The sequence below is a fragment of the Myotis nattereri genome (assembly GCF_964212035.1).
Source record: "Myotis nattereri genome assembly, contig: HAP1_SCAFFOLD_96, whole genome shotgun sequence".
NCBI lineage: Eukaryota > Metazoa > Chordata > Mammalia > Chiroptera > Vespertilionidae > Myotis > Myotis nattereri.
In genome coordinates, this window is record NW_027669672.1 from 87,312 (window position 1) to 157,308 (window position 69,997).

The 69,997-nt window shown below is 55.6% G+C and overlaps 2 protein-coding genes across 2 annotated transcripts; one reads left to right on the forward strand and one right to left on the reverse strand.

Annotated features, from left to right (window-relative positions):
- Positions 1-2,114: 2,114 nt before the first annotated feature.
- Positions 2,115-34,359, reverse strand: FAM120B (family with sequence similarity 120 member B). Its single transcript, XM_081115477.1, has 11 exons — positions 34,262-34,359; positions 24,296-25,620; positions 22,388-22,568; positions 18,445-18,543; positions 17,001-17,173; positions 14,776-14,868; positions 11,492-11,698; positions 10,220-10,328; positions 8,607-8,699; positions 5,834-5,882; positions 2,115-3,085 (listed from the first exon to the last, which is right to left on the reverse strand). Exons 2-11 carry the CDS (start codon positions 25,598-25,600, stop codon positions 3,073-3,075), a joined length of 2,322 nt encoding a protein of 773 aa, XP_080971603.1. The 5' UTR covers positions 25,601-25,620; positions 34,262-34,359; the 3' UTR covers positions 2,115-3,072.
- Positions 34,360-47,591: 13,232 nt separating this feature from the next.
- Positions 47,592-54,887, forward strand: DLL1 (delta like canonical Notch ligand 1; the record flags this gene model as incomplete). The annotated part of the gene is made up of 11 exons (XM_081115482.1): positions 47,592-47,645; positions 47,766-48,059; positions 48,564-48,624; positions 48,800-49,057; positions 50,777-50,837; positions 51,277-51,407; positions 51,520-51,689; positions 51,797-52,013; positions 52,868-53,645; positions 54,023-54,137; positions 54,280-54,887. 11 exons carry the CDS (start codon positions 47,592-47,594, stop codon positions 54,313-54,315), a joined length of 2,175 nt encoding a protein of 724 aa, XP_080971608.1. The 3' UTR covers positions 54,316-54,887.
- Between the last annotated feature and the right edge of the window lie 15,110 nt (positions 54,888-69,997).

Here is a 69,997-nt window from a genome sequence, read left to right on the forward strand (position 1 = left end):
CACTTGGCTCGCACGGGAGAGGAGAGGAGTGTGTGCCGAGTGCTGCTGGTCCATCCTGTCGGACGAGGGTGCGGCCAGCCCGCAGGGCCGTTCCTGTCTGGCTCTGCTCAGAGCTTCACAAGGGTCCAAGTTCAGGAGACGGAGCCCGGAGAAGAACTGGGTCAGCCTTCCCCACGGCAGTGGACACATGCGGCTGGCCGTGCTCAGGCCCCAGCGTTCAACGGCCATCGAACAAAACCACATGCAGCAAGGCCCCAGGGGCAGCCGGCTTCCAGGAGGACTCAGCGGGGTGCAGGCTGGCACGCCCCAAGAGCTGCCGCTTACCAAGGGCAGTGCAGGTGCTCCTTCCACAGAGGCCCTGCTTGGTGGTCAGCTCGGCCCAGGACACAGCGGGGAGGGCCCCCGACCCAGGCACACGGGACATGAAGGCCCTGCTCTTCCCACCAACAAGCTGTGGGTCAGAGATGACATTTCACCACACACGGCACACACACACTCACATGGCACACACATGGCATTCACACACACACACACACACGGCAGATATATACACATGGCGCGCACACACACACGGCACACACACACGGCACACACACACACACTCACACGGCAGAGATATATACACATGGCGCGCGCACACACTCACACGGCACACACACACTCACACGGCACACACACACACGGCAGAGATATATACACATGGTGCACACACTCACACGGCACACACACTCACACGGCATACACACGCGCGCACTCACTCACACGGCACACACACACACACGGGGCACACACACACACACGGGGCACACACACGCGCACACACGGCACACTCACACGGCACACACACACACGGCACACACACACACGCACACACACGCACGCACACACCCACACGGCACACACACACGCACACACACGCGGCACACACATGCACACACACACGACACACACACACACGACACACACACGCACCCACGCACACTCACACGGCACACACATGTGCACACTCACACGGCACACACACACGCACACTCACACGGCACACACGCACACAAGGCAGAGATATATACACATGGTGCACACACACACACACACACACACACACTCACTCACACGGCACAGGCTCGCTTCCTGCGGGGTCTCTTTTCCTCTGTGAGTTGGGAAACGACTTGCTTTCCTTCCTGAGCTGTGGCAGGTGCTGAAAGAGCTTGAAACTTTAAACCCAAACAGTTAAGATGAGAACCATGAGCGTGTAGCTCTCGGTTCTGAGCCGAGACACGGGAGGCTATGAGAGGCAGTCAGCTCTGACTCGGCACCTTCTCTTCCCTCAAGGACACACCCCGAGTCATTCTGGCTGCAGAGACCCAAGCAGCACAGACAAGGCCGCAGTCCCCAGAACCAGCCCCGCAGGAGCTGCTCCAAGTCGGCAGGCACGGGGTGCCTCCTGTGCGTGTGCCGTGTGTATAATCATGGATCAGCTGCCTCCTGCACGGGCGCCACACGGAGGCTCTGTGGGTTCAAGGGAGGGGCGCCCCCAGTGGGACTCCCTTCCCTACAGGGAGCTGGGCAGGAGGCTTCCGAGAAGGGCTGTGGTCGTGCCACAGGCAGGGTCTCCCAGCCTCCCTGTGCCCGCACCCCGTCATGCTGGCCCCCTCAGGCCACGTGTCCCTTCTGCAGTGGGGCTGCAGCCAGTCCCGTGCGATGGCCTGGACTTGACCCCGGCCGCGGCCAGCCTGCTGGGAGCCCCTGGGGCTGCGCAACAACACACCTGTGCCATGACCCGCCGTCATTTCACTCACAGGACGTTTCGAGAGAACGCCGTGCTGAGGAAGCTGTAGGCGTGAGGGTCTGATGTGTGTCTGACATTAAGTAACATTAGGACAGTAGCAAATCGACAGAAATCGCCACTATTTTCCTCTCAAGAGTGTACACATCTGGGAAACCTTCACGGAAGCAAACCCGCCAACTGGAGATGCCACCAGAGGCACAGAGCGGAGGAGGGGCGGCCCAGGCCACAGGTGACCCTGCCGGACCTCACTGCCACCCTCGTTCTTTTCGGATCTAGAACGTGAGCGAATGGCCCAAACGAAAACCAGAAGCAGCAAAGCCGGTCACACTTTCTCACTGTTTATATTTGGCAACGCACCAGACCTTCCTCACAGCACAGCAGGGAGACGCCAGACCCAGTCGGGCTGCTTGTGCCGGACAAAGCAGGGGACGCGTGGCCTCACGGGCCCTCGTGGCCACGAGCAAGGTCTGGGCAAAACGGTGGCCACAATCCAGGCATCTCCTTCCCCAGTGGAAACACGAACCTTGTGACCAATGGCATTTCTCTTTATTTAAAAATACATTTTTACTGATTTCAGAGGGAGAGGGAGAAACATCACCAATGGAGAGAGAATCATGGATCAGCTGCCTCCTGCACGCCCCACAGTGGGGACCGAGCCTACAACCCGGGCACGTGCTCTTGACCGGAACTGAACCCAGGATCCTTCCGTCCACAGGCCAATGCTCTGTCCACTGAGCCAAACCAGCTAAGGCGACTAACAGCATTTCTGACAAATCTGAGCAAGGAATCCAGCAGAGTGCTGTGTGTGCCCCAACCAGGACGAGGGCCCTTAGCCAGGGCCTGGGCCGCCTCTGAGATGAGCCACTGTGGAGCAGCAGCTCTAACCTCAGTGCGAGCCCGAGGCCGCTGGCGGGAGACACTCCTATCTGTGGCCTGTGGCTGCAGGTTTCCCTCCAGGCTGGTCAGACCAGCAGCTGTAACGACTGCCCTGCAACCACCCCCGTGGCATCTCACACATACAACCACCCTCATCAAAGGCAAGCCGTGTGGGGTGAGGCTGCGGGGATCCACGTGCCAGCAGGCCGTCCACCCGAGTTCCCGAGTTCCCCTCTGACCGCTGGCGGGGGAAGGAGCCGGAACAGCTTTGTCCCCGGTGCCGAGTGCTGGCAATGTGAGAACCTCGGTGCCCAATGGTCCCTAAGCAGGATGTGTCTGCTTCCTGTCGCATGTCCAAGTCTGAAGGGATCGTCTCCAGCTGAGAGGGCCTGGGGTCCGGCAGAAGGTCAGTTGGACCACCTGCAACACAGGGATTCATGGTGTGAGTGCCTGCACCTCAGCCAGCCTGGGGCAGTGAGGCCACACCTCCCCGCGGCCCCTGGGGGGCAAGTCCCCAAGGGAGGGGGGTGCCTGAGGAAGTGAGGGGACTGTCAGCTGCAGCTCCGACTGACATGGCCCAACCTAGGGTGTGTGTAGGGGTCTGTGTGTAGGGGTGTGTGGCTATATGTGTGTGTGTGGGGGGTATGTGTTGTGTGTGTAGCTGTGTGTGGGGGGGTGTGCACACAGCAGCTGACCTGTGGATCTGAACCCGAGGCTGGAGGAGGTCTCCCAGGAGCACCCACTGCCTGACTGGCAGGAGCTGCAGTCTCCCGCCTTCAGATCCCCTTCCCAAATGCCATGCTTCACGTGTCCAGCCGTGTCCACCTGGCCTGGCCTCACTCACCAGGTGCTCTCAGGGCTGCGACACGTGGCCCGTGCTCCGTGCCGCCCCGGCCTTGGGGACTCTCCTGCCAGTGTTTCCTGGGAGAGTCTCTCCTCGCTCTGCGACAGCGTGTCTGCGTGAGGGCAGCACGCGCCCCCCGCTCAGTCCTTCCTCGCCTTTCTCGGGTTCAACCACTGCCCCGTCTCCGAGTGGGTTTTCCTGGCTGCTGAGACCTGTCTTTGAGCCCAAGTGGATTTTTCATTCCAGCACCACCTCTTTTTGGTTCTATTTCTGTGAAAAAGGCCACTGGAATTTTGATAGGAATGTGACTAAATCAGTGGATTGCTTTGGGCAGCATGGGCACTTTAACAATATTAATTCTTCCTACCAGGAGCATGAGATATCTTCTCACTTACAGGTGTCGTCTTCCGTTTCTTTAATCAGTGTTTTGTAGTTTTCAGCACACAGATCTTTCACCTCCTCAGTAACATTTACTTCTAAGTATTTTATTCTTTTGGATGCTATTGTAAATAGGACTGTTTTTCTTAGTTTCTTTTTTGAGAGTCTTTTGTTCGTGTATAGAAACGCAATTGGTGTTTGTATGTTGGTTTTGTATCCTGCAACTTTACTGAATTCATTTAGTAGTTCTGACAGTTTTGGGGGGCGTCCTTAGGATTTTCTACATGTGAGGTCATGTCATCTGCAAACAGAGACATTTCCTCTCCTTGCACTGTGAATGCCTTTTGTTTATTTTTACTGCCCAATTGCTCTGGTTAGAATTTCCAGAACAATGGCGACTAGAACTGGTGAGAGCTGGCACCCGTCTTACTCCTTGGAGGACGTTTCCCACCTTTCCATGTTGAACATGACGCTCTAGCTGTGGCCTCTGCACATCACTTGCTTTATTTATTTATTTTCAGTCCTCACCTCCACTGGGGAGAGACCAAACACTGGAAACGAGTGCAGAGACGCCCCCACCGCCCCTCGGCCAACAGCTACGCTTGCTGACGGCACAGACAGCTCCCTGACCCGCGAGACCTGAGCTGTGAGGAAGGAAGAGGATCATCCTGGGGCCGACCAACATCTAGGGGCCGAGAGCTTACTTCAAAGTGCACAAATGGGCAGCAAAAAGACACTTTGAGGCAGCAGAAACAAAAGGAACAAAACGTTAGGATTTAGACAGAAAACACCCCTGAGAGAAATGAAAAGGGGGTATTTCCAAACCTGGGAAATCAGGTTGTAGGTCCTACCAGACATGCCTGAAGAGCAGCCAGATCTGCTAACATCCGTACAAAGGAGCCGCAGGAAGCGAGGCTACTTCACACGTCAGAAACACAGACGCATGACACCCTGGAGACGGCACCCACGTCTGGGAAATGCCAGGTCGGGGTTCAGGACAAGACAGGCCGGGGCTCCACGCCCTGAGCTGCCTGCAGGGCTCTTGCTTGGAGGAGGGCAGCCGGGGCGGGGGGTGGGGGGGGGGCCGTGCAGGAGTCCTTCTGGGAGCTGGGGGTCAGTCAGGCAGTCACCCCTCCCCCAGGTTTAGGCCACGGCTGCTGCGAAGGGCCTGGCTTTCAACTTCTAGTCGTTACCAAGGCTCCAGGTCACCGGGCTCAGCATGCCACCTCTGGGGTTTCCTGGAAAGCCTGTCAGCGGGGACTGCTTGGGACTCGGCTCCTTTTAAATGTCTTGAATGCTAAGAGCTCTCCAGGGCCCAACGACCAAGAGCAGCAGACACCCCGATCAGGCTCCTGACACTCACTGCGCCCTCCTCTCCAAGAGGGAACCCCTGCTGGAGGCCTGCAGCCTGGGCCGAGACCAGCCCGTCGGCACACGCCCGACAGCACACACTCCCAGTGAAGTGAAGGGAGGAAGCGAGGACCCAAGCAGACAGTTGGGAGCGTGACCTGTGAGGACTGTGGTCAGAATCTGAGAGAGGACACAGGTCCAGGGGTGCTGGGATGGGAGGGAGCGACACCTCTGAGCACCAGCCCACAGGCTCCCCACGGGCCTGCGGAGGAGCTGGGCAGATGCCCTCCCTCCCTGCAGAAAGCGAGGCCTGGACCCCGAGCCCGTCCCCTCCAGGCAGAACAGCCATGGCTCCGATGACAAGGAAGGTGCTGCCGGGGTTTCAAGTCCAGACTCGCCATCTGTTCTCACCAACCTTTTTCTAGAGAAAAAAGACTTTTCTGGAAACCAAGTTAGCTGAGGGAGGGGCCTGTCCGCAGGTCCTGACACCTGGCTCCCTTTCACGTCTGGCCCCTGGCGTGGCCTATGCTGTGGCAGTGTCTCTCACGTCGGTGTCTGGTGGACAGCGCACTCTGAGGACGGAAGGGGCGACTTACCCAGAGGAGGAGCCCCTTCTCCACGGGTCCGGCTCCTGCTGTCTGCTTCCTGCACAGACAGGAAACCGTAGTGAGAATGGAATCTGTCTAAGGTGCACACGGGAGAAACCACCATCTCTAAGCAGGCGCCAGGCAATGCGAGGGCGTCTGGGGCTCGGCTCGGCTCCCCTGGGCCCGCCTGGCACTGGACTTTCGCCCACACTGACTCCATGATGGCGATGGAGGCAGCCTCGCGTGGAAAGTGAGCGTCAGCGCCGCTCTCAACACCAGGCACCCCCCCGCTCCCCCGCACTGGAGCTTCCCAGGGAGATGCCCACGGGAACATCCTGCCGAGTCCAGGGAAGATAGCACGGAGCTCTTTCTACAGCAGGGCCCAGGGTGCCCGTCTGGTGCGGCTGCCCACCTGCCTTTCCCCGACACGGCAGCCACAGGTGATCCGTCCCACACTCAACAATTCATGCTTTTCCCACACAATCTGCCAGGCTCCTGAGGTGATGACGCCCCAGGAGGGCCAGGGGTCTTTGTTGCTCTCGCCTCTCCAAAGTGTGAGGTTCTGGGCTGGGGCCTGGCCCCGCCCTTGTTATCCCAGGGGGATCAGAGGCAGTTTTACAGCCGCCTCCCTCAGAAGCACCCAGAGAATGACAACCTGAAGAAATCCCAAGCCAATTGGTAGCTGCTGGCTGTGGAATTTCACACCTCATCCCTCACACCAGCAAGGAGGTTAAAAGGTCCTGGAGCTTTGATGCCCGCACCTCCCTGTCCCCTCCCTGCCCTCTCCGCCCTGCAGAGCTTCCCAGGCAGGAGGAGCCCTGGGACTTCCCGTGTGGCCAAAAGGAGACAAAACCCAGCAAAAACGTGCTGGCCGAGTAAAGAAGTAATCCAATCACGGCGATTAAAACTGAAAAACTGGATTACCCAACCTGAAAAAAAAATGTCCTGGTCACAATACGAGACTGTGTGTGCACACAAAACACTTTTCACATAGAAACCCCTAAAGTTAGAAAACATATGGGCACTGCCACATGCAGTGAGCAATACAACCCCCTGTATGTGCCACCTGGGTGTCCGCTTGCACCCCGCACACTGCCTGCAGCCACGGTCTCCCCAGGCCAGCACCCAGCCTCACACTCGGCCAGGGAAGGACACACGACAGAGCTGGCCCAGCTCTGCTGGAGTTGGACTCCTCGTGCCCAGCGGCAGGTACCCAGATCCTATGACACGCACACGGCACCCGCAGAAGGTTGGCACTGAACACAGTGGGAGCTAAGAGCGGGGGCTGAAGGAGTGTGGCAAGGACAGACGGCTTTCCCCAGGTGATGGTGCCGTGGGCAGGCTGGGTGCTCATGCATGGCCTCTCTGTGCGGGCAGTGATGGCCAGGGTGACCAGGCCAGCACCACGGTCAGGTTGCTTTACTGATTTTTTAAAACATGGCTTCATCCTGGCTATTTCAGTACAACTAACATTGTTTGTTTTTTAATAGAAAAAACTCTACTGAGCCCTTGCTGGTGTGGCTCAGTGGACAGAGCGTCGGCCTGCAGACTGAAGGGACTCAGGTTCAATTCCTGGTAAAGGGCACATGCCTTGGTTGCAGGCTCCATCCCCAGTAGGAGGCGTGCAGAAGGCAGCCGATCTATGATTCTCTCTCATCATTGATGTTTCTCTCCCTCTCTCTCTCTCCCCCTTCTCTGAAATCAATAAAAATATATTAAAAAAAAAAACTCTACTGAAACAGTTCAGCTTCTACCTATGAAGGGAAAAGCCAGGAAGCTAACCGTGAAAACACCTCGGGAAAGACCTGGAGGGCATGGTCACTGTGCTTGCGGCACCCACACGGTCCTCTGGGCGCAGGATGCCGCCCGCGCAGCACAGGCTGAGGCTGTCTCCGTGGAAACCCCGACTGCCTGGGGAGGGGGTGGAATGCCTCTTATTCTGAGAGGCTGCATACACAGGGGCCTGGAGGCACCTCCGCCTGGCCTGGGCCACGTGCAAACTGTTCACACTCAAGTTTTATTTTTCAATCACAGCTGACGTTGAATGGGCTGTTTTCATTCCTAAGTGTTTCTTTTCCATCATGAAAGAGCAGAACCAGAGAACCACAGCGTGCCCCAGGCTGGGCACCGAAGGAAGCTGGGCGAACTCAAGGGGGCACAGATGCTGCACAAGTATGCATAGGAACCCCGTGCCCAGAGGTGGTGTCCACGCGAACGCATGGCCTGCCCACTCCAGGCCCATCCTCGCCTGCAGCCCTCTCCACCCGGACCTGGCATTATCTCGTCCTCCCTGACTTCCTAAGGCCCAGAGGAGAGGGAAATGACAGCCCCAGCCAGGGTCACTGTGGCTGCCTCACCTGGCCACGTGTGGGGGACACGGAGCGGAAGATGGAGAAGAGGTGGGTTCTGAGGGACGGATGTGGCCCCTGACTCCAGACTGGCCAGCCCGGGTCTCCCGTCACGCGCTCGGGCTCTGCTGTCCTGGGCAAGCAGGTGCATTGAGCCTCAGCCAGAGGCCCAGGGCCTGGGCTGCCCGACACCTTCCCTGCAAGGTGACGAGGTCTGCAGGTCTGGGGCCCTGACCAGGTGAATGACGGGTACAAAACTGACCAGGAACAGACAGACCAGCTTGTGCAGGTGAGGACCTACCCCTGCCTCACTGTGCAGTGCGCAGGGCTCTTGTGTGCCCACCTACCGCTCCCTGGCAAGCACACCTGTCTCTGACGCAGGCACTGACACTGTGGGCGGCACTGACCGAGCCGTGCGGGCAGTGCCCTCTTACCTGGGCCCTGCTCTCTCCAGTGCTGTCCTTGGTCTGACCGGCTGTTTCCGAAGCTCGTCCTATGGGCGCCAGATCCCGGTCTTCCCCGCCTCCCTGTGGGGACACCAGGACATGAGCAGGCACCAATGCCTGACCCATGACACGCCACGTGCAGGCCTGGAGCAGGGGCAGCAGTGTCCAACTTCTGTGTCTTTACAATCGAAGGGAGAGCCCGTGAAAACGCAGATGGGGGGCCCTGTGCCAGTGCTGGGGGGACGGAGGCCTGTGGTTGGACGTGTGCCCCGGGGCCTGTGCTAGTGATGGGAGCAGACGGAGGGCACGCGCCCATGAGGACCTGCATCTGTGAGGACCAGTGCAGGGCCTCAGTCGCCAGACCCAATGCTCCAGACACACATCCTCACCTACCCCCCCTCCTCCCCCAGCTCCTCGCCATCTGTCCCGACCAGACTTTAACACGGGAGGTCTGACGAGGCCCGACGTACGTGTTAGAAATGTGGGGTTTCACAAGGACCCACAGAAGGAAGGTGCCTGCTAGCATGACTAGGCTCTGCACACGCAGAGGCTCCCCTAGCGGCCACCTCACTGGGCAGAGCCCTGCATCCCGGGACACCCGAGGGCAGCCTGCCTGTGCTGGTAGGAGAAGGCTCACCCGGGAGAGTAGGGTGAGGTCAGAGCTGCCCCCTGCCCCGACCCGTCCTCGCTGCCCTCAGTCCCTTTACTCCCCAGGCTCTGCCCTGCATCAGATCCCACAGGGCACCTGGTAGGAGCTGGACGTGCCCCCAGGTGCTGTCCTGACCTCGTAACACAATGGTTCTAGGAAGGATGTGTGCAAGGCTGTGCCAAGCAGAACAAGGACCGCCCACTGGGGAGGAGGCTGCGGTGGGCTCTTATCCACCGAGAAAGAAGGGGCTGCTCTAGCCACAGGCGTGGATGCTGACGAAACGAGGCCACGAAATCACTGAGATCTGCTGACGAACAAGAGGCCCATCCACTGGTAGACACAGAGCGGCCAGAGGGTGCTCTGCCTCCTCCCGTATCGGTCAGTGAGGGCACACAAGCTAGAGCTCTCCACCGCTGCTGGCGGAGGTGACACTGACCCAAAATCCAATTACCTGCTCATCTATAATTCCGTAAAAACTATCGTACTCTACCCTACGGAAAAGACCAGCTACAAGTACGATGTATAATGAGAAATGAAAGCAACCTCCGAGCTGAGGTGGGGAGCTAAGTGGGCGGAGCCAGCTCTGCCGCTGGCCGGTGCTGAGGGGACACCAGCCGCAGAGAACAGCACAGAGATGGGAGCACAGGCACCGCAAAACGCGGGACGGTCCACAGCCACCGACAGCTGCGTGATTCAAGTTACTGTTTCCTGTTTAACTGTCTTCTCTGCATCTGCTTTTGCTGCGTGACGCTCCGTGTGGGGAAGTATAAACTCGTGTCAAGCACACGCCGCCCAGCAGGGCCTGTGCCCCAGACCCCAGAAGGGCTCCCACCCAAAGCAGCTCTGAGTCACGAATTCACCAAGGAACCCTCCGACATGCTCTTTCCTAATGGAACCGAAGTCAAAGCCATGCCTCAGCCCAGCCTTCCTCCTGAGACCTGCGGCGACCCACCTGAGTGGAGTGGCTGCCAGAGCTGCCGGCTGGCGATGCGCCGGTCCTCCCGCAGGCAGGCCTTGCACACCACGGACTTCAGCTGGTGGAACTGGGTGAGCCGCGCCCTCTGCAAACAGACCAGCGTCAGACACGCGGGCTGGGGACACTGCAGGACGTCCCTTGGCCTCTGACCTGGCCGCTCTCCCGAGTCCCAACAGTAACCAGCAGTGATGTCTTCTCTTCTGCAGGTCAGACACACCCTAAACACCTTCACGTCCCGTTGTGATACCTGGGTCACCCACCAGAAGCTGACCTCAAAGTCTGTCCGCCGAAGTGGTACGACTGCACATGTGCGAGCAGCTGACGGAGGAATGAACCCGTCTCCCAGCCCACTTCATGAACACCCCATCCTGCCGCCTGTTCTAAGCCAGAGGCTGTGCACTCAGCCACTCTGCACGGGGTCGAGATGCTAGAGAGCAGACAGACCCATGGTGCAGACTCGCAGCTCCGCCCCTCGTCCCTGCTGCGGTAACCAGCCCCGTGGGAGCAATATCTTCCCTCGTGATCCTGCTCCTGTCGTCCACACTTGACATTCTGGCGGCTTCTAACTTCTGAACTTAAATTCCCGGGACACCCCGCCATGCGTGAGACACGACCATGGGAGCTCCGAGTCTCCTCCCTGCCAGGCGCATGCGAGCCTGGCCGAGCCTCGTAGGAGACCTTCCAGGAATCACATGCTTTGCACTCATGAGGCCGGACTGCAGCCTGCGCCCCAACCTCCCCTCCAGCCTCAGAATCTTTCCAGGTAGTAAGGGGCCACGACTCCTGCCTGGCATCCACAGAGGCACCTCTGCAGGAAACATCTGTTCTCGCATGAAAGGGGGGCGGAGGTAAGCGCCTGAGAGTTAAACAGGCGCGGCCCAGCTCTGCCACCTCAGGACGGGAGGGGCAGTACCAGCACCTCAGGGATGCTTTTAATTCTGCTTCCCAGGAAGGCTTGCTTTCGCCACTGTACACGAGGGGGGACCCAGCGGGAGCTGCGGGCGCACGTCCCGCCCCCCCCCCCCCCCCAGACGTCTGGGGTCCTAGGCCAGGAGACGTGACGGAAACTGGACGCTCTAGCTCCTGAGTGCCAGGTAGTGTGTATGCGGCTCTGGGCCTGCGCTGGGGTCTCTGTGCCCGCCCTCATATGAGGGGCGTGAGGACACAGCACTGACCTCCCTGTGCCAGGCGACGGACTTGGGAGTTTCACGAGCCACTGGCCCAGCCTGTGGGACAACCGGAACTCACGTTCTGCTCCACGAGGGCCTCCACCGTGTACCCCTTCTCGGTCTGCAGGTACTTCTCGTGAAACAGCTTCCCGTCAAAGATGTTCCAAGGCATGAGGTCACTCGTGCTCCAGGGGAAGCCGCACGCGCTGTTGACCAGCAGCAGCATGGTCAGGCCGCGGACCAGGAGGGAGCCCAGTTGCACGGCTCTGGGGTCCACGCGATCGAGCTGTGGAGATCAGACCACAGAGGAGGTGACACGCAGCCCACCTGGGGACAGACCCGAGCCTGTGCTCACAACACAACCGCACCACTCAGGACCGAGGCTCGGAGGCAGGGGCCTGTGGAAGAGCCCACACACCCACGTCACACGCCCGCCCGCCCAGATGCCCTGTGAGCGGCCCCTTCCCCCGCAAAGCTGAGCCTCGGGCAAGCTCTGGAGTGCACTCTGCGCCCAGAGCCTCATGTAGGTGCCGACGGGTCCCTGTGATGGAAACGGGACCCTCGGTTGTTCGAACCACGAGTGTGATTACTAAAAACACCATTTTAAATAAATACTTATCACTGAGGACACAATGGCTTACAGGGTTGAGGGGCTGACAACTTTTACAATTAAGACGACCTTCCCAACACAAAGTATCTTGTTGCTGGCGAGTCTCCCTGATGGGAAACATCCTGACTGCCCTGAGACAGAGCTAACCTGCCACCGGGGGGACCTGCTGGGTGACAGCCTTCGCCTCCCTCTGGCCTGTGTGGCACACAGGTCACCGCCACCCAGCAGGCGTCCATGGTTCTGGCCGTGTGCACGTCTGCTCAGCCGCCGAGGAACTCAAGTTCAGCAGCTGCCCCCTGGACGTCACTGCCTGTCTAATTCAGTCACAAAACCAGAATAAGTCAGGAGTGTGACGCTTTATCCCCTTTGTAAGTAAGGTTTCACTTCACTGACCGACATAAAAAATACCTGATCTTGGGAAATTCACCATAAGCTGGGATTACCGGGCGCTCTAAGGATGAGTAAAGGCATCTGCTGTCCAGGACTGCTTTCCAAATTGTCCTAAAACCATGGCCTGCTGATGTCCTCTAAAGCCTGTTCAAGGTCAAGCTCCCTCCCTGCTGAAGAGGGAGATGGGCTCCGCAAGCCGGGTAACCCGGGGCGGGCGGGGCCACCTGTGCCCAGGCCCTCTGGCCTCAGCAGCTCTCCACAGGCAGGCTCCTATCAAGGGGGAGATGACACTGGTTTTTAAACTGGAAAGTTTGTTCTTGAGAAACAACGAACCTAAGTGACAGACAGTGTTTGCTCTTAGAGATCTTCAGTGAACATAAAGCCTCGGTGAGTCAACAGCAAGCGACCTGACCAGGCGGCACCCGTCTGCTCTGGCACAGGAAGCAGCGCCGGGCAGCCTTCAGAGCCACCACCTTACCCCCTGCGGCAGAACCACAGCCCCCGCCACACGGTGTTCCCGCTGCAGGCTTCTCGCTGCCCCAGGAGTCCCAAGTGGGAAAGGGATGCACGATCTGGTCTCGGGCAGGTGTCAGGGCTGCAGAGAACGTGGGCCCAGCTCTGCCACCTCGGGACGGGAGGGGCAGCACCAGCACCTCCGATTCCTAGCATGGCTTTCCTCTGTACAAGGTGGGACCTAGCAGAGGCGGTAGGCACACTGGGCGTGGTAGACAGGCAGGCACCGGGCCTGGCCCTCGGCTGTCCTCCAGCTCTACACCGGCCACACCACCAGCAGCAGCGCTGCGCTCACCCCAGAACCACCCGCATGTCCAGGGTGCTCTCCTGAGCTTCCCTATGTCTGCAGGCGAGGGTCCTGTGTGGTTAAAACCAGTGTGGTTATATATTTTCATTTTCCAGAATATCTTCTCCCCAGAAAAGTATTTCTCAGCCACATCTGCCTTGCTTCGTTTTTCTAATTACGAGGTCAGGTTTTGGAAAATAAGCTTTGCTTTCCTCCTCGACAAGCTGCTCAGGAAGAGACCCACACTGAACGGCTGACGACGGCTGACACCAGTGGAGAAGCGGGGCTGTGGGGAGCTGGCTGAGCAGATCCGAGCTCCAGCTGCTTATCAGACAGAAATCTCCTCATCTAAGCCACGTGGGGACTTTCACAGGCCACAGCGTTAAAGTCGGAGGCTCTGAGGTCACCTTTCTGGTCCGAAAGGCCTGGTCCGATGTTGCAGGTTCCACATGGAAGCTGCTGCGGCAGGGCCTCCGGGTGGCAGTGGCACAGCCGTCTAAGACGGCCCTCAGGGAAACTACCCAAGCCTTGCTGGGCGGGCGCTGAGGACAGCAGGCACCAAGGTCGGCAGGTGCAGGTCTGGCCCTTGTGTCCTGGGGCTACTTCTCAGCTTCCTGGGTCTGGCCGAGTTGTCTGCAGAGAGCTTTTCAGGAGCGTGCGTGAGGGCAGAGGCTGCCCACCTGCTTAGCTGCGTCTGTCTGTCCTCTTGATTCTTTCATTCTGAAAGGAGAACTTCCGTCTGGAAGGAGGCTGGAGTCAAAGCCAGTGGGGGGAGTGGGGGGGGCGGGATGGTCTTAAAAAGGGGGACCCTGGGAGCTACGTGTGTTCTCTAGTTAAGTCTGTTACTTTGATGACTTTCCCTCCTAACTCTGCAGATTCTACCCTAAATCCCATCTCCCTCCGCGTGTCTCTACTCGGGCTGCATGAGGCACGGGGAGCCCTTACAGAACAAGGAACACGCTCCGTGCTCTGGAGCTGTCGGCTGAGCACCACGGACAGCTGCAGCTGGTCCAGGAAAAGCCACGTCGGAGCACTGAGCACCCCTGGAGAGGAGCCCGGGCCTGCTCAGCTCCTCCTTGTGCTATGTCCGTGAGACCAGCGCCTCCTCACCTGTGGCTGCCCTTTCAGCATCACCACAGAGAGCTGGCTTTTCTTCCTTTAGATTAGAACACCTTCCCTCACTCACAGCTTCCCTCAGCCTGCTGTCCAGGGCATTTTCCAAAACCGCCTTACTCCTGGGCACAGGGTCTTTCTCATGGAAAGGGAAGAGGCAAGAAGCTGGCTGGACATGAGGGCCCTGAATCCATTTCAACTCCGCCAATAACAGGGTGGTGGGAGGCGACCCAGTGTCAACAGACAACAAAGTCCCACTTGGCGTCAACGTCCCCTTCATTTCACGAGAAGCTGCGTTCAGCCTCCCACTCCACCTCAGTTCCCCACCTGTGAACAGAGCAGGAGAGGGCATGGTGCTTGAGCACTTTCTACTCTGCTTGGCTGTTTAACGTCGCTGGGTCCCAACCACAGCCAGGTGTCCTCTCACTGAGACAGTCCCCAGGGCCAGTACCTGTACGTCTGCGAGATGCCCAGCTGACTTCCCTGGGAGGCACAGGGCCTGAGCGATGAAAGCGTGCAGGTCCTCCAAGCACAGTGTGTCCACCTGCGAGGGAGGGAGGGCCAGCGTTAGCTCTTCCGGACACGGTCGCAAGGACTGGCTACAGGCACACGGCGTTCAGATCTCAAGCAGCGGAGGAGACGCAAGGGGAAGTGAGTAGGGCCTCTCTCCCACTGCCCAGGCCACGCTGGACAGAGCGCCTGCGGACAGGACAGGGTCACATGGAGGAGATGGCCTCACTGGGCGGCTAGGGCCGAGATGAGAACCCACCCTCAGCAGCCCCAGGGGAAGCTGTATCTTCGAACCCCAATTTAAAGGAAATCAGGACCCTCAAAATATGAGTCCCCGCCAATCCTTCATGTAATGAAAGCTTTAGGAAGAGCATGAGGGAGAAACAAGGAGGCAGAGATGTGGAGAAGAGCCAGGCAGGGAGGCAGGGAGGCAGGGAGGCAGGGAAGGGACCCAAGAGCCATGATGGACGCAGACTCCATGGGCCTCCTACTCAAGGGAGGAAAAGGACTGGGACCAGCTGAGTGACCCCCTCAGAGGGACCCGGGAGCTCCAAACAGGACGTGCACCCTGCGGGAAGTCCCGGCGAGGGGAGACTGACGCTGCTAAGCTCTGAACATTCCGACCCACCGTCACCTCCCTATTCCATTTTCACTCCAAGGTAGTTGTTACCTTTGTGTAAATAACAACTTGCTTATCTCAGGGGAAAACACCGTCTACAAAGGAGTGGTTCTCGTGACCAAGAAAAAAGAGCCCCCTCCGCAGACGCAGGTCCCAGCAGAGGAAGTAGTTTCAAAGCCACAACCTGCCTCTGCGTTTTACCTGGGCCTGTTGGCAGGTGACGCCACCTCCTGCCCTGAGCCACGTTTGAAGGTGGTTTAAAGAGGGCCCTTGGGCACTGCTCCTGCCCTGCTTTCTCACCGCCCACACCCGGCCGCCAGTTACAGCGGACAAGGCCACACTGCAAACTCCTAGTGACATGACACTGCAGAGCGTCACAGGGAGAGCACTGGCTCTGCTAGCGGAGGGTTAAGCGCCCTCTCTGCAATGCATGTGCCCTCCCGGAGGCTCTTCCCAGACTAGTTTCTGTGCAGGATTGCACACTGAACAGAATGTACTTTTATCCCAAATCACACCCAAAAGCATCTAATTTAAGCACAGCTACATGGAAGTGTGAGAATTCTACAAGTGCACCTTCTTAGCAGACTGACGAGGGCAATGATGATCCTGTGAGTGACCGTCAGGACCTCGCTATTCCAGGGACACCACCGTGGGCACTGAGGCCAGGAAGCGGGGAGGTCCCTGAAATGCAACTCAGCTATACGTGAAGTGAATTCAGATTGAAAACAATCACACAACTTCCCACTCCAGACAAATAAAATGCATGGTTATGCCCAAAAGACCCATGATCAGAGCCAAAGACAGATGGCCTGGAGGGGAGGTGATGAGACAGTTCTGTGGCTGAAGACAGACCCTCTGCTCTTGTGGTTGGGACAACGGAGACAGAAGTGAATGTAAAGTAGGACAGTTGGGGCAGGGAGGTGGGGCTGGGGATGGACACTGCTGTGCGTGTGGAAAACTGAAAAAGGCAAATCTTTTCATTGGCTTTTGTAATTTTCATATGTAAACTAAGTGTAAAATGAATGAGGAAGGAGCTGTCCAGCCTGCTGAAGGGTCTGACAGGGACCTGGGGCTGTGCCTGTACCAGTGGCCTGGCCCGTGCAGTGGGCTGAGGACTGATGGCGACGGGGACGGCGAGCGCAGCCTTCTCACAGGCGCACTGACAAAGCACTCCCCATGTTTTCTACCCTGGGATTGTCCCAGGAGCCGCAGGAGGAAGCTGTTACTTCGTTCTCAGCTTAGAGTGTGAAGGGACACGCTCAACTTGTTAGGAGGAACGGCTGGCTGTGACTTGGGAAAGCTGAAGCGGCACACAGCTGGGCCCTCCCCACACCCCGTGCCCAGGAACAGGAAGGGCCACCCAGCAGTCACACAACAGAAGGGGTCTCTGCGTCTTAAAGCTCTGGACGCAGAACCAAAGGGCAGGCAGGCCCGGCAGAGCCAGTGCTCAAGGGCCAGCACTGGACAGAGGGATGCAGCCACCGCCTGGCTGCACCGAGTGCTGCCACTCACATGAGACGGACGCCACAACAAGGAGCCCAGGTTACCTGCACAAACAGGTAGGCGAGGAGGCAGCACAGCCCCTGAAAGGGGCTCTCCACAGCCTGCAGCTCTTCGCTCGAGGAGGAGAGGTCAAAACAAGCGAGGAGCACCTCTACACGCCGTGCTTGGGTTCCGGGCTCATGGTTCAGCCACAGCAGTTTCAAACTAGGCGTCCCCCCTGCATAAAAAGTCCACGGAGTCCATTTACATCAGTCTGCACCAGCGAGTCGCAACATGCTTCCTCTACAGTGTTTCTCAACCTTCCTCATGTTGTGGTGACCCCCAATGTCATTGTTACAAATTGAACATAATGAAAGCACAGTGATTAATCACAAAAACAATACGTAATTATAGATGTGTTTTCCCATGGTCTTAGGCGACCCCTGTGAAAGGGTCGTTCAACCCCAAACAGGTTGCGACCCACAGGTTGAGAACCGCTGGTCTAGCAAGACAGTACCAGAGCGAAGGATACGAGCCTCTCCCTCCTGACACCTGGGGCTTTAAAGCTTAGAGGAACCAGAGGCAAATGTCAGCAGAGCCCTGGTCTGAAGGCCGCGCACACGCATTTCCCGGACGACACTGCGCTTCCGTGTTCCGAGGGCGCGGCTCTCTTCCTCCCTGCGCGGTGCCCGTAGGGTCAGGAACGCTTTCTGGAGTCCGTTCCCAAGCGCTGCCCTCAGGAGCGCTGGGCTGAGACACCAGCTCATCTGGTCCCTCTCTCCACTCGCCCGACAGCCTCCAAACTCCAGGGAGCAACAGGCCCCGCTGCAGAGCCCGACACTGCCTGGCCGTTCTGCTGGCTGTGGAGCCACAATGTGCATGGCTCCCCTGGGCCCCATGGTTTGGGAAGTAAACCCCTAACGTCTAACTTTTAGTGCTTCATGTCTGCCTGTTGTGCACGCATTTCCATCACTAACGTCAGAGAAAGAAGCCCCTTGCTTGTTAACGTGGATCACAACAACGGCAGGAGAAAGACACAGCAGAGAGCTGCTGCAACGTGTAGGAAGCAAGCATTCGCTTCAGCTCATTGTCGGTGACGTGCTTTTCCTTCCCTCTCATTATGTGTTTGAAGATACCTCTCGTGGAAAAGAAACTTATTTTCCAGTTAAAATAACTTTCCATGCATTTAAATACACTCTCAGCAGCGGAAAGAAGAGCAGGTTTGTGCAGAGGACCAGGAACCCAACCCTGTAGGCTCAGTGGGTCGGGCTGGGGTCCGGCGGTGACGGGCTCTGTCTGAAACCCTGAGTGGAGCCCAGCAGCAGGCTGGCCACGCAGGTCCCCGTGCCGCCCTCCCTCTGCCGTGAGCAACAGAGGCCCTCCTTTGGGCCCACTGAACTGGCAACTAGTGCGTGTGCAGTTCTGGAAAATGCATCTCCAGACGAATCCGTGACTGCACTCTACCCCACGGGGAACAACCGGTCCCCTGCTTGACCGAGGCGTCTGTACCTGGGAGGCTCATCTGCAGAGGCCTCACGAGGTCCGGGTGCGTCAGCGGGTTCCCAGAGTACACAAACCACTCCTGCACGGGAGGGCAGCTGGCACCATCTGAGGAAAGACAGTGGATCAGTAGATGCCTGAGGGCCAAGTGTCCCCAAACCCAGCTCTGCCAGGGACCCTTCCAAGCAGAGGTAGTGCTTCCTCCTGTCTGAAGCCTGCTGCCCGCTGAGCTCCCCAGCCTCAGACACTCCCCTCCCGTCCTCAGGTGGAGGCAGGGAAAGAGCACCAGGCCCCTCTGTGGGTTCTTCTGTGTCAGAGGAACAGGTCAGGTGGCTGCACAGACCCTCAGGGTGCCTCCTGCCACGAAAGGTGAGGGCAGAGGCTGTACTCACCAGGATAGCTTGGCAGTGGGCGGGCTGTCCTCACCTACCCTGAACAACCAGACGGCACCATTTCCACTTTTAACCGGATCACCCTCCTCAGAAAAGCTCGAGCTCCACGCCTCCAAAACCCCGAGCCAGATGCAAAGTGTTACCCGAGGTCTTCAAGTAACAACAAACCCATTTTCCTAGAAAACCCTAGAGTTTGGCCATTCTCTGGGGCACCACTTCATTTCAGAGGTTTTGATCTGTCATCACTTTGAAATTATAGCAGACATGTCTGCAAATAATTTGGTTTGTCTGAATTAAGATGGAAGTCATCTTAATGCCTATATACCAAGAAAAAGAGAAGAGGAAACAGCCCAGAAGTCCTAAAAGAAAAGGCTGCCTCTCCCCCTGGCACTCGACTGGCTGGGTTCTGAGGTCCATGAGCGAAGGGAGACCTCTCAGAAAAGCTCTCTGCGGTTTTCATCTCCCTCCGGCTTGGCCATGGCATGGAGATGGGAGGCCCAAACCTGCTCCTGTCACCCCGACACATGATGCCGCTCTGTCAAACCCATGTGCAGCCAAGACATGTTTCCCTGGGAGCAGCATGGGTGACTGTGTACACTCCACCTCTCCCCTCAGAAACCTGTCAGGTCACGTGCCCCTCCCCCCGCCCAGCATCGACTCCCTCCCAATCTGGGTCTGGGGGCACATGTGCGGTATATGGGGCAAAAGAGAGCAAGAAGCAATGTGGACTTCAACCTCTCAATTTTTGGGATTGTCAAGTTTGTAACAATCTTCTAGGTTTTTTAAAAATATATTTGTCCTATGAAGTATCACCTCACACCTGTCAGAATGGCTACTATCAATAAATCAACAAACAACAAGTGCTGGTGGGAACCCTCGTGCACTGCTGGTGGGAAGGCAGACTGGTGCAGCCACTGTGGAAAACAGTATGGACTTACATCAAAATTAAAAAATGGATCTTCTGGCCCTAACTGGTTTGGCTCAGTGGACAGAGCATCGGCCTGCAGACTAAAGGGTCCCAGGTTGGATTCCAGCCCAGGGCATGTACCTTGGTTGCGGGCACATCCCCAGTAGGGGGTGTGCAGGAGGCAGCTGATCGATGTTTCCCTCTCATCGATGCTTCTAACTCTCTATCCTTCTCCCTTCCTCTCTGTAGAAAATCAATAAAATATATTTTAAAAAATGGATCTTCTGTTTGACCAAGTGATCCCACTTCTGGAACTATATCCTAAGAAACCCGAAACACCATTCAAAAAGAATATATGCATCCCTATGTTCATAGCAGCATTATTTACAGTAGCCAAGATCTGGAAACAGCCCGAGTGCCTATCATTAGATGAGTGGGTAAAAAAGCTGTGGTACATTTATACCATGAAATACTATGCAGCTGTAAAAAAGGATTTCTTACCCTTGGAGACAGCATGGAGGGACCTGGAGAGTATTACGCTAAGCGAAATAAGCCAGTCAGAGAAAGAGAAGTATCACATGATCTCACTTATAAGTGGATTCTAAAGAAAACAACAAGAAAAAACCTGACAAACAAAATAGGTCCAGAGGTATGGATGCCTAGAACAGAATAACAGATCTCGGAGGGAGGGTTTGAGGGGAGGGGACAGGAAGAGATTAACCACAGAACAGATGTGTATAACCCAAGGACACAGACAATAGCATGGGAAAGGCCTGGGGTGGGGCGGGGCAAACGGGAGAAAATGGGAGACACCTGTAATACTGTCCACAATAAAATTAAAAACATATGCATATGTATATGTCCTTCTAGTTCTGTAATGTTTTTATACTGCTGTTTAATCTACAATTGTGTGTGTGTGTGCTCATGGTCCTTAAAAAAACAGCATAACTTTCCATTCTTTTTTATGTATTACTATTTTTAAAGTTACCTTTTAGGTCAGTATCTAGGATTTCAATGAGTGAATGGCCTGCAGGCACTTTGCAAAGGTGCCACGCCTGCTGGACACTATGTACCACAGGGCTGAGTGCCCATAAGACTGGCAGCCCTGCCCAGCCCACTGGGAGCAGTGAGGATGCCCAGCAACAGGACAGCCAATTCCGTCAGGGGCTGCTGCTCGCCTGGGCTCTGCGCCAACACCCTGAGCCACGGCGATGCGGAGGAGCAGCTTCTCCTACCTCCTGAGTGACGTCGCTAAGGTGCTCAGTGGGGAGATAAAACTCAGAGACAGGGTTAGAATCCGGAAAGAATGGCAGAAGCTAGGGGGGCCAAGGGGGGAGTGACTGCAGGTTCTTCCCACATTTGGCCATAGCGCTGTCTAGCCATCCAAATGCCATGTATCCAGCTATAACATACTGGTACATGCAGTTTTAGTAAGTGGACCCAGGCAGTTCAAACCCCCATTTTTCAAGGAACCTGAGGATGCAGGCCAAATGTAGTTGTAGGTGAATTTCTGACTCAGTGTGGGGTTGACACCCAACTGACCCTTGCATTGTTTTGTTCAAGGGCCAACTGTACCCTAAAAATAATTTGAGGCAAACATTATTCTATAATGTAAATTCTTTTCATGATGAAAATCTTTTTAAATCATCAATGTGTAATCATTCATGTTCAGAAAGACCCATATAAGAAAACAAATTAAACAATATTTGTCCCCAAAGCTTACTACATAGGTTCTTTTGTTTCTGTTTTTAAATCAGCTTCTTCCTCATCACCTCACGTCAGATAGGATGGTGCAGTCGGCCTCTCTCAGGTGACTGAGGTGACAGATACCACTGCATTAAGCACCACGCATCTCTAGAAGTGCTCTTCTCCTCCCCTCACTCCCCGAAACCATTCCTCAGAGAGGGTTTGGGGCCTGATGGACTCCTCAGTACTGAAGGTATCCCAGGTTACTGCCCTGGCCACTCATGTCCTCTCCCTATACTCGCTGCTATTGCACAACGGACAAAAAGATGGGGAGACACATAAACTTATATCAAATACCCTAAAGGAAAATTTTGTTTATATTTTAAAATATGATGTACTAGGTTTTATATAATTATTTTATGAAAATCTCATTTTGAGGGACAGTAAGTAGACACTGTCTCCTAATAATAAACAGCTACTCTGCAGAGGAAAGGATTTTCACATTCGAAAAAGCACAGTCCTCTAAGGCATAAGTAGGTAACATTTCATAGAAACAATGCTCTTTTTTTTTTTTTTTTACAGAGGAAGGGAGATGGATAGAGAGTTAGAAACATCGATGAGAGAGAAACATCGATCAACTGCCTCCTGCACACCTCCTACTGGAGATGTGCCCGCAACCAAGGTACATGCCCTTGACCAGAATCGAACCTGGGACCTTTCAGTCTGTAGGTCGATGTTCTATCCACTGAGCCAAATCGGTTAGGGCAACAATGCTCTTTTTTAATTACTGCGGGCAACTGCTGGCTGAGTAGACTCAGAGGCCTATGGCCTCCACCTCACTTTAAGTGGATGTCGGTGGTATCCCACCACAGCCCCCACCAAGGAACAAACCCTGTTTAATTGCATCTGTGTCTTCAGCGGCCAGTGTCAGAAACCGCCTGTGCCCAGCATGGTCATGAGGACTCACCATGGCCATCCGCCAGCAGGAGGGAGTAGACACGCTGCCGCACCGGGCGGTAGACGAAGGCCTGGCTGGGCAGGGCCTGGTCCAGGGCATCCTCCAAGGTGTTGCTGCACTCGATCTCCCCACTGGCCATGATGTTGTACACCAGGTAGCTCTCCGCCTGCACGTGCTGGGCTCTAGCAACCTGCCCAAAGTTCAGACACAATGGAATTCTCCTTGCAAACACAAGGATGTTCAAACAGAAAAAGTCAGCACCTTTATGTCACACACCAGTGTTTTAAGGCACACAGCAAGGAATAACTGTCCCCCAGGCTCAAACTGGCATCTGTGTTTCCTGTCTTCTGGGCTTCTGGGTGAGAGCTTTCTTGCTCCCTATTCTCCAGCCCCAAGCACCTGCCAGACTCGCTGACTCTGCAGCGTGGTCCTCTTCCTCTGTCCACCTGAGAGTAAGGGTGGTGGACAAGGCTCTGCCCGACCTATCTCAGCCACCATCATCCGCAAGCAGGACAACCCCTGCCCTCCTCCAAGCAAGTTCTTCCCACTAACAGTCAAGGCCCCTTTACAGTAAAGGCCTCAACCCCTTTCACCCACACACAGTTCCGGCCTCAGAGAACCTGCCATCACCAGTCCCAGTGCACAGCTGCAGTGCTCCCAGGAATGCTCCACCCTCTCCCACCTGCACCTGAGCTCCCAGGGACCACTTCACCAGCCCCTCTCCATAAACAAACCTCTGCTCTCCTCCTCACGGGGCTCACCTCACACTGACCCTGTGATCTCCCCACTAAACTATAAACTCCTTGGGCTGAGATGCTGGTCACATTCATCCCTTTGCTCAGTAATCTGAAGGCAGGTGAAGAGATGGATGATTTAAATGATTCTACTTTCTTATCAAATAAGAACTAAACTCAGAAGGGCTATAAATCTACATATAAGTTGTATTTTCCTGTGAAGAACATTCTTATTACTGCAAGAAAAAATTCATCTACATTACTACCCAGAATTTAAGTCTAAATAGTCTATAGCTAACGGCACTTAAAATGTGGCAGCAGGATAACTTGGAATATCAAAAACTTGGTGAATCCGATTGTCTCATTGCTTATACACACTAGTTATGTTGATTCATTAATGCAGACTTAAGTCTTAATCTCTTTATTCCTCACTTTCTTCATATATAAAATAGGTTTAATAAAAGTGGCAACTTATCTAAGCAATAAAACAAAATTTTAAAAAAAAAGTGGCAACCTCACGAAACTACTGAGGATTGAGGTAACACAGGAAACGCACCTGGCTGACACAGCCTGTGTGCTCAGTGAATGTCAACTGTTGTTATAAGGCTAGACAGACTACAAAAATGTCCATTTCATTGTTAAAATGTCTTTTTAAAATTTTTATCTTTACTGTTCAAAGTATTACATATGCCCTCCTTTCCCCCACTTTAATCCCTTTCACCTCGTGCCAGCCCCCACTAAAATGTCTTTAAATCACAACAGAGGACAGGCTAGCAGCTTTAAGATTTTTAAAAAAAAAGTATTTTAAAGAGCTACGACTTGATACTCTAGCCAACTGAAGATCATCAGAAGTGACCCATTTCCCTATGTGCCTGCTTGAAGCACATCAGCTCCACTGAGGTCTGGCTCCACTTCTGCCTCTTCTGGGAGCTTCTCTCTATCCTTTAGCCCCCAGGGATCTCTCTCCGTCAGAGCCCTCTTCTGGAACAGTCATGTGACAATGTCAAATATGGTTTACAATGTGAGTTTTCAGGGCTTATGTCATACTTCCTAACTAAACTCCTGGGTCCTATTCTGCGTCCCCACAGCACCTTACCTACTGCACGTGGTCAATATTCACTGACGAGTGCCTTGATGGATGCGTTTCCATCAGGCCGCCATAAGGGTGGGCTTATCTACCTACCTTTAAGATTTCGGTGTCTGAAACCATGGTTACTTGTCGCTTGATTTCAGGCTCCATATTCATGGGGTCTTCCTCCTTGAATTCAGGGTCTGTACACATGGGAACTTCCTGCTTGGATTCAGGGTCTATACACATGGGATCTTCCTGCTTAGACTCAGGGTCTGTACACATGGGACTTTCTTGCTTGGATTCAGGGTCTGTACACACAGAACTTTCTTGCTTGGATCCAGAATCTGTACTCTCAGGACTTCCTTGCTTGGATTCAGGGTCTGAACTCTCAGGACTTTCTTGCTTGGATTCAGGGTCTGAACTCACGGATATAATCTGCTTGTCCAAAGTTGTTATAGCTTTGGCTTTTGGGGAAATCCATGGAGATTTCTGTCCTGGTAAAAGATATGATGCCATCCCCTTATAAAAAAGAGCTTTGTTTGGTCCCAAAGGTAACATCTCTTCCAGCTTTTTCTCACCTTGATATAAGCGAAGGACTTTAGCTATGTGGTCTGCTACAGCTAAGATGACGTTGCCTCTCCTGTCACAGTTCTCTTTCACAGAGGTATAGAAGGACAAGCACTTGTACCGAAAGGTTTCAAACATGCCTTCCGGGACGACGTCGTTGCCCAGCAGGCAGGCCAGAAGGGGAAGGTCTGCCAGGCAGAGGCCCAGACTCGCACACAGCTTCTCCCTACAGAGCATGACAGTGCTGAGGCTGTCCAGGCAGAGCTCACTGATGGAAAAGTAGGGACAGGAGTCATAAATTAAGTAGTCGGTGTCTTCTCCGAGGATCCCTAGACAGTTGTTCTGGAGGCCGTAAGAAGCCACCTCATAGTCAGCCTCCTGTAAGGAGCACAGCGTTTCCTGACCCAGCGTCTTCAGAGCAAACCGCGTGAAGATGGCCAGCCCCGAGGGGATGAAGAACATGCTCCTGCTGGGCTGTTCCCTGTGCGTCTTGATATAATGGAAAATCCTGGCAATCTCCCTGTTGTTCTTGAGTCTCCGTTTCACCCACACATCTCTCTTCTCCTTCTCCACCATACCATCAAAGAAGAATACCAACTTGATGCCAACGTCTGTAAAAGTTCTCACAAAATCTCGCAGGACAGAAAAGTATTCCTTCCACTGGCCACCGCAAACCCATGACTCAGGGGTGTACCAGTACCTGAGACAGCACATGGCGTCCACCACGATGGTGGGCGTGCATCCGGGATGCTTGCTTTGGTGCTGCTCGGCCAGCTCTTTGAAATTCACTGTTGTACATACATGTGGGCAGCTGCTTGCCACAAACCCCTGCAAGCCTCTCACACCCATGACTGACCTCCCAGAAGGATCTGGAAAGGAAAGGAAAGGAAACCAGTTATTATGGCACCTTACAAAGCCCACACAGACAATGGTGAATAGCCATTCTCTATCAGGAGCCTAAAGTTTTCCATAAAAACACGTGAGGAACTTTAGCTAAGTGTAAATTACTTGAGTTGGACTTTTCAAAGATAACATAGTGTAGCTTCTTTTTAAGATTTTAGCTAAGACTATTATTCAAGAGATTTCTCAAATGGATTCAAAACAGGCTAACAGTTTTCAAAAAAGTAATATTTTCCATCTAGGAACCCAAATAGAAGTTAACTCTGAAAACCTAAAAACAAAAATGGCTATTTCTCAAAATAATTTTGCTGAGTTGAAAGAAGCCAGATTAAAAAAAAAAAAAAGTACACACTATGATTCCATTTGAATATAAATTTTTGGTTCATTGAGAGCTGAGCTCATTTGAAGTGTCAGGGGCAAGTTAGAGGGCGGGATTTACGAAGGGGACTTTTGGGGTGATGGTTCCATTCATTACCTTGATTGTAGTGATGGTATCATGGGTAAACACATGTTACCTGTAAACTCAGCCTGTGCAGTTTCCTGTATGTCAACTACACCTCAATAAAGGGGTTGAAAAGAGAACTAGCTGGCCCTGAACAACACTGGTGTCAGGGGCACTGCCCACCTGCAGTCAGAAATCCACATGTAAGTTAAGTCAGCCTCCTCCAACCTCAAGTAAACAAATACAGTACATAAAAGTTCACTATGGCCCAGCCGATGTGGCTCAGTGGTTGAGCACTGGCCCAGGGGCCAGGAGGTCACAGTTCAACTCCTGGTCAAGGCACATGCCTGGGTTGTGGACTCGGTCTCCTGTAGGCGGCGTGCAGGAGGCAGCCGATCTATGTTTCTCTCTCATCAATGTTTCTATCCCTCTCCCTTTCTCTCTCTAAAATCAATAAAAAAATATATTTTTTAAAAGTTCATTAAGGCAAATGTGTCGAACATCTGAGATGGTGAATAAGTCTGAATGGAAAATTGCCCTTTCTAAAATGTGAAAACATACAATGTAGTTAGTTCAAAGAGTTAGAATTCAAAATCGAAAAAAACAAGCAGAGCATTGTGTCCTAAGTTGCCCTTCTATTAAAAAAGACGTAATATAAGGCATGACTTGAGGTCAGAAAAACTCCATGATGACATCTTTATCTTAATGGCCTGCTCTTTTCACTTTGGTTTTCTGTAAGTCATCAGGGCTGAGTGTCCTTTGATAAAACAAAACAAAAATCCTCATTATGCAAAAGCAACACAGGACAAGCGAGCCTGTCTGGGCTTAGGACTGAGCACAGCGGCCACCGCTGGCTGCACCCCGCCCGCCGCGATGGCTCCTCACAGGGCGCTCGCTCCCACCGCACAGCTGCGCACGGCCCGTACACCTCCATCCCCACCTGACACTGACGTCACAAATGAAGAGGCTGCAGGTAAGTCAATTATCAGGGAAGAAGCACGGGCACTGATGATGGTTTGAGAGCTGCCTGTTGGTGGGCAGTGGCCCCATCAGAAGCTGAAGTTACCTGTTTAATAGCCATTAAGTGAGAAATACATAAAAACTGAATGGATATAACACACATTTATGTTGAAATGTAGAGGTCTTGCTCATTAAATTATTAAATATAATGGAACACGTGCATCCACACACCAAGACCACTGTAGAGCTCTTGCTAGACAAAGAGGCATTTATCTTGGGAGCATTATCAAGTAATGCAACTTTTGATCATTATTGCAACGAGAAGGTGGTTGCAGTTCAGACCTCCGGGCATGGATCCCACATCTAGGAAGGTTACAACGTATTTCTGAAGCAGAGGGGTTTTCTTATGACACTCCGGCAGTAGCTAGGTACAAGTCTGGAAAGGGTGTTAAGACTTCTCAAATTCCAGGCCATTATTCTATGCCTAGCTTTGAAAAGAGCAGGCTTGTCAGGTTTGTTGACAATGAGGACGCAAAAGTAAGTTACAAACTGTGAGTGTGACCAGGTTTCCATTCTTTCACCAGGCTCCAGGCTGGGTGCTGCCGACCCCCCTCCTGAGGCCCGCCAGCAGCCAGGAGCGCAGCAGACCCTTCCCTCACCCCAGCTCCCACAGGCGGGGCCCCCATCTGTGCAGCCGCCCACCATGCTTGGGCTGGCTGCCTTCCCTCACCAACAAAAAGGATTTTTGTTTCAAGCATTTTTCTACTAAAACTGCAAGTGACAACACTGAGTTTCCAAAACACTCTCCTCTTTATTTTACAGAGTCGGGCTCAGCTCTGCTTTGATTTCATTCAAATGTTTTTCCTCCTTTCTCACCCCAGCAATGAAAAGCTCACTATTTTAATTAAACACACACAGTTTTTTCCTGTTTTTCACACTGCCAATCTCTCCCATTTTGAATCACAAACTACCTCAGGAATGTTACCTTACAATGTGCTCTTGTGTGGCATTTGCAAAGAAAAATTCGGAGACACAAAGATCTGGGAACCTGTGACAGCAAAGGGGCCTTCCATTTTCAGCTCAATATGTCACACACCACACCACCACCTGTCAACACAGGCAGAGTGGTGGGAAATGAAATGCTAAAGAGATAATTTTGTGGCCCTGGCCGCAGGGTGGCTTGAGTAGTTGGAGCGTAGCCCCATACATCAAAAGGTTGCAGGTTTGATTCCTGGGCCGGGCACACACCAGGTTGCGAGTTCAATCCCTGGTTGAGGTGTATAGGAGGTAACCAATGGGTATTTCTTTCTCTCTCTCCCTTCTTCTCTAAAATCAATAAAAAACATATCCTCTGGTGAGAATTAAAAAATATTTTTAAAAAAGATTATTTTGTGGCCGTTACCTTTTTAACAATTTTTTTGTTTTTAAATTGGTAAGAGTAATACTGAGGTGTTTTTCATTCTCTACCATTAAAGATTATTTAAATACATACATGTATATATAATTTAATTTATTCTACCTATAAACTATAAGAAGATTTTCAATGCCAAGAAGGAAAACAGAAGTTATGTCTCCTTCGGTAGGAATCATATTGCCCAAAACACAGCCTGGGAGACAGATCTCTCCATGGGGGCCCCTCCAGGGCAGATGTCACTGTCACACCCGGCACCAGCAGTGTCTGCCTTGCGAGGGCCAGTATTTGTGAGTGAATAAATGAAGGCATCAAAGGGCAGGTGTGTAAAGAGAGGTCAGGAATCACCAAGTGTGGGCAGAGGGAGAGTAACCAGTAGGCCCACGTCCTCAAGCAGTACCAGTGCCGGACATCGCACAGAAGAGCAGCCACAGGTACACAGGGAGCCATCCCAGAGGCGGCCTCACTGCCAGGAACAGCCTCATTGTCCTGACAGCCAGACCAATCCCAGGTACTGGGTTGCAGTAAATGAAGAAGTGGACAGAAGACGAGTCCAGAAGCTCCTTTATTCACAATCTTTCAGCAGACAGAAATGGAGAGAGGCGTGCCTCAGCAAAAACATATCAGCCCAACCTGCACCGACAGGTCCGGAGCCAATCCGGACATAGGGACAAATGGACTCAGAGCCAGCCACTGGACACATCCCATGCGCAGAGCAGCATCTGCAGGACGGCCAGTCCCAGTGGTTGTAGCCCCTTAAGACATGGACAGTGTTTCCCCTCTGCCCCCCACCCCCAACCCCCTTGTGTCAGAGCCCGACCGTGCAGAGGGCATCGGAAGAGCTGGAGTTGACTAAATCAAGCCTTTCAATTTGGAGACAAAGCAGGTTCATGTTCTACAGAGCAATCGAACCATAACCTTGGACTTATCTTTATCAAATAATTTGTCTCCACAAGGCCAAAATCTACAAACAAGCAACACCAGCGTCTGGTCTCTGATCAGGAGTGAAGAGGAAAGCCAGAGGTACACCCTGATGCCAGGTGGATGTTCATCAGTGGCCCTGGATGACTAGGATGAATCAGTCCTTTCATTCCCTGCTTCCTTTCTGCATCTTCAATGACCACATGCTGGCTGGGCCTTGGTCCACCTAGGGAGGCCCCCCAGGGCTGATGTGGGGCATCTACAGTCTGCTTTCTTCGCTTTCCTCCCCGCTCGCCCCACCAAAATAAAAGCAATTGATGGGGAATCCGTACACAGAAGGGTGTGAACAGGGATTGAGGGTTCCAGGAGGATTGTCCCAGGGCAGCTTGTGGGACAGTGTTGGCTCGATGTCTCCTGAGTATTTATGGATCCACAGACAACCAGATGAGCAAGTAAGCTAAGGGCAGCTGCCACTCAGGTGGTCTCCACCTGTCTGAGGGCTGTCCACAGGCTCACTGGGCACTGATAGACACTCTCCTGGACCAACGTCAAGCAGGCTCCCCAGGGCCCTCTTCTCCACAAGGCACAACCTTAGGCTTCCTGCTGGCCCTGCCCAGTCCAGTTGACTCAAGAATCCTACTGAGTCAGTGTAGAGAGAGAATCCCCTGCCCGATTCTTGCTGATCCCTCACTCTGCCTGTTGGCAGATGCCTCTGCCCCATTTGAAGTTGAGCCCTACCTCTACCTCCTATGGCAAGTCTGGAATAAAGTCTTCCTTACTTTTTTAATTGTCAGAGTAAGAAGCTTACACAAGAAATGGGAAGCCTGAAGTTACCACGATGTACTTGGCTATGCCCAGGTACATGTCTAGACTCGGATGCCCTGTAAGACCTCCCACAGCTGCCATAACCACTGGTGCCAAGAGTCAGACTGGTGCAAAGAAGACGCAGACGCTCAGGAGCTGGTGGCAGACCCCTGCACACTGTATCCTGGGAAGACGGGGCAGACGCTGGGCAGTACTGAGACAGAAGGAAAAGCTCTGGGATAAAACCACACTAAGCCCAACCTCCACTTCCTTGCAACGAAACTGTGAGCAAGTTACCTTATTCTACATGCTTCATTCTTCTTATCTGCAAAGTGAGCTCTACAAGACCGACTTCATAAACTGGTGTGATGTGATTTCATTTAGATTATAAATTTATTCCTTAAACATTTCTCATTAGCTGCCTCAGGGTTTAGTAAAATCTGCCCAGTCCAAAATTCTTAAATTATCTTAAAATAAAGCCACATAACTATGAGGGTGTATTAAACTTATGATTTTTATAAGCTAGATTACTTTTTAATATTGGAAATAAAATTTTTTCTGAAAAAGTAGCCGTGAGAAATAAAGTAGCCATGTTCTTTGCAGAAACTCATAGAACAAAGAAAAAAACCACTCATAGCCTCATCTTCCAAAAATAAGGACAATAAACATTTTAGAGTATATATTTCTAAAAATTGGGATCATACTTCTCTATAACCTATTTTGTGTCTTAATTTATTAGGTGATACATGTTGCCAAGTCAGAAGGTTGACCTGTTATGGTGTAATTTTTAATGGGTGCACAGTGTGGTGTGAGTGAGTTCTCAACCCTACTGCTGGACATTTATGCCATCTCCTATATTGCAAGCCATAAATAAGAATGTGAGTCACATCCATGCATAAAAATCTCATTTCCTTGGGATGAATCTTAGATGTGAAACTGCTGAGGCGAAGGAAAAGCACATTCTGGTAATTCTTCTCCAACAGGCTGTCAGTCTGTAGTTGTACCTCGTTAGCACTCAGCTGTCCTCACCACCACTAGGGCAGTTATCTGAACATAAATCTGGTTTACTCAGTCATTGAGCAGCTTTTCAGCAAACGTGACAGCAGACACGGAGCAAGGAGCTAAACCAGCCGTGGGCAAACTACGGCCCGCGGGCCGGATCCAACTCGTTCGGCTGTTCTATCCGCCCGCGGAGCTGAAAGAGCGGAGGGTTATCTTGCTCTCCCCTCCGCTCCTTCACCAGCAGCAGTGTTAACATGGCAACGTCGGGAAACACGGCCCCAGCTCCTTCTTCTGAGTCCAGTTTAAGAACCCATTGTGGCCCTCGAGTCAAAAAGTTTGCCCACCCCTGAGCTAGACAGACAGTCCTGCCCTCCAGTGGCTTACACTCTAGCAGGAAAATGTCCAACAGGCAACAAGCACTTGACTTAACTGTAGGGCAGAGAAGGGCAAAGCATGTGAATGGGGGGAACACGCAGTAGGAAGACCCAGGACAGGTCCGGGACCCACGATGGCCATCCTGAGTGTCCAGATGGAGACAGGAGAGCAGGCGAGGCCTGAAGCAAGAGTGGTAAGGGATAAATTCTTTGAAGTCCATAAGGTGTCTTTTTTATTATTAAACTAGAGGCCCAGTGCACAGATTCGTGCACTGGTGGGGTCCCTCAGCCTGGTCTGCTCTTTCTCGAAATCTGGGACCCCTTGGGGGTTGTCAGACTGCTGGTTTTGGTCGATCCGAGGGCTGTAGCAGTGCGCGAAGTGACAGGCGGCCAGGGAGGAGCCCAAGCTGGGGTGCAGCACCCCTCTGCTCCTGCTCATCCCGGCCGGCCGGCAGGCCCACTGTGCCTGCCATTGCTGCTGCTCAGTGGCGCTGCCGTGGAGGCGGGACAGGCTCCTGCTGCCACAGCTGCATTTGCTAGTCATGAGCTCGGCTTCTGGCTGAGCGGAGGAGTGCTCCTGCTGTGGGAGCGCACTGGCCACCAGGGGGCAGCTCCCAAGTTGAGCGTCTGCCCCCTGGTGGTCTGTGTGCATCATAGCAACTGGTCAACTGGCTGAGCAGTCGACTGGTCGTAAGGATTGCTTAGGCTTTTATTATATAGATGGGGGTTTCTAAGGTGCTTAAAATATCTGTTCTATTAAATAGTTTAACTTGCAACTTTGTGTTTTCCTCAAACCCAAAAGCTAAGTGTGGCTAGAAGCTCTGTTTAAGGGAACGGGAGTGAGCTGAGGCTGAGTGGGCAGGGCCAAGAGCAAAGGGGCGCAGACCACACAGGCGCTTACACTTCACCTGAGGGGAAAGCACCTGCATCTCAGAAACACTGCCCTGCCTGTCGTGGAGAAGGGATGGAGGCCGGCGAGACTGAGGCAGATGAGGGGCTATTGTGGATGCTGGTGGACTGGCTGCCGGTATCCCACAGCCTCCCCATTTTGGAAGAACCCCAAGACTAGAGGGTACAGAGCCCTACTTCCTACTGCCAAAGACTAGGGAGGGTAGAGAGACCATATGGTCCCCCAGATGAACCAAAGGCATGGGGTCCACATTCCCGCACGTGCTCAGTGTGCATTCAGCTCGGGCTTACTGTGCTCTGGGCCGTGTGCTGGCAGCTGCGGACAAGGCAGTGAACCGGAGAGCCCCTGTCTCAGATCTGGATCTTTAAGAGGGAAGCAAAGGCTGAGTCGTTCAAGAAGCAGCAGCACAGGTGTGTGTGTACATATGTCAAGATGCATAAAATCGTACACTTAAAATGTTTCTTTGTTCTATGAATTTTCTGCAAAGAACATGGCTACTTTCTACAATCAGAAAGCCCCATAGCAAACACCCCCCGTAGTCCCTCTGGCACTTACCAGTATTGTGCAGACTCTCGGAAAAGGCACTTCTGCCCGCAAAGGCAGGAAGAGCTGGCCGGGCCAGCAGTGTCACAGGCAGTAACGGTGAAGCTGGACTGGAACCCACCTGCCTCTGAGTCTGTTTTCCTTTCACTAGGGCTCTAACACCTAACACTTTGCATGTCAGTCCAGAGATCTGTCCTTCCAGAAGGTTCTCCCAGTCCCTGGGGCCCTGACAGAATGATCAAGAGGGAGGGCAACCCAGATTTGGGCCCCTGGGGGCCCCCACCCGAGTTCCCCAATCCCCCTCAAGGGCCAATGAACCACAACGACTGTCACAGAAGAGGAACATGTGTGCAGACCCGTCAACACGGAGGCCTCGTTTATCCCGATTTCAGGATAAGAATCCACTATGAATTTTACATTCAGGAGCGAAAGCTAAAACACTGATTCATCGGAGACTTCCGCAGGCTCTGGCTTACCATCTGCGGACTGGCTGTCAGTTCTAACAACGCGCTCTAAGCCCGCAGGAGAGAAGTGTGGACGGGCACGCGAGGAGGCACACCCGGCCCGAGGAATGGGGGCGCTGGCCTGGGAGAAGCAAAAGGGTAGGAAAACTTTAAAAAAAGGAAGCTGACAGCCATGCAATCTCCGCACCGCTGCTAGGGAAACCGCGGGGTGAGCCTAGAGCTCTGCACGCCCTCTCCGGGGGGCACCTCGCCTCCAGCCCCCACCCCCGGTTTTTCCCGGTTCTACCCGCGACCACCACGTCTTCCTGGGTGTCCATCCTCAACCTGACACCCACTCTCTCCTCCGCGGGCGGGATGGCTCCCCTTCCCTCCCACCCCGACACCGACTATCCAAACGCGGCCCAAAACCCCTCCCGGACGACGCAGACGCCGCCCTCGCGCATGTTCCTGGGCGGCGAGCCGTCACCCTTCGGTACCCGAGGGTCCAGGGCCGGAGGGCGGAGGCTCGGGCCCGACGGGGGAGGTGCACCGGCGGCGGCGCAGAGGGTGACGCGACAGCCGGGCCGCGAGGACACCGGCACCGGTCGCCGGAGGGGCCGGAGCACGGCGGCGGGGGCGGGGGGCGGGTAGGCGACGGACGGCGGGCCCGGGAGGGGAACGGCGGGGCCGCGGGAACTTGGACCCGGCCTGGGCCCGCCGCCGGGCTCACGGAAGGGGCGGCCGCCACGGTGCAGAACCGTGGACGCCGCACGGCGAAGGCGCCGCAGGCCCGGCCCTACCTAGAGACGCGCCAGCTCAGCCGGAGACGGGCCAGCGAAGCCACGATCCCGCCGCGGCCGCTCGCGCACTTCCGCTTCCGCTCGGAGACTTCCGCTCCAGGGACCGCCCGGGCGCGGGGCGGGGCCGAGGCGCCGGGGAAGCGAGGTGCGCAGGCGTCGCCCCAGTTGCCCGGGAGACCGCGCGGCGCGGCGGAGAGCGGCGTCTGGGGTCCGGGCTATCCGCGCCGCTGCCGGGCCGCCGCGTGGAGCAGGGCTGTGGGTCCCCGCGCGGGCCGCGCTGTGACAGCTCCCGGCGCGGTTGGGGGCTCCGTGACTGGGGCGGGCGCCGAGGTGAGCGGGACCCTGGTCCTGCAGCGCGTGGTCTCGAGGGACCGAGTGTGGACTCCAGGCCACGTCTCGGCCTCATTTCACCTTCGGGACAAGCTCCCTGGGGCTCCGAGGCGGGGCAGCCTTCGCACTGTGCACAGCCCCCCTCCTCCGCCTGCAACGCCACCCACTTGCCTACAGCCAAGAGAACATCCTGGCAGCCTAGCGTGATGGCAGAAAAATAGCCTGGAAACCAGTCTCATTGATTTTGACAAACCAGCTATCAATAGCACCAAGTGAGGGTGCATCCCAAACCCACGCTCGTGCGCAGCGTCAGGAACGCGAGCCCCAGGGAGCAGGCACCCGTGGGATGTTGCTCCTGCGGAGTCCAAAGCACTCGCAGATGCAGCACTCAAGGAACTAGCGAATGGAAGTGACGCCACATGCAGGCACGAAGCAATTTGGGAAGAGACCTCTCCATTTGGCATACCAGGCTTTCATTTCCTGTTGATATATTTTTTTCTAAGTAAAATCAAATCGTGCGCCACACTTATTTCTGGTTGGGTGCCTAGGGTTACACCAAGAAGTGTGTGAGATGGTCTCTAGTCCTACGGAGCGCACAGGGTGGTTGGGGAGACAAATACTAAGTTTAGAAAACAAGCGAAGCCTAGAATAAGGCCTGTAACGTGTGATGAAGAAGGGGGTAAGGAAATGACGTGTGAACTGAGCCAGGAGGAAGGATGGGATCGGAGACAGGATGAGAAGAGGACTTCTGGACAGACAGAGCAAGCCTAGGAAAGAGATGGAGGCAGGGCCTCGGTGATGTGAGGGAGGGTCCAGACCTCAGGCAGGAGGTTTGACTCATGGACAGTGGAGGCAAGGGAAGCAGGTGCCCCGCGCCCCTCTCATTGCTGAGTGAGTCCCGCCATTGGGCAGTCCTCAGCCACTTTGCAGAGCTTCCAAACCTTTCTGCCTCCCTCCTCAATATACACAGACGACCAAAGGTCGACAGACATTCCAGGAAGACAGGGGGAAATGAAAAAAAATTGGAAGAAAAAATGTTATGGAAAACTTAATTATCTACGGTCTCTGGAGATAATATTACATCAATAAGTAAAGATATATAAAAGCATTCAGAAAATAAGAGCTCTTGAAAATTCAGGAAGATGTAAGTTAAGTGCAAAAGTTGATAAAAATAAGATAAAATTGATATATGTTAGACGGTAAAACAAAAAGAAAAAGACATGGGAAAAGAGAAAACATAAGAAAATTACAGGATTAAGAAGTTCAACATCTGAAAATAGCAATTACAGGAAAGAGAACAGAGAAAATGAGGAAATTACTTATGAAATAATTTAAGAAAACTTGCCAGATGTAAAGACATGTTCTTATGTAGAAAGGTCAAACCAAATGCCCAGCACAACAAACCTGAAAAAGTCCACACCAGGGCACATCATCACACAATGTCAGACCTAGAAAGCTTCCATACAAGAAATAAAAGGGCCACACTTAAGGCATTGGAAATCAGAAAGGCATGGACATTCTCCATAGACTCAGGAAGCTGAAATTCAATGAGGCATTTTCTTCAAAATTCTGAAGAAATCAATTTTAACATGGAATTCTACTCTCAATGAGACTTAGCTAAGTGGGAGCGAGAATAAAGATGTTTTCAAGGCATGCAGCTCAAAAATATTACCCACCAAATACTTCATTCCAGAGACATGCTGGAGGACATGCTCCAAAATGAAGAAGTCAAGAAAGGACTCTCTGGGGCCTGGAGAGCAGGGACCCAATGGAGGAGCAGCAGGGGGTCCCAGGATGCAGGCTGAGGACCATCTAGATGGGAGCAGGAGGCCCTGGAGACATGACTCCAGGAAAAGTGTGACCCAGCAAATACTTGATGTGTTTGAATATTTCAAAAGATCTGTGGAGTTTGGTGACAATAAGTAATAGACACATAAATAGGTCTCAGTTATCAGTAATGATTACACTATTTAATAAGGTAAATAGCGAATGGTAAGTTAATCAAAAGGATGCTATAACCATTTTTGAGAAATGGGAGGTGATTTTATCTGTATTCATAAACGTGTGTTGAGGGGGACCAACGTTTTCCCACCCCAAAATATGCTTCCTGGGATGTTGATTTTAAGCCATTTATTAAGGAGCAAAAGACCCAGAAAGAACTTCTGGTCCTCCCCTTTGCTGCCTGAAGGGATCCAGGTAGAAAAACCTGCTCAGAGCAGAACAGCACCCTCTCAGCACCCTAATAAAGAATGTGTTTACCACGTTTGCTCTCCTCTACCAGTGAATGAACAGCTTCCCCTTTGAAATCCCACACCCCTGCCTCCTCCTTTATTCAAAATGGCAAATAAACCTCAACTATCCAATGCACCTTTGGGTCTCCTATTCTTATGGCACCCCCACATCTCTGCGAATTAATCTGCCTCACGAGAATTTGACTCTTAGCTCAGCCAGAAGAACTTAGACGGTGGAGAAAGTGATTTTTCTTTGACCTAACAGTGTCTAGCAAAAGTTGCGGGGGCGGGGGTGAGGGGGCGTTAAGCCCTCATCTGCTAGGTCAGGATGTCCACAGGCAATCCCCCCAACTGGAAAAGAAAGACATCACATCAGAAACTTCATAGTTAAGGAAGGAATTTGGGGTGGGAATGTGTGGTGTGGGAAGTTGCTATTTTTTGTTAGAAATCTAGAAATACTATTTGAATTTTGAAAGTTGTAAGTATGTTACTCTGATAAAAGGAAAACATTGTAAATGTAAGTTTAACTAACTGGGTAACTAGTACAAGTGGTTGTAAGTGGAACAATTGTTACTTTCTAAAGGCTTTTTAATTTGTTTTAATGCTATAATACACTACAGTGAAGGAAAGGAAAACCCAAACATTGCTTGCAGATCTCTTTCCTGGGAGACTAACAGAAAAGGTGCACATAGAAATCAGTGTAACAGAAGAAAAAAAATTACGCGTGATTATTCACATATTTTACGACACATACAGACACTTTCGTGTGCCCTATTGTACACAGCAGCTTTACCAGTGGGGCGAGAACCTAAAACAGGAGATAAAGAATTTATGTAAAAGAGGAGAATAGGGGAGACAAGAAAGGAAAGGAAAACTGTAGGTTGAAAATAGGGAGAAGTTGGGACATGGAGAGATGAGGGGGCCTGGGGAAAGGGTGGGATGCAGGACAGGTTTCTCTAGGTAACCAATTGAGCCTTTACATAGCCTTCAAGGCTTATTTGGAATTCGCTTTAAATTTATTTTAATCATGAACTGAAGTTCTTTGAATGCAGCAACCACATGGGCCCTAGATTTTATTTAAATACTAGCTCACCATCTGAAAATTGGGAGAGAAAAAAGGCACATAAAAACATACTGACTTCTACATGGTTGATTCATGTCAAACATGACAAGTGTTTTACTGCTGATAAAAAGTGTCATATAGAGAGAACATGTCCTCTTCCTCTGAGAGCCATCCCGTGTCTGGCTGTGGCTTCTAGGCAGTGCAGGCATGGTGGGCGGGAGTGGCCAAAGCCTGAACCCACAAGCCACAAGTGTAGAGCAGAGGGAGCACACCTCCTGTGCCCTGATGATGAGGTGGAACTAAAATTTACTAAGATCACACTACCCCCTAAGGCAGCGGTTCTCAACCTGTGGGTCGCGACCCCTTTGGAGGTCGAACAACCCTTTCACAGGGGTCGCCTAAGACCGTTGGAAAACACATATATAACTACATATTGTTTTTGTGATTAGTCACTATGCTTTAATTATGTTCAATTTGTAACCATGAAATTGGGGGTCACCACAACATGAGAAACTGTATTAAAGGGTCGCGGCATTAGGAAGGTTGAGAACCACTGCCCTAATGCTGTAAGTTCTAGGAGACAATGTCTTTTCATTACTTGAACGCCAAACTTAACTGCTCTAATAGTTAAGAGGACGGAGCGAGGGTGCAGCTGAAAGTCTGTATCGGCTTCTGCCCATGAAGGAATAATTCCTACAGAACTCGCTCTTCCACTCAAACCACTAGAAAACTAGACAACGTATATGAGTTTACTATTTTCAGCTGGGAGACAACAGGGAGTGAAGGATGCAGATTCTTGAAAGGAAGGAACCATGGGATGAGCCCAAGGACTGCCCTGATGTTCTGCCCAGGTCAGCAGCGAACATCCATGACACAGAAGGCTGGTCTTTTGATAAGAGCAGTGAAACTGATAAACCTGCAGCTGTACTGATGGGGATCAAAGCACAGATGACAGGCTACCCTGGCTCACCTTGGAAAGTGGTGTTGGCTTTCCCTGTCCTGAGGGTAAGCAGGAGACTATTGGAGCAACTAAAGTTGAGACGGAGAAATTCCTTGAACCTTACCAATGACCAAGCCTGACCAAAGAAGAAATAAAAAATCCAAGTAACCCTATATTCCTTAAATGCTATCCTTATTTATTATATGGAATTTGCAAGTAAAAACTTTCCACAAAGAACACTCCAGACACAGTTGGACTCACCAGTGAATTCTCTCAAGCATGTAAGGAAGACATATTAATCCTAGGGCACACTTTCCAAAAATACAAGAGCAGGCAGACTTCGCTACCGCTGTATCGTTTAGATAACAGTCGAAGGTGTTACCCAGCAGGCTTGCTGCTCTGTTTTCGAGGAAACAGGAGGCCAGGCTCAAATCTGTTTCCTGGATGCAGGACTTAAGGGTTCCAGCCCCGTCTTCCTGGACAGTGGACCTCGGCTCTGAGAGGGTTCTGGTGTTCAGAAGCCAGGCCTCGGGTTCTTCACGGTTCCTTGGGGGGGGAGGGGGAGTTTGTTTCTGGGCTTGGTTAGACACAGGAGAGGACCAGTTGGAGCTGGTCCTGCAGTTACCAAAGCAGCCCCCATGACCAGTGAGTGGATGAATAACAAGTGAGAACATGAAGCGGCCTTCTGGCTGCCCTGCGCAGGGTGCAGCCGGGCCTGGCTCAGCCCCAGCTTGGAAAGGTGACCGCCATTAGGGGCCTGGTTCCCCCATTTGCTAGACTGTGGGGGTTCAACGACGGCCTCTGCCTTAGTTCCAGCCACTGAGAAACACTATGACTGGGCCCTTGGGAATCTGAAAACAGCCCCATTTCTTGCCTTGATTAACTTACTACTGTTCATAGGAGCAGTTCCAAGCGCCACTAAAACGAATGATAGTTTGTGATTGTTCCTAAAAAGTCCCGACTCCCCAGCCATGCCCCTGCTTCCCTAGCGACAGCCGATGCCACATGTGGAAAGCACTTCACAATCAGTTATTAGTGGTGATGACTGAGAAACAGCCCTTGCCCCGTTCCCATTTTCCTAAAGAAAATAGCATTTTGAAAACAAATCTTGATGGTGAGCCAGTGCGGTCAGCATTCTGTGTCCCCTGGGAGGAGGCAGGGGTGGGGGGGGGGGAGGTTTAAGACCTAAAGTGCAGAGAAGGAAGGAAACCGTGGAACAGCAAGCATGCAGCTAGAAAGTAGGTCCTGCTTCTGAGATGAAGAAAATGTGTGGGTCGGAAGGTGGAAAACATGTGCCTACGTGTGCTCCCCCTTTTTCCTCCAATACTTGGGCTGTTTGTCGGGGTCCCTTTCTCTCCAGCCCATTGACTGGAGCAGGGCTTTGCAAAGCCGGTCGCCTAGCAGCGAATGCAGAAGGCCCATTCATATGACAATGGCCGGAGAGGAAAGAAAGAGCGTGGTTTGTTTAAACTGCCTCTGTCCTCATTCACAGCCTGATGTCCGTGGGCTTTGTGACACCCACAGTGGCACTGAAGGGCTCATTGTGGCTGAAAACAAATCAAAACAGAAGAAGGGATGCGGCGATACAAGAGTCATGCAGCAAAATTGCTAAAAAGTCCAAGTCTTACATCTGAGATTTATGTTACCTCTTGGCTGTGTGGCCTAGTGACCGGTGTTGATAAAAACCCCTAGAGTTTAATAAACAGAAAGTTAAATGGGAACTTAATGTACATTTTTAAAGGCACCCACACAGAGGGATGGGTCTGCCGGGTTGCTGTGAGAGCTGTTTCATAATTACCGTTTTTTGTTTACACAACATTTGGGGAGCCACGCTCAGCACTTGGTGTGTACTTTCCCGACAAACATACCCAGGCTCTGCCCATGGAGCCCAACAGCGTCCCCCGCCCAGGGGCCCCCAACCCCCACCGCGGCCCGACCAACATCAGATGTTGCAGGAACCCACGCCCAGTTCAGCGGCAACAGGTGGAAGGTTGAATAGCTTCACACGTTTTTTCGGGAGAGGGGGTGGGGAGAGAGAGGAAGAGGGGGGCGGAGGGCGGGCTTTTGGGAGCCGATTTAAGGATTAGATCAGATGTTATTGCTGGTGAAAAATTAAACAGCCCGGTGCTCTGGGAGCGCAGATTAATATATTTAGTGACCGCGCACAAAGGCCGCCCATTGTGGCCGCGTCTGAATGCCTGTGAATGGGACGGAGCATATGCAGCCTGTCGCCGCAGGTGCCCACATCTGTTCTCTCCGGGCAGATGCTCGCAGGAAGGGGGTGGGGAGGCCGGGAAGGACGGCGCTGCCGAAGCTCCGCCTCCCCCAGGCTCCCGGGTCCGGCGGGGACACTCCACCAGGAGGGCGGTCGGAGCGCCGCGCGCCGGGTTAGCGCTGGGGGCGCGCGTCTCCCTGGCGACTGCGCTTCAGAGCCCGGGGCGCCGGCGGGTGATTGACAGGCCGCCCGGGGACCGGCGACAGGTGCCCGCGACCTCCCGGGTGGGGCGCGTCCCGGAGAGCGAGGCCTGGGGCAGGCCGGCCGCGGCGCCCTTCCTCTCCCTCCTCCATTGTCCTAGTCACAGGCCTTCTGTGTCCAGGTCCAAGCCTGATGCAGGTGACCCGGCGGTGCGTCCAGGAGTCGGGGTCCGGGGGCACACGGAGGTTCCGCCGCGTACTAGCGGATCCCACGGGCAGTGCGCAGAGCAGCTCCTCGGGTCGCCGTGGGCCTCCCCTAGAGCCCGCCCCCCCCACCCCCCCGCCGCAGGGGTGCCCGACGCGACACCGACACAGGGCCGACAGGGTCCGGGGGAAGGCCCCCCGCAGGTCCCAGCCAACCTGGCCCCTCCCCCGCCAGCAGAGACGCCACCGCCTCCAGGAAGCCTTCCGGAGCGCGGCAGTGCAGGGTCGGGGGTACAGCAGCTCCCCCATAACGCCCCCCGCTGGTCCGGCACGTTCTGTCTCTGGAGGGACCCAGGGCCGCGGGGGAGGGTGGGGTGGAGAGCGCGGCCTAGCAGCTGCGCGGTCATCTGATCCGGGACAAAGGCGCGCCGCGGGGCCGGGGCCAGGTAAACACGCGCTTTGTCATGGAGATGGGCGCGCGGCCCCGAGCAGATGATCCGCGGTTTCGGGGAGTGACGGCCGCGGCCGAGGGGTAGGGGACGGGGTTCTGGGGACAGTGGGGACGCGAGGAGACAGGGAATCCGGGAGGGGAGGGGGGCGCGGAGCAGCGGGTGCGGGAGGGGGCCGCAGGGAGGGAGGGGGCGCGGGAGGAGGGGCCGAGCGGTCCTGCCCCGGCCGCACGGAGCCACGCGCCCGGCCCTTTCTCATGCAAATGCGCACATGCCTTCGCTGTATTCCGCGCACCCGCTCAGGTGGCGGTGCCCCAAACGCACCGCACCCCAAACAACGAAACCAACCCCATGCGGCTGAGGCTTTCCTTCCTCCCTCGCCCTCGCCGCTGCGCCCTGAGGAGAGGAGAGGTTATGAAACACGCGGGCCCTCCACGGGGCAGTCCGGGCCGCGGCCCCACTCGCGGGTCTCCACGGCCCCACTCGCGGGTCTCCGCGGCCCAGCCTGCGGTTGTGCAACGGAGAAGGCTTCGGAGGAGCTGTCAGGGGGACTGTGTCCTCCCCTACACTCACCTCCGGGTCGCCGTCCTGGGTGTGGGTGTGGGATCCCTGGAGGGCGTGCGCCCGCGGGGCAGAAGGGTCGGCCCTGGGGGTGCTGTGCTGTTTTACCCCCAGCCAGAGGGAAGCCTCGGGGTCTGAATATACACTAGATGCGGCCCTTCCCTTTCTGGCTGTGGATGGCTGGCTGGCTGGCTTAGGTCAGCGATTTCAACCATTTTCATCTCGTGCCACATAAACTAATTACTGAAATGCTGCAGCACACCAAAAAAATATATTTTTTTGCCGACCTGACAAAAAAGGTATAATTTGAATTCATTCTCACCAGACAGCTATTGTGTTACCTGCTATCATTTTTTTAAATTTTATTTGGCAATCTAAGGGAAAAGAGGGGTCAGTGCCCCTGACTGAAGAGAGGAATTGCGTGCTTTAAAAACTCCTGGTTGAAAATCGCTGGCTTAGGTTAGAAGGCATCCTCAGCCAGTGAGGTCCAGGCATGAGTCAAGTGTCACCATGTCTCCACTACATCTGGGGCCGTGTGCCCCTTAGCAGGGCATGGGCTCTGGGACTTGGTCCTGGAGAAGAAGGGAGGAAACACCATGGCACCTACAGGGCGCAGACAGAGGCTTTCCTCGACCCCGATCCATCCTCTGCTGCTGGAACCGCCTGACGACTGTGGCTGGAGAAGAGCCGCAGAGGGTGTGTGGTGGAGATGTGATGCTCATACTAATTAATACACATGCTGTGGGCTCCTTCCTTTCCTCCTTCCCTTTCAAGTAAGCTGGCATGTTTGACCAACACCAGATTTGCTTCCTGGAAGTTTTTTATTTTGTTGTTCTGAACAAGGACCCTAATTCTTCTTTGGAATAAGAGAACCTCTCTGTTGGGTATACAGCGTTCAGTGGGCCTCTGAAAACACAAACCCCACTCCAGTCTCCAGACTTGTTGACATAGAAAACTGAACGTGTGGCCGCCTAGAGTCGGAAGCCCAATCGGGGCATTGTTTACTGCAGTCTGCCGGGCCTCCCACGCCCACCGCCAGCCACCACACACACACCTGAGAAGAGAACCTTCCTTTGGGTGGCCACAGGCGCAGGTCACACTCACTGCTGAGGGTGGGCATGTTTCATGTGATAATGTGGCCTAATAGCACAGTTGATAAAATAACCAGGGTGTCCGGCAAGCAGAGAACTCACTGTGGTGGTTGTGCCAGGTCCTGCCCTAGCCACTGGGCCATCCGGGCTCTGAGCTACGTGTGCCTGGTGGGAACAAACCACCCAGCGGGAAGTCCGTCTCCTCTCCTGTGTCTGATGTATTGGTGCCGTCTCAGCCCTAATGAGCCTCACTTTGTACAGTGAATTTGCTGAGACATCAAAAAGTATTTAAAAGAAAGTTTCCTGCTTTTTTTCCTAATGAGCAAGGTGAGGATTTATAGTGTGTAGGGAGGGACACTGGGTGTGAGGGCTGACACAGAGTGAATCTATTTAACATACGGTAGCTTAAGCTCCAGGCTGCATTTGGGGGGTTCGGAGCGCTGGGTTGTGGGAGTATAGAGACATGCAGTTAGGGAGTGAAAAAACGCCATTTGGTTCGGAGCAGATGGCTGGCTAGGGGGCTGATGGCGTCTAAAGGCGTGTCATCCCCTTCAGCCTGAGTCCCCAAGGGCTCCCCTTGTCTTCCCAATCAATGAAAATTAAAGTGCAAAGAAAGGGTGAATAGTTGGACCTCGAGTCTCTCCTTTGTTCATCTCAGCCACTGGTGTGCAGGAGTTAAACTACAACAGGCTCCCATAGAAACACCAAGTTAAACAGTCTCCTCAGCTCAGCTTCCAAAGGCAGGGGAGCCCACGTGGAGTGGGAGGAGGAGGAGGAGGAGGAGAGAGAAGGGAAGAAGAAAGGAGGAAAGAAGAGCAGGCGAGGAGGAAGGAGAAAGACCCGTTCTGCTTGATTTCCCCGATACAGAATCGCGTGGCATAAATTAAGTGGGAAAAGAATGAACGCTTTGGGCAGGATTCTGATGGATTTTACGATGCCTTTCAGTTCCGCTTTGCTGCTGTAATCGAGAAATCTGTGCCGTGTCAATTTAACAAATACTTGGTGCTGAGGGGGTTTGTTAAAGATTTGGGGCAAGTCTCCCCCCCTCCAAGGTTTAAGCCCTTGCGCGTGGGACATATTTCCAGTTTTCTAAACTGCATTCAAACGAGCCTGTTTCCTATTCCATTTTCTAATTAAAAGGTTCCTGATACTTCATTTCTGACTGTGTCTACGCCCAGCCTCTGAAGCAAAGAGCATTCAGAGTCCACACTCCTCTCTCCCTCTTGTCTCTCTTGCTCCTTGGAGCCTCCACTCCCCCCCCCCCCAACACACACACCACACACGCATACCCGCCCCCCACATGCTCATGCACACACACACCCATACCACACCACACCCATACACACATGCATTCCCCCCCCCCCCGCCACTCCCCCGCCAAGTACACCAGTTTCCATGCTGTGGGGAGCAGAGTTGCAGAGGAAACATGGATGTCATGAAAAAAAAGCTGCTGACACTAGGTGGCAAGATTAAATTAGGATTGGCCAGCCCGCCAGGGTGGTGAGTCCTTGCAAAGTCCCCCAGGCTGGCTGGGCTGGGAGTCCCTCTGTCCCTCTCTGGCACGTTTGAAGCTCCCATTTGTTCAGAACCAAACAGCAGGGGGTTCTGGTGGGGTCCTGGCCTGCCTTCCTCACCTCAGCCTTAAACGTGACTTCCGATGAACTCTCCGCTCCTCTAACAAGGCAGCAGTGGGGAGACTTGGTGGACAGTGTCACCAAGTGATTCTCAGGTTGCTGTGTACAGTGGTCTGATTTAGGATCCACGAGACTGTGATCTTGACGTGGGTTGCAGTGAAAGCCCATTTGGCCAGGACGTGCATGCGGTTCCCACCAATAAGGGGCTGGAGCGAGGCCACCGTGGCCGCTCCTGGCTGTGCTGTGGTCCAAGGGACACCTCCAGCGCTCACACCTTCTGGCCGGAGGAAGCTGCTGCTGCTGCTGCTGTGTGTGTGTGCGTGTGTGTGTGTGTGTGCGCGCGCGCGCGCGTGTTGGGGATGAGAAGGCGGAGCAGCGGAGGGAAAGGGACCTCGGACTGCGCCCCCCACAAAGCTGGGTGCCAGGGTAGGAGTGTGCGCCCCACCTTCCTTCTGGCTCGAGCCTGCGAGCAGGAGAGCAAATTAGGGAATTCATTGTGTGATACGTGTTCTCGGCCCAACCAATAAACTCATTTCCCTTAAAAAAAAAATGAAAACAAAAGTTCCAGTGTTTGACGGACGTGAAAAACCTCATAAGGTGATGGTTGTGCAGAGGTTGCGGGAGGGGGCCGGGCGAGGTCCTCGGAGCATGTGCCGGACATTGTCGCGGCGGCCCGGCGCGCGAAGGGAGCTCTCCCCGCATTGTGCGGAGCAGGTGCGGCCGCATTACCATACAGCTGAGCGCACAAAGAGCCACTGATTCTGGCTGCACAATAACAGGCCGCCCTAATGACAGCCACGCGAGCGACACACACCGAACTCACTTTTTACCAGGCGGAGGGAGGCCGAGGGGGAGACACCGGGAGAGAGGGCTGGAGACCCGGAAAGGCGGCGGTGGCCGGGAAGCGCGCGGGGAGGGTGTGCGTGAGCACAGGGACGGAGGGGCAGTCGTTGACGGCGTTGGTATCTCTGGGGCGGGGGGACGCGCTACCGGACCCCGCCCCTCCAGCGGTCGCGGGGATCCCGGGTGCCGGGCCACCGCGCTCGCCCCGGGCCCCCTTCGCACGGGCCCTGCGTTCCCGGACGCGAAGTCGCCGTCCTCGGCCGGGAGGTGGATGAGGCCAGACCTTCCCAAACTTCTCGAAACTGCCGCTGTGCTCCCGCCACCCTCTGCCGCGGCGCCTGCTCCTGTCCTGCGGTGCCCCCGGCCCCCTCCCCCGGAGACTCCGCCTTCGGAAGAGGCCGCCTCGGGAAGGCGGTCCGCGGGGAGCCGAGCCTCTAACTTCGCCCCCCCTTCCTTTCCCCGGAGCCCCGGACGAGGCCGCGCGGGGAGACCGGGGCGGGCGCCGCGGCAGGGACTGTCTCTCCGGTTGCGTCCAGCGCACCAGGCCGGTGGCGCTCGGCGGGCGGGAGGCGCGCGCCCCTCTGTCCCCGGGGCCTCCGCGCGCCCGTGGCCGGGAGGCAGCCGCGGAGGCCGGGCCGCGGCACCGGCGCCGGATCCGGGGGGATCCTCGCGGCGAGCGTTTCGCCGGAATGTAAATGAGCGCCCTGCGCGGAGGCGGGGGCGGGCTCGGTGGCCGGGAGGGCGGAGGGAGTTGCACATTTTACAGCTCACTGACCATTTGGCGAGCCATTGAGAGGAGGGTTTGGAAAAGTGGCTCCTTTGTGACAGCTCTCGCCAGATTGGGGGGCCGCTCATTTGCATCTCATTAGCCATGCGGACGGACGGCGGGATATAAGGGCGCGGCGCCGGCGGAGCCAGACCCTCGGCGCGCACCCGCGGGACCTGCAGCCTGCGGCTCGGCTCGCTGCGAGGACGGGCTGCGGCGCGGAGCCTCCTCCCACGGCCTCCCCGCCCCACGCGTGTGGACTCGGATGGCACCGGCTGGGCTCCTCGGAGCGACGCGACTCTCCGCGGCGGCCCAGGCGGCTCTGGGGGCCCGGGCTGCTTCCCGAGCGCCCGCCGCAGCCGAGTGAGCGGCGCGGCCCGGATCACCGACGCGCCGTGGAGTCCCGGACCGCGCCTCCCACCGGGCTCGGAGCAGCCTCCGCCGTTCCCGGGGAGCCGAACCGACCGACCGGACGCGTCCTCCCGCCCTCCCTCTCGCCTTTTGCCTGCGAAGACGCCTGAGACAAAACCAGGAAGCGGGCGACCCTCGCCCACTCGTGGGCTGAACGCACGAGGAGGAAACCGAAAGTTGCCGCCGCAGGAGCGACCTCCCGAGCGAGCCTGTCCGCGCGCGTCGCCCAGTGCCGCAGCCGCAGGGCGACCGGGAGCCGCGGCCTGGCCCCAGCCGGGCCGGCCCCGGGGGAGTCGGGGTCTCCGGCAGGCCAGGCGGCCTCGCACCCCGCCGCTGCGTGGAGCGGGGAACCGGCGGGACGCCAGGGGGGCCGGCGAGTCGGGCGGTGCGCCATGGGCCGCCGGGGCGCCCTGGCCCTCGCCGTGGTCGCGGCCCTGCTGTGCCAGGTGAGTGTCCGGAGCCCGCGGGGCCAGGGGGCAGGACGTTCGGCGCGGACCGGAGCGAAGGCGAACCGGAGGGACGCCCCGCGCCCCCGCGCGCCGCGCTCAACGCCGCTCCCCCCGCAGGTCTGGAGCTCCGGGGTGTTCGAGCTGAAGCTGCAGGAGTTCGTCAACCGGAAGGGGCTGCCGGGCGACCGCAGCTGCTGCCGCGGGGCCGCGGGCCCGCCGTGCGCCTGCCGGACCTTCTTCCGCGTGTGCCTCAAGCACTACCAGGCCAGCGTGTCGCCCGAGCCGCCCTGCACCTACGGCAGCGCCGTCACGCCAGTGCTGGGCGTCGGCTCCTTCAGCCTCCCCGACGGCGCGGGCGCCCACCCCGCCTTCAGCAACCCCATCCGCTTCCCGCTCGGCTTCACCTGGCCGGTGAGCGCACCTGCGCGGGCTGGGCGCGGGCTGGGCCGGCGGCGGGTGACAGCGGGGCGGGTGAGGCCCAGAGGGGGACAGACCCTCCCGTGTCCGGACTCTGTGCCCAGCCCCGGTCCCACGAGCCCTTCCGTGGGAAGGCCCGAGGCCCCTGCTGAGTTGGGCTGGTTGCGGCCAGCCTGGCGCGTGGCACCCCAGGCCCTCCGCGTGGGTCCACCGCCTGCAGACCGAGGACAGCCGCGCCTGCTCCCCGCAGTCTCTCTCTCTCTCTCTCTCTCTCTCTCTCTCTCTCTCTCTCTCTCTCTCTCTCTTTTACGTGATATCCTGTACTAACAGGCTGAAAAAACACGCCAGGAAATCACTCTTTAAAAAGTTCTTCCATTTCCTTGAGGAAAGTGAAAACACCGCCCAGGTCGCCCGCAGCCACAGGCCTCCCTGATGTGTCCCCAAAGCTCAGTGTTTAAGAGAAGGTTCTAGTTTTCCTTGTCTCCTCGCTTCTCCCAGGGCACCTTCTCTCTGATCATCGAAGCGCTGCACACAGATTCTCCCGACGACCTCGCCACAGGTAAACACAACCCCCCACGCCCCAGCACTCTGCGAACCCCTGTGCCTGTGGCTGCGTCCGGCACCCTTACTCTGCACAGAGCCACCGGGCAGCGGGTCTCGGTGCCCCCGCAGGGTGGTCCCTGCCTGTCCAGCCTCCGGTGCAGAGTCCGCACTCACAGGCACCTCTCCCGCAGAAAACCCCGAGCGGCTCATCAGCCGGCTGGCCACGCAGAGGCACCTGACGGTGGGCGAGGAGTGGTCCCAGGACCTGCACAGCAGCGGCCGTGCTGACCTCAAGTACTCCTATCGCTTCGTGTGCGACGAGCACTACTACGGGGAGGGCTGCTCCGTCTTCTGCCGCCCCCGGGATGATGCCTTCGGCCACTTCACCTGTGGGGAGCGGGGCGAGAAGGTGTGCAACCCTGGCTGGAGGGGCCAGTACTGCACCGAAGGTGGGTCCAGGGTCCGAGGGCTGCTCCCCTCAGCTTACTCCCTTCCCAGGGAGCGGAGGGGCTTCTGTGCACCAGGATCCAGGCTGTTAGCACTAGAGAGGGGTTCCGTGGGGAAACCAAGTCTGGGGAGCCCTGGAGACTTGCCAAAACTTCAGTCAGCTGGTCTCGGGGTTGGGGTCAACTCAGACATTTTAACTTCCGCTATGGGAAGCTGCCCTTCTTAATCAGGGAGGATTTTGGAGACAGGCCAGGGGTCAGGAAGTCAGTGAGGGAAAGGGGGGAGGAAGGAAGGGAGGAACAGAGGGCAGCATGGTGTGTTGGCCGCTGTGAGCCAGTTCTCTGCTGGGGCAGCATCTCAGTGGAAAGTGCTAATTCTTCTCTGAAGTTGGGGCACTTGGCCTCTTCCCAGAGCTTGTGTGTTTGCAAACACCCATGTGATGTGCACAGGCTGTCTGATGTTGTCACCCGTGGGGTGGGTGCATGCGGAGGCCGGGGGTACCAGGCTTGCGTGGGGGGGGGGGGGGAGGCGGCACCTCGTCTGGGAAAGAAATGCCTTTACAAGGGACCTAGGCCTTCCTGCCGCGCATTCGGTTCTCCTGGCAGCCAGGGCAGACCAGCAGCTGCTCTGCAGCGCAGGGAACCAGAGCTGGGGAGTGGGGGCTGTTAGGACCCTGTAGGCTCCTGGGCCTGGCTCAGCTGGACCCTGGCAGGCCTCTCCCCAGCCTGCTCCGCACCCCCTGTTGCCTGCACAGCCAGGGATCGGGTTTCCCTGCAGTCAGGGTGGGTCCCGGGGCTCCCAGACCCCAGGGAACCTTCCTTCTCCTGCCCTGGGGCAGGCAGCCTACCGGGAGGTGCACTCTCGCGTGGGTCTATGCCTGGGGCGTGCGTGCCCTTCACTCTCCACCATCTCCTTAAGCACTTGGAGTTCCACTCTGGCCTGAGCGGTTCTGTTGTCCTAAAAACTTGTGGAGCGGCTTGTTAATGAGTTTCATAACCAGGCATAACCAGACCAGGAAGCCAGCCAGCCCCCGCCTACCCCCCGCCCCCCCCGCCCCCCAGGGCCAGGCCTGCTGCTCCCTTCCCCACTGTCCTCTCTCTTCTTCACTGTGGGGTAGCCACAAACTCAAACTTTTTTCTTCTTATTCAAACACTGGAGTCTCTCCCCGCCCCCAGCCCGCGCGTGCCATCCATTAGATCCCGGCAGGGATAGGCGCAGGGACGCACGCCGGCTCCCATTGGCGGAAAGGGCGCGCGTGCATGTGTGTGTGTGGTGTGTACACGCTGGGGTGTGTGGGGTGGGGGCCGGGTGAGGGCCGTATTGTTGCACGGGGCAGCTGCTGGGAGAGAACAGACAATGGAGCAGCTGTCCTGCCCTGGTCCCTGCAGACCAGCTGTCCACCCTTATCGACACACACACTTTCTGGGTATTAAGAGGTGGAGCTTTGTGCATAGAATTGGGAAGTGGGGGAGGAGATGGGGAAGGACTTCTGACCCTCTCTCAGAAGAAAAGGGGATGGGGTGGGGGTGGGGGCTTCCTCCATCTTTTGTCCCTGAGCGGCTGTGTTAAGAAGAATGCTCGCCCGCCCGCCCCGGCTGAGTAAAGTCCATGGTTACCAGGCAGGACGGAGATTAGTTCAGGGGCCAGAGGGAGCCAGGCGAGTGCGGCCGCAGCCCTGTGGCCCTGGGAGTGCAGCTTGACCCGGTATTTTCTTTCTGCAGCAATCTGCCTGCCCGGATGCGATGAGCAGCACGGGTTTTGTGACAAGCCAGGGGAATGCAAGTAAGTCTGCAAAAGCTGTTTTCTCTGTCTCGTTGTCCTTGTACAGCGAGTGTGTGTGTAGACTCCCCAGGTGATCACTTGTAAAATGCGTGAGACTAGCTGGTGGGGCTGTTATTCAGGTGTTTCTACCCCCCGCGTGTATGGAAAAGTGTAAGGTCACGGCTTGTCAGTGTGCTCGGCTCCCTGGTTGTGGGAACTTACAGACAGCAGCTGAAAAATGACAGTTTACTTGGGGTCAGACTTGGGGTGCATTAGAATCCCCTGGGGAGCTGCCAGATGACCCCAGGAGGCAGACCCTGGGGGCCCTAGGAGAGTCCCCTTCTTGTCTGTTTGAGAACCAGGTGCAGGTGCTGCTGGGGGCAGTTTCCTGTGAGCGGGAAATGCTTTGTCCCCTGGGCAAAGGTCGATGCCCCCCTGACCCTGTCCTCTCTCCTCTCAGGTGCCGAGTGGGCTGGCAGGGCCGCTACTGTGACCAGTGCATTCGGTACCCGGGCTGTCTCCATGGCACCTGCCAGCAGCCCTGGCAGTGCACCTGCCAGGAGGGCTGGGGCGGACTCTTCTGCAACCAGGGTGAGCCTCCTGTTCCCTGCAGGCGGCCAGGGCTCCAGCTCCTCCCTGGGAAGGTGCAGCCTTCCCGGCCTGACCTTGGACTTCCCTCCTCTTCCTGTCCCACCCCTCTCAGACCTCAACTACTGCACACACCACAAGCCCTGCAGGAACGGGGCCACCTGCACCAACACGGGCCAGGGGAGCTACACCTGCTCCTGCCGGCCTGGGTACACCGGGGCCACCTGCGAGGACGAGGTGGACGAGTGCGGGCCCAGCCCCTGCAGGAATGGGGGCAGCTGCACGGTGAGTCTGGGCGCACGGGTTGGGCGCCGCATGGGCGCTGGCTGGACACGGACCCCAAGGGTCTGCGGAGCAGCTTTAAGGAGCTTTTCATCTTCCCCGTCACATAGGATCTCGAGAACGGCTTCTCCTGCACCTGTGCACCCGGCTTCTACGGCAGCGTCTGCGAGCTGAGCGCCATGGCCTGTGCGGACGGGCCTTGCTTCAATGGGGGGCGCTGCTCCGACAACCCCGAGGGAGGCTACACCTGCCACTGCCCCGCAGGCTTTTCTGGCTTCAACTGCGAGAAGAAGGTGGATGCCTGCAGTTCCTCGCCCTGTGCCAATGGTAAGGGCAGCCCACGGAGGCCTCGTCACGGGCTCACATTTAACCTCAGGCCAGGCCCGTGGCTTTGCGAGCCACCTTGAGCTTACGGAGCCCTTACATCTAAACACAGGGACTCTCTGTAGGGATGTTGGGGGGGAGCCTGGGGGGAGGGCACAGAGCTCACTTGGGTCCCACGCCCTGGCGTTCCTGGGAGCAGGCCCCGCTGCCACCCTCCAGCCAGCCACCTGGTTTGGAGGGAAGCCCAGCCCTGCACTGTCACCCGAGTAGCCGTCTTGTGTTGGTGTGTCTGCGGGGAAGTGTGGGTGGGACACCCTAAGCACCTCACAGGGAGGGCAGCAGGCCCCCGACAGGCCGGCCTTTCTGGAAGCTTCCAGAGCTTCACCCTTAGGACAGCCCCGGGAGCCTCCCGATGGAGGAGGCGTGTCAGTCGCTCGGATGGTGAGCCGTCCTGTGGCCACGCTCTGGTCCTGTGGCCCGGGGAGGCCTGATGCCCCACTCTCGGCAGCAGTGGGCTCCGTGAGGACACGGCCCTGCTTCCTCCCTCTCACCCTGCTCCCTCCTGGGCTCGTAGCTGGGCTGCTGTCGTCTCTGTGACCTGGTCCCTCGTTGGGCGGCTGTCGGGCGCAGGGAGGCAGGCGGGTTTGTGCACCCGCCCGACACAGCGTAGCCGCTCTGGGGCCACGAGTGGCGTTGTCATCAGTCAGGGAGCCAGCGGCTCCCCCTTGGATCTGAGGGAGGCATAGGGTTCCTTGCCTTGAGCTGCCACCCCCGTCAGGCCACAGGCTGGCTGTCTGTCCTGGTCTCTCCTGTGGCTCCCACCGCGGCGGACACAGCCCGTGCTCCCTGTGTTTCAGGTGCGCAGTGTGTGGACCTGGGCGACGCCTACATGTGCCGCTGCCGGGCCGGTTTCTCGGGGCGGCACTGCCAGGACAATGTGGACGACTGCGCCTCCTCCCCGTGTGCCCACGGCGGCACCTGCCGGGACGGTGTGAACGAGTTCTCTTGCACCTGCCCGCCCGGCTACAGCGGCAGGAACTGCAGCATGCCCATCAGCCGGTGTGAGCACGCGCCCTGCCACAACGGCGCCACTTGCCACGAGAGGGCCCGTCGCTACCTGTGCGAGTGCGCCCGGGGCTACGGGGGCCCCAACTGCCAGTTCCTGCTCCCTGAGCCGCCGCCCCCGGCCCCCGAGGAGTACATGGAGGCCGGGCCCTTCCCCTGGGTAGCCGTCTGCGCAGGTGCGGTCCTGGTGCTCGTGCTGCTGCTGGGCTGTGCGGCCGCAGGGGTCTGCGTGCGGCTGAGGCTGCAGAAGGGCCCGCCCCTGGCCGACCCCTGCCACGGGGAGACGGAGACCATGAACAATCTGGCCAGCTGCCAGCGGGAGAAGGACGTGTCCGTCAGCATCATCGGGGCCACGCAGATCAAGAACACCAACAAGAAGGTGGACTTCCACGGGGACCACGGCAGCGGCAAGAACGGCCCCAAGGCCCGCTACCCCGGTGTGGACTATAACCTGGTGCCCGAGCCCAAGGGCGAGGATGCCGCCTCCAGGGACCCCCACAGCAAGCGTGATGCCAAGTGCCAGCTGCAGGGCTCTCCTGGGGAGGAGAAGAGCACCCCGACACTCAGGGGGTGAGTGCTGTGTGTCAGGAGGGTCGTCGGGGAGGCCACCTGGGGAAGGCTCACCGACACTCAGGCGTGCTTTGAGCCAAGCTGGGCAAGGGTGTTCTCTGAGCTCTAGTTCAAACATGCTTGCCCGGCTGGTGTGGCTCAGTGGATTGAGCATTGACCTATGAACCAGGAGCTCACAGTTTGATTCCCAGTCAGGGCACATGCTCGGGTTGTGGGCTCCATCCCCAGGGTGGGTCATGCAGGAGCCGATTCATGATTCTCTCTCATCATTGATGTTTCTATCTATCTCTCCCATTCTCACTTCCTCTCTGAAATCAATAGATTTAAAAAGAAATGTTTGCACATCTTATTGTGGTTCTGTTTTATTTTCCTTTCAGTAGGGATGCATCTGAAAGAAAAAGGCGGGACTCTGTGTACTCTACTTCAAAAGACACCAAGTACCAGTCGGTGTTCGTCATATCGGAGAAGGACGAGTGTGTCATAGCCACTGAGGTGGGTGTGGGCACGGTCTTAGAAGGCACGTATGGGCTGTCAATCTGGACTTTGAGCTAACTTCCCGTTCTGTCTCGTTGGCCCCTCTAGGTGTAAAATTGAGGTGATATGGCAAAATTCCCGTTTCTCTTAAACTACATAGAATTCCAAGGATCTATGCCCCAACGGATGCTGCTGAGAGGGAAAAGAAGGCCTTCGTGACGGCGGTGGGACAAGGCTCCAGAGGTCGGCCAGCGGGGGCTGCAGGCTCGGGCTGCTCCAGGACGCCTGTTGCACTCTGCTTTTCGCGACGTCTCCATTGCACTATGGACAGTTGCTTCTAAGAAATATATATTTAAATGAGTGGATTAATGACGACATGAGACGCATGCACTGCCCGGAGTGTATATTTTGGATTCTTATGAGCCAGTCTTTCTTGAATTAGAACCACAAACACTGCCTTTATCGTCCTTTTTGATACTAAAATGTGTTTTTTTTTTCTAGGTGGGAAAAGATGTGTGTTATTTTTTGGACTTGTAAAAATATTTTTCATGATATCTGTAAAGCTTGAGTATTTTGTGATGTTCATTTTTTTATAATTTAAATTTTTGGTAAATATGTACAAAGGCACTTCGGGTCTATGTGACTATATTTTTTGTGTATAAATGTATTTATGGAATATTGTGCAAATGTTATTTGAGTTTTTTACTGTTTTGTTAATGAAGAAATTCCTTTTTAAAATATTTTTCCAAAATAAATATTATGAATGGCGGCCTGTGGCGTGCTGGCTTTCTGAGCGAGGCCCCGAGAACAGACACAGCGGGGCCCCTGATTTTCCGTTTCTAACATCTGTTCTGGTTCCCTTGGATCGAGTGAAAGCCACCTTCCTGGCTCCTGGGCCCACTCAGAGGACCTCCAGCTGTCACTGTGGGGACGGCCGAGGAGCAGCCCTGACGGAAGCAGCCCAGCTACTTGGCGACCCGGCCACCCTCCTTCCATCTTCCTTCCTAAGGACGGAACAGACACCCTGAGGAACGTTCACGGCAAAGACTCTGACTTAGAGTGATACCGATTCTCGGTTGGTTTGTGGGTTCATTTCCAGTTAATTCAAAAGAGTTAGTTGCCTTCTAATTCAATCCAGTTGTGATGGGTTAGCCGACAGTAATAAGATTACCAGCGCTTGCTGCAGGCCAGGCCCCGGTTACGCCCTCTGTGAGCCATCTCGCTGGTCCTGGCGGTCCCGAGAGTGATGTCATTGCTGGTAATGCAGAGGGAACGGGTGTGGGGAGTGAAGTGACTTGTGCAGATTCCCCCCCCCCCCAAAATGTATTTTTATTGATTTCAGAGATGAAGGGAGTGTGGGGAGAGAGAGAGAGAGAGAGAGAGAGAGAGAGAAACATCAATGATGAGAGAATCATTGATCGGCTGCCTCCTGCACACCCCACATTGGGGATCGAGCTGGCAACCTGGGCCTGTGCCCTGACTGGGAATTGAATCAGGGACCTCTTGGTTCATATATCGATGCTCAGCCACTGAGCCATGCCAGCCAGGCTTGTGCAGGGTTTGTAAGGGGCAATGTCAACCTTGAAGTCTGGGAAGCTGGCTCCATGCGCCAGAGTGATCCTTAGTCAGAAACGCCACGGCTTTGAGAGCGAGACCCATCGCTGGTGTCTTAGGTGGTTCCAAGGACGGGTGCAGGTGTCGGCCCTCAGACTCGGGTGTATTTCTGGGTTGGAGGGAACCCACCGGCAGACTCCCTGGCCCCAGGGACAGGAGGTCTTTGCACTGGTCCTGACTGTACAATCAGAAGTTCTGGGATCTTCCTGAGGAGGAGAGGCTGGTGTGTGTGTGTGTGTGTGTGTGTGTGTGTGTGTTGGGGGGCGGGGGGTGGAGATGGTAGACTGAGACCAACAACCCCTGCATGCTGGGTGGCTGGCGCTTTTGTATCTGAAGCAGAGCCTGACCCTCCAGCCACCTGGCTTTGGCTTTGAATAAGCTTCTAAGTCAAGGACTCTGCAGACAAGACCAAGGGAGGGAGGATGTCAGTGCAGGCTCCCAGCCCCTCCTCCCCTACCTGCCCCTCGCTGACCCTGTTCTCTCATTCCTCGAGCTCTGGCAAAGGGTGGTGAGCTCGTTTACGACCGTTAACTTAGAGCAATGGTTGAGCACTTCCTTTTACTTTCCGAAGTGACAGATATGGGAAATAAAGTCAGTGGCTCATCTATTTCCAAGACTATGGGCTCTGCTGGGACTCCTGCCACGTCCATTCTGTGAAAGAGGAAGAACCTCCAAGTTCTATCAGGTAACCTCCCTTTCATCCTCCCGACCTCCTGCCAATCAGAGATACGCTTGTCTTTCCTCCAGGGCCCGCAAGGAACCTGCCTGAGGAACAAAGCGAGACCCCCTGGCAGCGTGGGGGTCCCAGTGCTCTGTGGATGAGGCTCCCACGTCCTTCTGGCAACGACACTTTAACTGGACATGTAATCAGTTGGTCTCTCCGTTTCTGGGTTTATGTCATTTGTGGCAGGAAATCCAGGTACCAGCCGTATAAACGCATGGGTGTTATGGACCAGCTGTGCCCATCACGCCAGGCAGTGCCCAGCATGGTCAGCCTTGGGTCATGTGCTCCCAGTGCCAAGTGTGCTACTGGGAGTGAGAAAGGAAGGCACAGCCACGCGCTCACAGCCCAAGTTAAAAATAGCCCAGGAGCCAGGCCGAGCTCCGGGTCCAGTTCTGGGAAGTGGCTGGCCCCTCCCAGCTGCCTGGCTCCGTGCTCCGGGCTCCACAGCCGGGCCTTCGGGGAAACCAGTGGGGAAGGTGAAGCTCCTTTTCCTTGTTTTTCTTCTTTAACTTTTCACTTGGTCGTAGTTTGAACCTCCAGAAATGTTGTGAGAATACTACAAAGGATTCTCGCCATCACCAGGGCTGTCTGTCGGTCACCCCGTCTGTCAGCTTCTGCGGCTAGGATGCGGAACCGCCAGCGGGGACGTCTAAACCACTTCTAATCATGGGAACGACTGGGTCTTGAACCCTCAACTGTGTGGCGTGCGGGTCAGTGCTCCAACCCACCGAGCCCACGGGCCAAGGCCGGCACCACTGCTCACGCGTGGGTCATGGTCGCTCTGTGGCTGCCGTGGCACTGCCTGGCCTCTGTGCTGCCTGACCGCCCCGAGAGCCTCACTCTCAGGCCGCCGCCGTGCTCTGCCTGCGAAGCTGTCTTCTCAGCGGTGGCGGCAGCAACTGTGTTTCTAACTTTGTGGCTCCGTGAACCTCGACGCCACGAGCAGTCCCCGAGATGTACAAGGGACGACCTATGTAGGAGCCGCAGGGAGCGGCTCCGTGTCCATCACGCATTCTGACGTGCCTCCACACGCGTGCTTCCCACGGTGGATTCCAGGCACATTGAACAGACAGGCCCACAGAACCACTGAGGAGGGAGTTTTGCAAAGAAAATGGAACTTGAATCTGATCAGACCGGCCAGTCGTCCTAGTTTACAGAAGGACAGGGGACAAGGAACACGGTCAGGACACTGCTGGGGTCTGCCCAGCGGGACAAGGAACACGGTCAGCTGCTGGGGCTGCCCAGCGAGTCCAGGCAGCGGTACGAGGAGAAGGAAAGGCCTGGGGACTCGCGGACTAGGAGACACGGCGATTAAAAACAGTTAACGCAAACCCTTCAAGCCACCTGGAGAAATGTGAGCTGGCAGTATTATAAATCTGAATGATATTAAAGTATATTTAAATGTTTTAGATGTGAAGTTATTACTGTTGAGCTAAACTAAAAAGAGTCCTTCACTTTTAAAGAAAATTTCTGAAATACATATGGATGAAACATTGCCATGTCTGGATTTGCTTTGAAGTAGCCTGAGACAGGGTATGTTGGCCAGTGGGCTGCGGGTGGCAGTCCTGGAGCCGGCAATGAAAGAACGTACCTCGGGGAGACACTCAGACACGTGCCAGGAGTTACTGCTCTGTCCGCTAGAGATTTGGGGAGTTTTCCATCTTTGCACATGAATTCTCAGATCAGAAATCTTGCAAGACCAAAAGCCAAACAAATCAAAAGTTGAGATGCAGGGGTTTGGTTCAGACCCAGGCTCTGTCCGTGTGGCCAGGCACTCGTGACTGCTCACTCTCCTCGTCCACGAAGCCACCAAAGGCTCCCCAAAGCGCAGCCTGAGGGAGCCATTCCCTGCTCAAAAGCAGCCAACAGCTTCCCATGGCTTTGAGCGCAGAGTTCAAAACCCTTAATGTGGTTGGGCAGGCCTTCGGGTGACACGGCTCCTGTCTCTGTTTTATGTTATCCCCTCACTGCCCCGCTATCCATCAGCGGCAGCCACGTGGTACTGCTGGCACGTGGCTCTCCACCCTCCCAGTCCTGAGACTCCCACGTGACCTTCCATCCACTGTGCTCTCACTTGGAGATGCCGGCCCAGGGAAGCCCTTGCTGGACCTCCCTGACCCGGCACCTGCCCTGCCTTCCGATGCCCTCCTGGCTGGGTCAGCAGGTGTGTTATTTGTTTCAGGGCTGTGTCCTGGGAGACGGCTGAGCAGAGCCAGCAGCTTGTTAGCTGCACCCAGTCCCAGCGGTGTGCCTGAGCCAGAGGGCCAACCCCCGGGAGCGTGCGAGTGCACAAACACACTCACACATGCACACATACACACACTCATACACACACACACACATTCGCACATACACACATGCACACTCACACTTGCACACACACACTCATACACACACACTCAGACATACTCTCACATATACATATACCCTCTCATACACACTCACATACACATGGGGGCACATGTGTAAAAATGTGCAAGCACGCTGATCATGAAGGAAGTTTTATTCTGTGTTCATGCTTCTCAATGTCACTCCTAGTTTGGGGCCGTAACATGAAGCCGGGTACTGGTATCATCTGGGGGGAGGGCCATGCCACTTTGCTGTTATTCTAATAAATATACAGTCACCTGGACGCAGTGTAGGCCGTGAGGGCGTTTGCTTGGCCTCCAGCAAACAAAGTGATATGCAGCCCGCATTTCCTCGACGTGAGTTTCACAGAGAAGAGACGAGGAGGTTAAATGGTCTTTCTGCCGAGCTGAGCGTCTGCAGAAGGTCGAAGTGGGACCGGAGAGCAGGTGTGGGAGTCAGGCCTCAGCACCGTGGGCAGGGGCGTCTCACACCTGCCAGGCGCGAAAGTTCCCATTTGAGGGAACCTCTCTGACCCACGTCACCTTCCTCCTGGGAGGTGGAAAGTTGTCCTCCATGATTTCTTGGCAAGAAGCCTTGAAAAACAATACGCCCTCCCTCTCACCTTTCTTGTTTCTGAAGGAAACATCAACTGCTCCGGCAAACGTTGCGTGGTAACTCCGGCCGCCACGGGCACGCGGACCTGGAAGTTAAGCCACCTTGTTTGGGGTCTCTGACACCACCTTCCTCTCAGACAGCCAAGTCTGTGCCGTGGGCACTGGCTTTACCGCTATCACAGCGGAATCAGTGTTAACAAAAGGTCTGTTTCTAAGTTACCTTGAACTTTGAAGGAGTGGAGCAGAGGAACGGGTCTGTGTGCAGCTCCGGGCACTACGGCTGGGCTCCGTGAGCGCTCATCTGTGCAGACGGAACTGGGCCTGCAGCTTTCTGCCATTCCGTCTGACATTGAACCCAGCGACCACAACCCGGGGATGGGAAGGCAGGGCACGCTGCGTGAGGTCTGTGACTGGGACGGCGGCAGGTCCTTTAAGACTGAGAATGAGTTTGTTTGACTGAATTTCAGCCCTTTCTTAGAAAAAAACTTTGTCATTAAAAAATCAAGTTATATGCAATATTAAAAGGGGCATATTTATAAGGGAAAAACATCCTATATTTGGGTCTTTCACTTAAGATGAAAAAGCAATGCTAGGTGCCTTTCTGTTTCTCAAAGTCAGGTTCTTTTTTTTAAAAAAATATATTTTTATTGCTTTTAGAGAGAAAGGAAGGGAAAGGGATAGGGAGATAGAAATATCAATGAGAGAAACATTGATCGGCTGCCTCCTGCTTGCCTGGACAAGGGACTGAGCCCACAACCTGGGCATGTGACCTAGAACCAGTGACCTCTTGATCCATAGGTCGACGCTCAATCACTGAGCAACACCAGCCAGGCTAAGGTCAAGTTCTTCTGACCCAGGATGTGGCCTGTCCAGCTGCCCAACACCTGGTCACTCCTTCTGTGGCTGGAAGTCCTTTCCCCTCAGGGAGAAGCTGCTCTGTGGTCCTCACTGGCCCCCATAGCAGTGCTGGGGCGGGAGGGGGCCAGGCCAGCATGACCCTGAGGTGGACGCTGAGACTGCCCACAGCTCAGCGGAGCTGGAGGAGCAGCCAAGGCGAGCGTGGTGGGTGTGGGGTGGAGGCAGCACCCCCACGGGAGGCCCGCACTGTGCCGCTCCTTTGTGCCAGTAGCCATGGTCCCTCTCCCCCCGGGCAGCTTGAGTCAGGGCAGCCGGCCCTGTGGCATCGCCCCAAACCCAACACCTGTTCTCAAGCTATTTCCACCTGACCGAGGCGAGACAGGCCTGGAGCAATTGTCCAACTAATTGGGAATATTTTAAAGTAATTCAGACCCTAAACTCAATATTCTGGCTCAAACGACCAGATCACCTGGGTTAAACGAACCTGTTACCAGAAGCCACCTTTGTGTTGTGAGGGAGACTCCCATAAGGACAGACATTGTGATGCCAGAAATAGAAGGCTCAGGACTGGACCTGAGCCGCGTGGTCTTGTGCCCCTGACACCTGTCCCAGCCACAGGAGGCGGGGCCAGAACCACCACTGCTGGTCCCATCACGGCTGAGTCAGCGCGAAGTGGGCCTAGCCCGCAGCTGCTCAGGAGCGGTCTCCTTCCTCCAGCTCCCAGGGACCCCGCCACCCAGACGGCCAGCGGCTGAGGCCTGGGACCGCCCTTGGGGAAGCCCGCCTCCTCTGGGCTCTTCTCGCGGGAGAGGCCAGCGTCACCCTGCTCTCGGAGGCCTGCTCTGCCGGCTCCCACCACGCCTGCCTCATTCAGTCCTCTTCTCAGACATGAGGTTGAAGCCCAAGGTCACAGGGCGACAGAGGCCGAGCCCCGGGTGTCTGACGTTTCTCCCGCAGTGCAGGGCTCCATCTAAACACCTTTCCAAAAACGGTTTCTAACGCGTGACTATGATTCCGTCTCTGTGCTTGTGAGAATCTTGGATCTAGGTGGAAGGCACATTCCCATCCTCTGGACAGGGGAGCTGAGGCTGGGCCTGCGGTGGCTCTGCGTGCAGGCTCCATGCATCTGCTGGCTCACCCCTTCCAGAGTCTTCCGGAACCATCCCAGGCAGGGGCTGCGGCTTAATAACTGCCCCACGGCGGCCCTCCCTCCTGGGCTGAGCTCCCTGCAGACTCTGCTCCTTTCCCATGTCTGGTGCCTTCTCTCCTGGGACCCAATTGGGGGGGGCGGAGGACGGGAAACGGAGAGCGTTGTCCTCCCAGGGTGTTGGCAGTGCCCTGAGGACACCCCGAGAATATCCCATGAGGCCGAGTCACAGCGGATCCCATGTCCCGGTAGAGATGGGCCCTTTCAGGCTGCGGGGGAGGGAGCGAGAGAGGATGCGACGGGTGCCTCCCAGCGGTGTTGGGGGCTGGCTCTGCTCTCGATCTCCTGGTGGTTTGGGGGCTGGGTCTGTTCTGCAACCCACCTCTCAGGCCCATTGTTTCAGCAACAATGGGTGCCACCAACAGTGTCCTCAGAACCCAGAGAATTTCTGCAGGAAAAGCGCCCGCTCTCCCCTCCAGGCAAGAACAGGAACAGGTGTGGGGCAGCTGCCCTGACTCACGGCTCTTCTGCTTTCCACTGTGTTTCTGGGGGGAACCCAAGGCTTTCAGGGCATTTTGCTCTGAAATATTCAAAGAATGTTTCTTGCTTTTCCCAGTTACAGCCACGGTCTCATGGAATATTTCTTACAGAGACTGAGTCCTGAGACCTGCAGCAAACCAGAGAGGCACCAGCGAGGGGCGTGAAAGCCCGAGTCAGAGCCCACAGCTGCTTTGAAGCAGTGGTTGGCGGTGGCCGGTGGATGAGTGGTTAGAGCACTGGCCGGCACATGGAAGGGTCGCTGGTTTGATTCCCGGTCGAGGACCTGAGCTGCAGGCTTCAATCCCCACCCTGGTCCGGGTGGGTGCAGGAGGCAACCCATGGATGTGTCTCTCACGATGACATCTCTCTCTCTCTCCCTGCTTCCTCCCTTCCACTCTCTAAAAAAATAAAGGGAAGAACTACCCTCGGGTGAGGATTAACAAAACAGCAAAGGAAATAGCGTTCTGTTCTCCCTGGGACCTTTCTGAGGCGAAGTGTTGACTCTTCAGAAGTCGAGGCTGAATGTCCCCGCAGACGGGGAAATGGTGTCGACTTCGCCCACAGGCTGGGTGGTGCCGACCGCTGCCTCCGAGGCCGGCGAGGGCACGCTCACACCGACGGCGTTTGCGCTGGGCCTGCGCTGGCGAGCAGAGCAAACAGGATTCTGTGCTCCGGGTTGGCTTTTATGGTCAGGAGACAGATGTGCAATGTGTTCTCTGGACAGGAGATAAAGCCAGGCTAGTGTTTGCCCAACTGGGGTCCCTGTTATCACAGGCTCCAGGGGCACCCACACCACCCGGCCTGGACTTTGAGCTGCACAAATACCAAGACTTTCTACTTGGCTTGTCTGCATTTTCTGCAGGTCCTGAAGGTGTGACTCAGTCACGTACGCTGTTTCTTTACTTGCTGATTGCACGCCCCAGGCCCAGGGCTGGATTCAGGGCCAGATGCAGACACTGTTGGCAGCGCTGGGCCCGTGGAGGCGGTTCCGGGCTCTGCCTGTTTGTGGTGTGTCCTAACCTGCGGGCGAACGCCTGCCCTGTGCCGGAGGCCTGGCGTGTGGGGTTAGGAACCTGGAGCTTGATCACCCCGCCAGCACCTCCCTCCTCACATCCGGTGGGCCCTTCGGCTGCCGGTTCTGAACAAGCTTGTGGGTTGGGCTCTGCATGCAGACGCTGAATGGCCACCAGCCGGGCCCCTGACTTCGGGCGGATCTGCAGGCGCTTGTGAGGAGAATGAGCGCTGGGCTTTCGCCTTTTTTGCTGGTTATCGCTCCCGGCGCAACGGGAAACTCCCCACGGTCCCCGGGCTGTGCCAAGGATGCCTCGTTTGGGGCACAAGGTAGTCGCGTGCCTGGCTCTCCCTGAGCTGTTGGCTGCAGCGAGGTCACCCCCAGGGCCTGAACGCAGGTGCTGCCTCCCCGGGTGGAGTCCGTGTGCAGAAAGGGTGCGGCTGGGCTGTGGGGCGGGTACCTGCTCTCTCGCCCAGCCCTGGGGCAGGCGGCCAGGTTGCCCGTGGAGCTCAGAACAAGCCATGCAGCCACCTCACTGGGGCAGCCAGGTCCCTCAGGCTCTTATCTCAGGCTCTTATCTGGAGGTGGCTGCTCCTCGGAGCTGCTGGGGCCTCTCTGTGTTTCTCAGGTGCCGCGTTAGTTTCTGGGCTGCGTGACTTTGAGCAACGGGAACTTTCTCTCACAGTCCTCGTCCAGGTGCGGGCAGGGGCTCCCCGAGGGCTGGGGTCACAGTCCCGCGCTCTCCAGGCGGCTGGCGGTGGCAGGCCTGGCTGCTCTCCGGGTCGTGGCTACATCACCGTCTGGGGCTCAATGTTCCCGTGGCCGACTCCCCGTGGCTCTGCCCTCCTGTTGTGATGAGGACACTAGTTGTGGGCTTAGGACCCACCCACACCAGTACCATCTCATCTCCGCTCCTAATTGTCTACAAAGACCCTCTTTCCAAACAAGGTCACATTCTGGGCTCTGGGCTTGGGGGGCGCCACGCCCCCTCCTCCAGGTACTCGCATTGCCTCAGCCAATAGCTTCTGAAGCACCTGTCACACCTTTTCCTCCACAAGTGCGTTCCCCCGGCCACTGTTCCCGCCCAGGGGTGTAAATAACACCCTGGCAGCCGGGGTGGCGCTGCCGTGGACCCAGCAGACCCCATAGCAGTCCCCGTGGGTGGACATGGGACGGACGTTCCAGAGGAGATGCCAACGCTCATGGACACCGTACGGACGGTGGCACGGGTGCTGTGCACATACACACAGGACTGAGGGGACGGTAGCAACAGCCCCTTCCCCACCAGATGACGCCAGATTCTGGGACCTGCTGTCAGCGTGCGGGGCTGGCAGCGCCCGGACTCTGAGCTGGCGCCGAGTATCAGAGCTCCCCCAAGTCTCCAGGCGGCGGGAAGAGGGAAGTCACCTTTCTTTTGGTCTAGAATTATCCATCCCACAGTTTTTACCGCCCCTTTCTGACCTAAATCCCTTTCTCTGGAGGTAAATGGAAAGTGTGTTGTGGGGCATAATTTGAGCTGATGTTCTCGCCGGCTGTTAGGGGACACACGCAAAAATAAAATACAATAAATAAAAGCCAGTGACATCTGGTCAGCATCGAAGTTCTGTGACAGAGCATTTTCTCCTGGGGGTTGGCAAGCACATCTCCGTATCCCTGGCCTCCTGGTCCCACCCTTCCAGCCCCCAACCTTTGACCTCTTCGAAAAACAAAACAGAAAGTGATGACATTGACCAAAGCACTGTACCCGACAGGGCAGCCGCATCAATGGGCAGGGACTTTAGCTCAGATTGAATGATGCGAGAGCGGGTGCCTCCACGCCCTGAGCTTCGGTGGCGGAGCACTGAGGGTAGACCAGCAGGAGCCCGCTCAGCTCTGGGTCCCCCACCCGGGGCTGGGGTGTCACCCCACTCCCTATGCCCCACACCCTCTTCCTCCTCCTCTTCCCCCAGCCACTTACCTTCACTTTTTAGAAAACTAAATAATGTCAAGTGGCTGCACTAATTATCACTGTGAATTCCCCTGGAATTGTCTTCTTTGCCTGGTTTTCCCAAGATGCCAATGCAGTGAGTGGGCCAGTGACAGGACGGTCAGGAGGGCGGCGTCCCTTCTAAGGGCAGCGGGTGCTGGGGGATATTCCTTCTCCCCAGCTGTCTGCTGGCCGTCTGGCGGCCGCTGTGGGCTGTGAGCCTGCTCCATGTCTGCAGGGACAGCCCCCATGTTCAGAGAGTAGCACACCCTAACACACGAGGACTGGAGGGCCCCTGGGTTTGCTCCATTCACTGCGCAGTCTCCCCAAGATGACAGACTCGCCCCGGCGTGTGGAGCCCTCACTGGACTCAGCCCTGAGGCTTCCCAGCGACACAGGTGGGTTGAGGGTCTGTCTGTGGTGCAAGGGGCCGTTTTCGTGGGTTCAGTTGGTTCTGTGTGGCTGGGACGTGACCCTCCAAAGATGGTGCTGACAGTCACGATGACAGCAACCATCGCGTCGTCTCGATTTACCTTTCGTGACTCACTGAGGCCAATTTTATCTCGATAATCTCAGGAAAACCAGGGTCTTCATATCCTGAAAGCCGAAGAGAGCAGGTCATAGGAGATGCAAGCTTGGAAACACATGCGAAGGACCCGTCTTCAGGAAGATTGCTCGTGAACTTTTGGAAGGAAGAACAGGAAAAGGTCATGCACATTTTATGCTTGTGATTGTCTCTCTGAAAGAGTAGCTGTTTCACGGAGTGATTTTTTTTCTGTGATCTCAGCCAAAACATTTGAAAAAATTGTTATGTCGAAGAAGAGAAATACAGCTCTGAATTGTACATCGAATGCCATTCAACCTGCTAGAGTGGGTGTGGGCAGTTACCCCCCAAGGTAACGGCATGCTATGAGCCTTTAAGCTTAAAGCAGGTTCCCATGGGCTCTCGCGAGGCATTATGTTTACACTTTGCAACCTTTACTTTCTGTTGTCAAGTTGTGGTGGGAAGCCTTGATTATGCTGATCCTCAACCAGAAGAGTTCCAGTGAGAGGACCCGGGCATCCTGGAGGCCACTTCCAGGTGTGGGAGGGAGGGCAGCAACTGGGCCTGTTTGTTTGCTTGTTTATGTTCTTTTATTGATTTCAGAGAGGGCGGGAGAGGGAGAGAAGCACAGAGGGAGACTCTGCCGGGTGCTCCCCTGGAGCTGGCTGGGTGCTGGCTGGGTGCCGGCTGGGTGGGGGGTGGGGGCTGCACCCTGTGGCCCCGTCCCTGTCCCTGCCCCCAGCCTACACACTGTGTTGGCTTGGAGCCATCCCTTAATACTCCCAAGAGGGAAAAACCCCAGACTCTTTGTTGTAAAAAGTACTTTTAAGCCTAAATTGCCGCCGCCGCGGTGCAGAAAGCGGGGAACAGAGCCTCCGCCTGGAGTTGGTACCAGCGTCCACGTCACGTGCTGGGTTTCCTCGCGCCTTGTTTTCCCACGTGCCAGGAGCTGGGATCAGTCTGTGAGCCATTCCTCACCCTTCTATCTCTTCGCCAACATGATCTTGTCAGCATCTCCACACGCTGCCGCCTTCAGACGCCACCTCTGAGCCCTGACGGCTTTGCTCTCAGTGGTTGACCTGGTCAGTGCTGCTGGGAACTTCGGCCCCTCAGGGCTGTCGGGTTCAGCAAGAACAGGAGCGCCCCAGTCTTCTCTGACCAGAAACCCGTTATTATTTCCCATGAAGCCCGTGCTCATGTTGGCTTTGAGATGTGTTACCTCTCTGTGGATCAAAGGCATATTTAATCGCCAAAGAGGGTTGGACGACCGGTGCACCCATCTCCTTTGACTTAATTCCAGCCCAAAGTACAGACCCTCATTTTAGCCAATCTGTGCAGGTTCCCACGGCAACGTCCCCTCCCCAGGTGATTGGAATCCCATGCCCCCCCTTCCTGCGTTTTCTTGGGGTGCAGTTGCAGGCAGTGGAGCCATGCCTGGGCTTTGGGGTGGTAGAGGGCGGGCAGGAGACCCCGTCTTCTTCCATCTGCCCTGGGGCCCCAGAGCGACAGGGAGGTGAACCTTGGGTGCCCAGAATTTACTTTTTACAAAGTCGCATTAGGACCCAGAGCTTAGGGGGACGCTTAGAAATTCCCTGAATACTCTCTCTGCCCCCAAAGCCCTGAGAAAGCTGGATCCATGGAGACCGTCGCTGGCCCCTGAGAGCCCAGTGTGCCGTCCTGTGCTCACACAAGTCCTCGAAGACCCGCCCCTGCCTGCCCTCCAGGCAGACCCGTGGCTCCTCAGGGGAAACACCTCTGGGGGGCAGGCAGCGGGCCCCACGCACCTGTCTGACGGGCAGTTCATGCCCCGGCCACTGGGTCCACGGTCTCGGCCAGGTGTGGACTTTGCCAGGTTCAGACAAGATGCCTACAGATTCTTCTTTTTATTTTTTTGTAAGTAAAAGAGTTTCAACTGTAGCTGTGTCTCAGGAAGCACAGGGAATGCTTTCCACATCCCTACGAAGCAGGTGCTTCGCTCTGAAAGCCGTGGGCCCAGGCAGGAGGAACGGCTTCTCCCGCGGAAGCCACTATCAACCCATGGGGTGGAATGACCGGCCACTTCCCCGGGGGGCGGCCAGTTTCCCACAGCAGGCCCGGCCCCGGGAGCCTGAAACCACTTTGGTTTGTGATGTTCACGTGGTTCAAGGGCTTCATTTCTCTGAGGTCGTGGGCCTGGGCCCCAAGAGCCAGCCTTGCAGGCCAGAGGGGGCAGCGGGCCCTGCTCTTCGCAGCTCTTCCCGCCGGGTCCCCTTCATGAAGTTCCCAGATTCTCTGAGCCTCAGTTTCCCCATCTCGAGAAGGGGTGACAGTCCTCGTCCGCCGTGAACTTCAGTGCAACATACACACGCCACATGTTCAGTAGAAACACACGATAGAATTTCAGCCGCTTCCTCTTTTCCATCCAGAAACAGGAGCTCCCCACACGCACCTTCCACCCGCTCTTCGAGCTCAGGCCTGACCCATGTGGTGTGTGAGCCCCCAGCACAGTGCGGACGCCCGGACACCCCGACAGGGATGCTCTGGCTTCTACGGCTCTCGGTGGGCCAGTCCTTTTAGGCAGCGAGTGGGCAGGGACAGCCTGGCTGTGTGGCCAGGTGAGAAGCTCTTGAGGCGCGAGCATCTCGGGACACTGGGGTGTTTTACGACGGGGCCAGGCTCCTGCAGACGCCTGTGCGTCCACTCAGCCGGGAAGCAGGCCTGACAACAGCAGGCGCCTTGGGACTGAGGGGACCAGGAGGCTTCGGTCGAGTTATTGATTTTAAGCTGCTAATTAACCAAAGACTCAGAGAGGACTTTGGACTCCCCCCCCCCCCTTCCTGCCTGAGATTCAGGGAAAGACGTGCCCTGGACCCCATCTGGGCAGCCTCGTTTGGATTGAGCGGTGGGTGGGAGGGCGGCAATTGGGCCTGTTTATTTATTTATTTATTTATTTATATAATATTTATATACTTTTATTGATTTCAGAGAGGACGGGAGAGGGACAGAGACATCAATGATGAGATGCCTCCTGCACGCCCCCACTGGGGATGGAGCCTGAAACCTAAGCATGTGCCCTGACTGGGAATCAAACTGTGGTCTCCTGCTCCCTAGGGTGAAGCTCAACCCTTGAGCCACGCGGCCGGGCTGGATGGGCCTGGGCACGAGGTACCCGGTCCCATCCTTTCCGAGTCGCCCGCAGGGGCCTTCTGCCACGTGTCCCATTCTTGCTCGGCTCCGCGAGTCTCCCTCTCACTCCTGGGCCCTGGCTCTTCTGTCCAGAGTGCCTCCCGCTAACACTGCCCCAGCCCTCGGGGCTGCCATGCTCCTGGGAAGTCCCCACGGACGTGAATTAAAATGAGGGCTTCTCCCGAGAATCCGCCTCGTAACTCAGAAGGGGGAGGTCATGGGTTACTTTTAGCCCCGGGAAGGTGGTGGGCCCCACACTGGCCGACAGGGCACAGGCTGCCGGCAGCCTTTTGTTCCCCAGGTGCTCAGGGGCCACGTGAGGGTGGCGTGGAGCTCTAGATGTGGCACTCGGGGGCTCAGAGGATAGTCTCTGTGTGGCTGCAAAGAACCCAGAAAAGAAGTTCTGTTTGGTTTGGTCACGTGTTGGCGGGAGGTTGCATTTTGCCACGTGTGGTGAGCGGACCGGCCTGTGCAACGGGCCCTTGGCGCCCTGACTCAGAGCAGCACTTTGGTTTCTGTTGGGCAAAATCATCACCAATAAGCACGTCATGGTCGACTGCTGGCCACCGGGGTCCTCAGGGCATTTGAAGGTGCCTTTAGGGAAGGTGTGGGCAGGGAGGGCCGGGGGAGGGCGAGGTGATGCTTGCACACCTGTTTCCATAAAGGAAAACACAGGAGAAGGAAGAAAGATGGGGGTGAGGGGGCGGGAAGATCGGGGAGCAGTGGCCTCGCTGCTAACTCCTCTCTCACACGCCTGGGTGGGTGGTGCTGGGGGCCAGGGTGTTGGTGAATGGGACTAGGGGTTCTAGAATAGAATAAATCTCACAATTATGGTGTCCGTTTGTCTTTCTTTCAACGTGTTTAAAGTGCACACAGGAGCCCTAACCGGTTTGGCTCAGTGGATAGAGCGTCGGCCTGCGGACTCAAGGGTCCCAGGTTCGATTCTGGTCAAGGGCATGTACCTTGGTTGCAGGCACATCCCCAGTGGGGAGTGTGCAGGAGGCAGCTGATCGATGTTTCTCATCGATGTTTCTAACTATCCCTCTCCCTTCCTCTCTGTAAAAAATCAATAAAATATTTTTTTTAAAAAGTGCGCACAGGATCGTATCAGGCCAGTGCTCCTGACATGCAGGTAAGGGCGGTGACAGGAGCTACTGTCCCGCTCGGGCAGCTGAGGGTGTGTGAGTGCCAGTCGGTGGGCTCTCACGGGGGAGCTTGTCCCGCTGGGTGTGATCCCTGTCGTGCCCGGGGGGAGGGCACCCCTCCAGGTCCCCTGTCACACCTGACGGAGGGCAGGCTTCCCTCTCAGGGGCCAGCAGCTTGTCCAGGTGCCCGCTGGGCCCGC

Excerpts from the sequence above, each read along its gene's own strand:
- FAM120B (XM_081115477.1), bottom strand. The coding sequence starts at position 25,600 with ATGGGTGTGAGAGGCTTGCAGGGGTTTGTGGCAAGCAGCTGCCCACAT. Across the intron at positions 14,869-17,000 it reads TCGCCTACCTGTTTGTGCAG|GTGGACACACTGTGCTTGGA; the intron begins GTAACCTGGGCT and ends CCTCCCTCGCAG. Across the intron at positions 10,329-11,491 it reads AGGCCCTCGTGGAGCAGAAC|AGGGCGCGGCTCACCCAGTT; the intron begins GTGAGTTCCGGT and ends GTCTGTTTGCAG.